This window comes from Plectropomus leopardus, chromosome 3, assembly GCF_026936395.1.
Source record: "Plectropomus leopardus strain MGB_pleo_1.0 chromosome 3, ASM2693639v1, whole genome shotgun sequence".
Taxonomy (NCBI): Eukaryota; Metazoa; Chordata; class Actinopteri; order Perciformes; family Serranidae; genus Plectropomus; species Plectropomus leopardus.
Window position 1 is genome coordinate 16,962,441 of NC_142178.1, and position 72,089 is coordinate 17,034,529.

The 72,089-nt window shown below is 37.9% G+C and overlaps 2 protein-coding genes across 2 annotated transcripts; both read left to right on the forward strand.

The window, feature by feature from the left end:
* The first annotated feature begins 1,750 nt into the window (after nt 1-1,750).
* On the forward strand, nt 1,751-31,019 carry armh3 (armadillo like helical domain containing 3). The gene is made up of 26 exons (XM_042485742.2): nt 1,751-1,937; nt 3,642-3,751; nt 3,853-3,909; nt 4,619-4,765; nt 4,970-5,077; nt 5,172-5,264; nt 5,373-5,447; nt 5,550-5,636; nt 8,614-8,670; nt 8,781-8,824; nt 9,350-9,410; nt 10,173-10,219; nt 11,387-11,462; nt 12,439-12,532; nt 15,400-15,501; nt 15,766-15,824; nt 15,904-15,969; nt 17,532-17,601; nt 17,944-18,004; nt 18,096-18,184; nt 19,126-19,208; nt 19,586-19,712; nt 20,912-20,987; nt 23,273-23,351; nt 28,046-28,162; nt 29,778-31,019. The coding sequence occupies exons 2-26, from the start codon at nt 3,650-3,652 to the stop codon at nt 29,868-29,870; spliced, it is 2,070 nt and encodes a 689-aa protein (XP_042341676.1). The 5' UTR covers nt 1,751-1,937; nt 3,642-3,649; the 3' UTR covers nt 29,871-31,019.
* A 6,820-nt stretch (nt 31,020-37,839) lies between these two features.
* LOC121941656 (A-type potassium channel modulatory protein KCNIP2-like) lies at nt 37,840-55,261 on the forward strand. Its single transcript, XM_088075762.1, has 9 exons — nt 37,840-38,295; nt 50,733-50,835; nt 51,041-51,161; nt 51,322-51,391; nt 52,098-52,168; nt 52,825-52,932; nt 53,615-53,719; nt 54,295-54,357; nt 54,478-55,261. Exons 1-9 carry the CDS (start codon nt 38,223-38,225, stop codon nt 54,523-54,525), a joined length of 762 nt encoding a protein of 253 aa, XP_087931888.1. The 5' UTR covers nt 37,840-38,222; the 3' UTR covers nt 54,526-55,261.
* Nucleotides 55,262-72,089: the final 16,828 nt, after the last annotated feature.

Consider the following 72,089-nt stretch of genomic DNA (forward strand, 5'->3'; position numbering starts at 1 on the left):
ATGATACGGTAAAAGCCGAGTTCGTCTCATTTAGTCCGGAAATTGAGGCGCTCCATAGTCTTTACCAGGAATATAGGACCCTCGATGGTAAAGTTAATTTACCGAAGAACTCATGAGGTCAAAACGTGGGAGCATCAAGTGTTGCTTTAAATTGGAGAGAAACCCACTGTGCAATTTATTATCACAGAGGGGACTCTTTTTGTAATTCACAGATGCTGATAAATGCGAATCACCAATCTGCAGTAGTTAAAAAGCAGTTATTTTGCATCTGACTGGCTTATCTAATATCCTCTGTGTGGTTGATCAGGAAGCAGTCATGTAAAAATGCCAGAAACATGCCATTAAAAATCTGTAATTAATGCAAAAATGAATATCAGAGATGCCATTTAGTTTTACTGATAATATTTCAGAACGTTATGTAACTTCCTCTTCCTCCATGTGCTTCAGATACGCAAAAAAAGGCCATCGACCACAGAGTCAAAGGTCATGTCATGACACAAAGTTCTGCCCTGCTGATCTGGTCTAAGATAAACTAATCATTGCACCTCTTCAGTATCACACAGAAAGCTTCTTACTCTTACGTTACTCATTTATTTTGAGCCTTAAGTCTCCTCCGCTTGAATTGGATGGTTTTCAGTCACCATTGTTTATGGGAATATGAAGTTCTTGACACTTTGCTCTTCAGGGCCTGCTGCTGTCAAACACCCACAAGCTATTCTAGACAGGAGCCAAACAATCTCCTTTATATGCTGAGACTTTTCACTGATGAAGTACTTCTTTGTTTCCCCATAGAGATACAGACGCAGTATAGATGTACTATGAAACGCAGAGGCACTTGCTGATGCTCAGACTGTTGCAGGAAATATGGTGACGTACCGATGAAAGCCTGTCTTAGCTTTTAACAAAGTAAAAACAATAATTATCCCAGTGTGCAACATTTAAAAAGCATACACAAATGATCTACAGTGAGAGTCCTTTTATTAAATGTCTCCGGGGGTATGGCTTTATTGACATATTTTTATTTCGTCCACATTGCAGTTCAATATGGAGACATGCATGTTTGTTGTGGCACTTGCGTGTCTCTGTTTCTTTCTGCTTAAAAATCAATTCAATTTAATTTCTTGACAAATAAAATAATTGATGACATTAAGTGCTTTGTTTCTGTTTTTCTGCAGTATGTGTTAAAAAAAAAGTTCCCACACCATGGACAGTCACCTTTACTTATGTATATCTTTTTAATGTCTTATTCGTTTTTTTTTTTAAACTGGAAACAAAAATATAGGCTGCATGACTTATGAAAATGGCTTCAGTTCTAGTCCACAATTAGGAGAAACTTTAGTAGATATATTCAAAATAATTTACAGTGTTGTATTCATTTATAGTCATCACATTCGCCCATTTGTGTGGAATAACACATGAATGGGTTCATATCTGGACATACAGCAACACAAACTGTGTGTCGGTATTTACACATTATTACACATATTTGTGTTAACCTGTCTGACACATTTAATGTGTCACAATTAACATAACACATATTGTCCCAAATTCACTCATTCATGTGTAAGAGTTTAACACAGGTTGTGTTGATATTGACGCATCCTTTTTAAGAGCCTAGGCCTTTAATTGCTTCTTTCCCTCAAGGGTGGAGCTGTTATATTTTCTACATTTTTTTTAATCTTATTAATTTATTGCTCAGTGTATGTGAGCTCTGGATAATAACATACAGAATCTAACAATATTACTGTATATTTTTCCTCGTTTATTTGCTGTCAGCAGTGAGGGTGATGTTTGAGCAGAGGAGGGAGTATCTGCGGGGCAGTAAGACCCTGAAGACCGGCAGCAGATAGCTGATAGCAGTATGCTAGCAGAGGCTGCTGTTGTCACAAGGATTCATGAACTACATTCACGACTTAGATTTTAAAACTTTAATTGAGGTAAGAGCAAATCACACTGCTAACTAAGCGGTACCAGTCAAAATAATGTAATAATGTCAATAATCTCCCCGTGTCATTTGATAGCAGACGCTAAATAAATGTTACGATGCTTGCCTGACAGGCGTTAGCTAGCTATAGTAGCGTTAGCTTTAGCTGCGAAAACAGAATATTTTAGTAGATTTGTTGACCTGACTGCCGATAGACTAAGTGGCCATTAAGTGCCGACTGGACAATAATACGTGTTTGTTTATATGTTGTCAACCACGTTGCTGTAACTAGTATAACCTAGTTAGCAAACGGTGGGTCAGTTAGCTAATATTAGCTGACGAGCTAGCAGCAGCCCATCCCCATTTACACTTGGGTTTGCTTGGTTAGCTGTTTTGTCATGTGCTGTTAGTTTGAGAAAATGTCAGCTGATAATTACTTAGATAATCTAATACATCTCTAGCTAGGTTGCTTGACTCATTCGGACGTTACTTTAAATATCTCTGTTGACTTAATGTGAAATGTTTACGTTCATTAGTTATAGTTAGCTAGCTGATAGTTTGTCACTTTGACTAAAATTTAACAGATCTGATTTCAAGCACAGTGCAGCTCTGTCACTCTGACATTTACACAACATAGCTCTGTCTTTGGTGACCTGGTAGAGAAGTTTAGTAAACTTTTGAGGGCAGTGGTGACTGAAATGTCCACCTGTTGCTGAAAACTATCAGAAATCTGGTTATAAAGAGTGTAGTATTCCTGAGTAAGAAAGACTGATTGAATGGATCCCATTAACAAGCATTGCCTGCGTAGCCAAGGCCTTATATATCTCACTCTCTGTGCCATAGACCTTTTACTGTTGTCCAAAAATGCATTATTAAGCTGCATTGTCCCACTTACTGACATATTTCTTCATAATGATGGACATGGGCCCTGTAGTTACCTTCCAGTTATTCCACATGATTTTGCAAACAACTGTCTTTGCACCAAATCTCTATCAGATACATCTTTGAATGACATTTGCTGCTACAATGCACAGCTGTTTTAGGAATATTCAGCAATATTTAAACTTAAAACTAAATATCCGTGACAGTTTTTGAAGATCTTTGTCTTCAGAACAAAAGAACAGGCTTGGGCAGGGCGGGACTAATATATCGGTAAATTGATATAAGACTACATATCATCTTAGATCATGGATATGTTAATATTGTAGGTGGAGTGGTCTTTTAAGAGAGAAATTTGTGTAAAGTGATGTAATTTTCTGAAGGTACCACACTGTTCTAGCTTTTTTATTATTTGCCTTCACTCACTATGCCATTATAACCACAGTACTGATGATTATTCATCAAAAGTCTCAGTGTGTAGATATTTTGAGAAAGTACCAATAGTCAGCCCTACAAAATCGTATCAATATTGATATCTTTGGTAAAAAATGCTGTGATATTAGAATTTCTATTTATTACCCAGCCCTAGGCTTGGGGCTGTTTGCCACAGACAGACTGGGGAAGTTGAAAATTACTGAGCGCCAGACTAACAAACGCATTGTTGGTTTTGGTCTTTCATTAGATTTGTTGATTGAAACATGAATATAGAACATTGTCTGCCCTGTCCTCAAATAAATCCATATAATTGAAAAAAACCTTGGTGATTTCAATCTTTTTTTCTTTATTTAACATAATTAATGTACATCCTCATCTAGCTAAACTGCATCTTTTCCCTCAGACTTAGTCATGTCTCAGATGGAGAAGAAGGCAGGGCTGCTGAGGAGGACGTCATCCTCTAAGAAACCCTTGAAAGAGAAGGTGGTGCTGATGTATGATGAGATCTTTGCAGTAAGTATCACAATGGGAGAATGTCAGTGATGGCAAGTGAAAAGAAATATAATTGTGTGCAAGTGTAAACAAAGTTTTGACTCTTTTTTTTTTTTATTCAGAAAGAAGACCCAGCCAAAAACAACCCTCGCTTCTGGGATGAGCTGTTTCTTATGAAGGTGAAGTGAAATAGAACAATACTTGACAAAGCACATTTTGTTACGTAGACATGTGTTCTGCATTAAAGAAAAATACGACTTTATTGTGTTTGTGTGCAAAGTGTAAGCAGTGGTAGCAGTAAAGCTTACTGAGTCATATGGATTTTGTCAGTAATATATTTTCAAAATAAAATTTGCCAGAAATGAAACAGAACAGAAGCAGAAATTGTCATATGTATATGTGCATAAATCTGCCAATACATCAATGGGATGGTGCTACCCTTATGCAGAAAATGCAGTCAAGTGTCATTGATTAATAATGCAGAACATGTAAAAGCTTCAAGTTTGGCTTCTTATTATGCCCATACTTACCTTCAGGCTGCACACACTTAATGTAGAGAAAAAGAGGAAGTAGTGAGGTGCACAAATCACAATTCAAACAAATGCTGCGTAGATTAGTCGACAGCATAGGATTGTGAAAGTCATGCTGTGGTCTAATTTGCATCGACTGCGCAGCTCTTATCCTTCACCACGTTTCTAATTGGCTAAGCTGATGCTGTGTTGACAGGAGGGTATTGTGAAACTGTCAATCAAATACCCCCAAAAAATGTCCTAGTCATCCTCCACTCTTATGCATGTTCACCATGCATTGCTTCCTTTTCACCCCAAACTTTATTTTTCTCAGCCAATATATATGTTTGCATACTTCTGTGTTTCCAACATGTTTCAGGTGAACCTTGAGTACCTGGAGTCAAAGTTGGAGAGTGTAGATGGGGAGGAAGTTCAGCGAATCCAGGACAACATCAACTCTCTGTTCCACCACTGTGTTCAGGCACTGGGAGAAGAGCACCAGATCAAAGTGGTCAATGCCCTGCAGGTAACTAAAGCTCAGGAGGACCAAATAGATCAACACCCATAGGCTGCATTGCACTTGTTACCATCACATCAGTAGCAACTGAAGTCTGCTTATGATCCTGAAATAATCGTGACTTGTCAGATTCATGGATTCACCTTTTTTGTCACTATTATAGTGCTAGGATGATGTATTTTTGTATTTATGTGCCTTTGTTTATCTTCCCAGACACTTTGTGCACTGTTCCGGGGGGTTCACCAGAAGAACAAGTCCGCGTCTGGCTTTGACATCATCAACATGCTCATGGGCTTTGACAAGGCTGAGCAAAGGATGAAGGTGTGCGGAAAATACCTCGAGAGGCAGAAGAAATAGAGAAAAAGAAATGATTTGTCTTCATTCATGTCATGTCTCGTGTTTGTGTCTCCTACAGGACCTGATGGAGAGACTGGACAGCCTTCTTTGTGGAGATGGCTCAGAGAGTCTGAAGAGCCTTTGTCTTAAGCTGCTGCTGTGTCTGGTGACGGTGAGACAGAATATATCAAGCCAGATGAATAATAATGACAAGCTTGTGGGCATTGCTTGTTGTGCTGTTTAAAAAAGCATCACAAATATGTGAAACATGTGTTTACAGGTAACAGACAATATTAGTCAGAACACCATTCTGGAGTATGTGATGATCAACAGCATTTTTGAAGCCATCCTACAGGTAAGTGATTAGCAGAAGACTTTATCCACTGCAATTTTTTTTTCTACAACTGCTTTTCTTCACGGTGTGTTGATCTGTGTTCTCCCTCTCTCTCCTCCTCAGATTTTGTCTGATGGTTCCAGTAGAGGGCAGCATGGTTATGATGCTGTAGTCCTCCTAGCCCTGCTGGTCAACTACAGGAAATATGAGGTGTGTACATATACTTGCAGGAATCTGTACTTGTCAATTAGAAAAGCTTTTTGAGCAGCAGGGAAGTGCAGCAAGCATTAATATACTGCATAGATGATGAAAGTGCATCTAAAAGCCCCAAAGATCAATCTTCATTTTCTCCACTGTCTTACTTTTTTGCAATGAGTGAGAAACTGATATCATTATGTGTAATACCCAAGTGGATCCCTGAAGACCCATAATCAGCGTTGATAAAGACAGAAACATATGTGGCGTGTTTGTAATTTGTGTGATGATAGGGCTGACTTGGGCAGCGTTCACATCAAGGACCTGGGTTCACTTGACTCCAAAGTCCAGTTCATTTGATGAGTGAGAGAAATGTGTACCGCACTGGGCCAGAGTATGATGGCTGATCCCCGAGTCCACTTGAAAAGTTGGTCTTGAGTATGGTTCAAGTGCATTAGCTGTCGGGTCCAGCGTACAGGTTTAAATCAGTTAAATTTTATGCAAACTGGCTGAACCTGCATTTGTCATCATGACTTGTTCTGTCACAGTAAAAATGGCCTACATCAGCAGCAATGTGCACTGACAGCGTCACGGCGCTAAATCCAACCTTCATTGCATTAGTAATAAGAAATATGACAACATGATCAACATAATATTATGTTTGTTTGTAAACTGACTAATGGAGCCAGTAGTCTGATGGGCTGTGAGCCAAGTGAGCATCATGAAGGAGATAACGTTTCAGTCATCTAATTAACGTTGTGCTTGTTAATTAGAAAGTTGACATATTTTTTGGGGTGACTAGGGGTGACATGGCAGAGTTAGTCTCTCGAGAAAACTGAAAACGTGGCAATATGGCAGCATTTTGGATATGAAGCTGACGGAAGAGGTGCCCTAACTGGCTAACTGTTAAGAACTAAACTTTTGTCGGATGCCCTGTTTCTGTTTATTTCTGTCGCTTGCTTTGAAAGCGTTGCAGTGGACAAAGAAAGGCTGATTTGTGAAGATGAAATGAGGAATTATCTTAAGGATATCTCCTCATTTCACTACAAAAACCAAAATATGTTGGAAGCTAGCTGGAGGGAAATTGACAGGGAGCTGAACGTTTTTGGTAAACTACCATCAATATTAACAACCCGTTGTACTTGCTGTTGGCTATATTGTATGTAATTTCAGTAAATTTCACAATATAAAACGTGTTAAAAAAGTAATGTTACAAACGTAGGAGGATAGCATGAGGGATGCTCATTCATCTTTGAAGTGGTTAAGTGTCCAGTCTGATCTCGAGCACACAGCTGATATATTCAGGCGGTTTGTTACATGAAGTAACAGAAGTGCATATTTACGGGATTCATCGTGGACAGAGCACTTAAATGTTACATGATAGTCGACACTCATTTGCTGTTGAGTCACAGTGTCTTTACGTTCCACTTGCTCTGCTGTTGTAATATCAAAACGGTTTGGCATGTTTTACACTGGCCCTGCCCTACTGTATAGGTGTGTTATTTCTGGGAAGTGTTATCAATTTTGAGCTACACCACGCCCAAGGGAAACATGAGGGAATGATAGGAGTATAAAATTGAATTGCTCTCTTTTTATTACAGTTAAATCACAAAGGGAAAGCAGACTTGGGTAACGTGTGTAATCTGAGCAAACAGATTCATCCATGAACACATCAATAAGGATATTTGTTAAAGCTGAACACGAAATTTCTATTTGGCACCTGATGAACATTAAGACTTTGACCTGGGCTGTGTCCAGCATCAAAGACACACATGTCCAACATTTTGATGACAGAGAAGCAATCATGCTGTCTGAAATTAATTCCAATTCACTTCCCTCTCCAGTTATTTCCTGGAAGGATAAGGGTTGCAGTGTGGGAGGGGATAAATGGATGAGGACTGAGGTTTTTGGATGCACCCTCTGATGTAAGCAAAGTGGGCAGCGACACAAAGAGAATTTACTTGAGTAAAATGTGTAAGACAAGTGAGCTGTACCAGTCTGCATTTTACGTATGGATGCAGCATGAAAATACTGCTAAAATCCAACTAATACGCATGGAGTTGTTTCTGTAATTCAGTATTACCCAGGCGTCGCTTACTTGCTTGTCTCCAAGAAAGCTCCATGCATTTTTAACTGCATTACTGAACCTTGTCTGTAGATTAGCCCCTCGAGTAAGGGGACAAAATGAAAAGAGGACTTCTCTTTAAGGGTCATGAAGTATTAAAGGGTAAATGAACCGTGAGAAACTTCCCTCTATCTAAGCATTGCCTAGATCTCCCTGCTCATTTCCAACAAGTTTTGCTGGCTCTCTGGCTGTCTCTCAAACTATAGGCTGTACTTCCGGATTTTGGGAAGCCCTGTACACAACATGCTGGGCGTTCAAGTGGTTAAGTTGTAAGAGCAGTGCTGCTAGGCAACAGCAACATGGATGCTACTGTTGGAATCAAGAGGCCACTGAGGTTAACGATTTAGCAAGCTAGTGACAGAGTCCTGTAATGCATGTAATGCAAAGGCAGAGTGTCAGAGGAAAAAGATGAGGCCCGTAGAAATATCAACATTTTCCTCAGACATATTATAAAATAACAGAGACCAACTCTATACAGCTTAAATTACAATATATTAACTTACCATCCTCTGTAAAATTAGAGTCCGGAAAATGTCTGAAAATACGTCACAACTCTTGAACTCTGAGCTTCCGGAAAATGTCCACGTAAAGGGTCATAAATTCAACACGAGGGGGGCTTTTTTATGCACTTATATTGTGAACACAGTGAACACACTATAAGCAGGGCTGATCCAATATAAACAGGCTGTGTTACTGCCCTGCCTATTTGCCGCCTAAAATGTTTAAAATATTTGTGTCTTTCGACTGCGTAGACGGCCCAATTTTATGAAAAGACTGTTTTTCCAGCAGTGAAATACTTTTTTTACTTTAACGTTTGTGTCAAATATGTGACAGCTTCTAATTTCACTAATTCTCTCTGTCTGACAGTCTGTGAATCCATACATTGTGAAGCTCTCCATTGTGGACGATGAGCCAACACTAGATGTAAGTATGTTGTTACGTACCGTCTCTTCTTAGCTGCAGAATATTAAAAAGCCAGTGTGATTTAGGCCTTTCACGGTTTGACTGAAATACTGGATGTTTATTTTCCCCAGGGAATGGGTATGGTTGTCCACCAAGCTCTAACAGAATATAACAGGTGAGATCTAAAAATTTCCATGTGTCAAAAACATGTTTTTAATGATGCGGTTCACGGTGTGCTGAGGCCGCTGGCGTCATCACTTTAATTTGATGTCTCCTGCAAATGTTCTATTTCTATTCTCCTGGAAAAAAAAGGCCCTTTATACTTTTAGTTATTTATATCTGACAGTTTTCTTTGGCAGTCGGTAATGTTTTTTGGATGAGTCAAGGTTTGGGAATTAAAATGCTGTTTGTGAAGGAGGTCTCGTCTGCCTGCGTGCGGCGACAGACAAATCAAAGTGATGGATGACGGCTCTATACAGTTCATTGTTTTTGTGTATACAGCGAATGTCCCTTAGATAATGCGTTGCGGGAAGTGGAGGGAGATGTTAGGGGAATGTGTGTTAGGGTACAAGCATTGTGTTTTGTGAAAACGTATATCTCTGCCTCTGCTCTTGTGCAGCTCTACCTGTCTTCAATTAATTTGTTATTCTGTCCACTTTTTCATTCACTGCTTTGTGTCTTTGTCTTTTCTGTTTTTTAGGCAGTACAAAGACAAAGAGGAGGAGAACCAGGGCGGGTTCTTCTCTACCCTCACTAGTATGGTAGGAGCTTATTCTTACTTCATATTGCTTCAGTATTTGTATTTTAATTATGCTGCTTTTTCTTTTTACAAGGATGTATTTGGTATTCAGAGAGTTTGATCTGCAACTTATTGGGGCAGCTGCTTTTTTATGCCTCCACGTCGGGGACATGGATGGTTGCCCATCCACCCGTCTGGCCAGCACATTCTCATGAACGCAATCTTTTAAGAATGTTTTCAGGGGATTTCTTCCAATGTGACACAAATATTCACTTTGACTGAAGGATGAAGTAATTAGATTTTGGTGGTCAAAGGTCACGCGAACGTGATATCTCAAGAAAACCTTTTTATGGAATTTCTTCATATTTGGCAAAAATGTACAATTAGACTTAAGGATGAGCTGATTAGATTTTGGTGGTCAAAGTTCAAGGTCACTGTGACCTTGCAGTTGTCTCATTCTTGTGAAGGCAGTATCTGAAGATGGCCTTGAGGAAGTTTGCTCAAATTTGGAACAACCGTCCACTCAAGAATGAACCCATTTGAATCTGGTGGTTGAAGGTCAAAGGTCAGGGTGACATCATACAACATGTTTTTGGCTATAACTCAAGAACCTTCAAGAACCACCTTGAAACGGTGCTGATTGTATAGATCTTCTGTGTGTGAAGCATCCTTGTTTTCACAGACATGGATATAAACTGTAAGTGCACAGAGGTGTACAACCGCGTGGTGATATATGTAGTTTTCACAGTCTTTGCTAATTGTTTGATCCTTCTTCTTTATACAGGTGGGCAGCATGTTTATAGCTGACGCAGATGAGAAACTCTCTGTACAGTAAGTGCAAAGTCATTGAAGATGTTACCCTTCGGCCATGTATTGTTGTTGAGTCTGTTACAGCTGCAGTGCTTTTTCCCTGTCCTCTGTTTTACTTGAACGTAAATCTTGTTTTTGAAAAATACTTAAAAAAGCTGTATCTGCTAAAGCACAGCCTCAAATTTGATTGTCTCAATGCATTACTTCATCATTTCTTTTGGGGGGGGGGGCAACACTTACACCTTTATCATGACCATTTGGCAGGAAGAGAAAATACAAAAAGTTCATAAAGTGGAACCACGCCCATTTTCAGAATTCAGAAATGTTATTCTCATCGTCTATGACAGTGCATAAATATTAGTATACATAAACAACGCTGTCCTGAGTCCAAAAACTAAAAGAGTGCTAAAACTCAAATTTGTGATGTCATTGAGTGTGAAGTCTGGAGCTGCTCAACAGATAATGAATGATGAAAGGTGTTAAACACCGAGAGCAGTATATGGGCACTTTTTTTGATTCACAAATGAGGACACTACAACATGGTAAAGCTTATTTGGCTATACAAAAAAAAAAACAAACGTTCTGTGGGTTCATAAATAAATTCTCCGATACAGTGTCGATGGAGCAGCTTCAGACTTTATAGTCGCTTCCATCATAAGTTTGAGACTTAGTTCTTTGGTTTCTGGCTTTGAGAGTAGCTCAAGTTCACACATATTGATTGAACCTTTCTCGGGGATAACATTTCGGAGTTCCTAATTAAGCCGGCGTTCCCTTCAAGAGTGACACTTTAGACTCTCACACAGTGTAGACGTTGTTAATGGCTGCCCTGTTCCTAAAATTGAGAATGACAATACTAAAAATGCAGGCAGTTATTTATATCTGTAAACAAGGTTTACTGCTGTTTAATATCCTTAATGTCAACTCATTTATCAAAATTCAAATTTAATGTAAAGAAATTTTGAAAATGATGTATTAGTAGTCACACACATCGTGCAGAAGTTAATGATACAGAAAATTAAAAAAGTGACCTGCTGATGCATGAGGTGACTTTTAATAAACTTGAAACACCACACTGCTCCTTCACTTGTTCCTTGAGCTTTTTTTCTGCTCAGTTTAGTGTTATTTAAAGAGCTTGAGACTTCATCAGCGATTGAGCTGCTGACCTCTAACTTTCCTTTTCTTCTCAAGGACCAATGAGGCGATTCTGCTGGCACTCTATGAGGCTGTGCACCTTAACCGCAACTTCATCACTGTATTAGCACAGGTAAGGTACATTACCTCTGCTAATGCACATGTTAGCTTGCCTGTTTTTTGATGTTATTAAAAAACTTTTAGATAATTCTTATTTTTTTGCTGAGAAGAGATTTGTGGGTGCTCCAACATGAGAGACTTGCCTACAAAACTATGTCATTACGGATCAAGTCAGTAATGACAATAAGAATATTCTTAAGAATGAGATTTTTCTGACAAGTCAGGGGTATTGTAATACTGGCAAACTTAATTGTTGGGCTTTTCTCAAAGTTTTTTTGTTCTTTGAATCCTGTCGTCATTGTTTCTTCTTATCTCTTACTGTTGATTTTCTTTTCCTTTGTCTTCTAATTTTCTGTCAAGCATGATGTCTGCAATGTGATTTTACATCTAATGTTGAACAAAACTAGAAGACAGTGGTTAGAAAAGAGGAAGAGACGGACATCATTTATTTTTTGACTGTTTATTGCATTATTTTATCTGTGGATCTGGTATGTCAGCAGGAAAGGTGAGATACAGTGATGCTACGCTGCTGCTGGCACATATTTCTTTTAAGGTGCATAAGATGTGGAAATCGCTTCTCTGCAATCATTCAGTGGATATTGTTTCTTTTAGTTTATGAATCCTCGTCGGAACATTCAAATAAAGTGTTCAGCCAGCCTAAGTAACTAACTGAATAGTGAGAGTGGTTCAGATGCATTTAGGACAGCAGCCACCAACTTCCATCTAAGGCCATTAAGCCGCCGTGCTGCTTGTTGCGTTGCTGTAATGAGGAACAAATGTCATAAATTAGCAGCGATTATTAATGTACCATTTTGTGGAAATGTTTTGCCAACCAGAAGTAAACACTCCTCTTCCTGTCTCCACCAAATGGCATCATGTTGCCTTCTCCTGCCCCGCCTGTACTGTTAATATTTTTCTGTGCATTATGGGACGTAAGACACATCCTTTTACTATTAATAAGATTTCACATGTTTTTGGTCTGTCAACAGAGCCACCCTGAGATGGACATTGCATCCACACCTATCACCCCGACTCCAACCACACCTACAACACCACTTGGCACAACGCCGCCCTCCTTAGACAGTAAGTCACACACTTTTTGATATTTTTGTTTGGGGAGACAAACTGCATGGATGTAGTCACCCATTGGTTTCTACAGAAAAGATCTCAAATCCGTATTAGGGACGACTTCTCACTGCCTTCAGGTCAGTTTTTGTAGCTACACTTTTTGCAGCGTTGCAAGCAAGGTAGCAAACATGAAACACATGAAATATTAGGTCGTAGCAGGGTTTTAGTAACTCTTGTATTTCCCCTGTCAAACAGTAGAGTAAGGGGTACAGTGGTCAAAACTGCTGCTTAAAATCACAAATTCAAGCATTTGTAAAATCCTAACATTTCTCTTTTTTAACTAGATTTTTTATATTTATTATTTAGATTTTTTTAGACTTAGATACATTTCTTCTGATTTATTTCAGTAGTCTTTTGTCTTCTTTGTAGAGGCAAAGTCTAGCGGTTGTCATGGAAACTACATCTTAGAGCCTCATATGCTGCCCCCCCTGAGCAGCAAGTTTGTTTCGTTACACAAGCTCTGTTAGCTTTTTCAGTCTATTAAACTAACAAAATGTCAATAAAGGAAATATTCTTATACCTGTTTTTCTTAATAAACAGAAAAATACAAACAGACATATGTTTGTAGAATTCTAAGTTTCTCTCTTTAACCGAACTAAGACTAGCTTAATAAATGAATGATTATTATTAAGTTAAGATTATTTTTTGGGGCATTTTCCCTTTATTGACAGGAAAGTTTTAGATAGACAGGAAAGATGGGAGAGAGAAGGGGGAATGACATGCAGCAAATGGCCACAGGCCGGACTCGAACCCGGGCTGCTGTGGAGGCCTCAGCCATATGGGGTGCACACTCTACCTGGTGAGCTAGAGGTCGCCCCAGTTAGTAACTTGTTATGTCATTGTAAAACACATCATTCGAACTTGACAGAAACAAAATAAAACTCATCAACAATGTCTTGGTTAATCACTTTTCCAGTAACTACCAATATTCTCTTTTTCTCTGCTATCTCTCTCTCTCTTCCTGCCATTGCTGGTTGCCTTTGTGCAGTCCTATAATGTTATCCCCACCACTCACTGTCTCCACCTTTCTCAGCACAGCTTCCTGTTCCACCAGTAGGGACTGCTGTGTGGTGGCACGTGCTCTACACGACATCACATAGCATCTCTGTATCACTTTAATAGAATGAGGAGTGTCTGTATTTTTGAGGGTATAAAGATATCAACGCTATGAGATTTTCTCTGTACGATAACCATCTCAGATACAATTCTGTGATTTCACGGTAATGCGGTATTACAGAATTATTATTAATATCAGTTAAAATGACCCTAAATGATTGAAAACAGAAGGTTTTTATTTGTTAAACAAATAGTTTATTACGAAAATTGAAACTTGAAACGAAAATTAATGTACTTGTAAAATAAGGGAGTGTCTTCCAGTGGCATTTTTTTCAATACTGCAGATAAGTAAATATCCACTGTATGAAAACCGTCAATTTTTATACCACATTATATCCTGAAACCGGTACACTGCTGCATCCTTAATTGAAGATCATACCGTCAGGATTTCTAAAAACCCTGATATAGTGTAATACTGTGTGTACCACCTAAGCTTAAAGGACACCAGCGCTTAAAGGGGGCAGCTTTAACATATGCTGTATAAGACAGCCTCACCTTTAAATAGAATTAGACTAAATTGAAAATATTATTCCCATCAAAATACCAGAAGAGGCAGAAAATGGAGTAAATGATTTTTTAAACCTTTTTGGCATCACAGGTCTCTGCTTCTTTGCTTCAGTTTAATCTTAGCAGTGTTTTTACATACATTTTTAAAAACTCCCTCTCTAAACATGGCGACTCTAACTTACTCCTGCCTCGAGCAGACACACATGCATCCACACCAGCAGCCTTTTCAAATATTCAATAGATTTTTAAGGTTATCTGATAGAAGAGGGGTGCTCATGCACTGTTAATGACACATCTAATGTGGGTTTATTACATCCTAATATTTTGATTATTACACCACCTCACGTACTTACTTTTATCTTTTTAAACGTGAGTGCATGGCTGTCACTTTAGGTTTAATGGAAGGTGAGTGTTGCTGCCAGCACATTCAGAATCAGGTCATTTAGCATGCTACACATGCTGTAACTGTTAAAAGGTGCATGCTTCTATCTCTGGCTACCCTCCATAGCGTCAAACCTAAGAGCCATTTTCTGTATGAAATATTAACCTCCAGCTTCAAATACAGATGAATGTTTCACATGCAGCGTGCCATGTCATGTGAGCTTTATCGCTAAGAGGGCCATCTACTCCGACCATAGACCGTTGCACACACACATGCAGGCAATCACATGTCAGGAATACACCTATTCCTTCCACAGTGCAACTCCTTGTGATGATGTTTCTTGACAGTGTGAAATCTTTCTTTGGCCCCTGCTGTGATCTGAGGAGATTAAAATGACCGGCTCATCTTTTATCCATGAAACAAACTGTATGTTTGAGTCAGCAGAGATTTTTTTAAATGGATAGAAATGCTTGCCTACACATCGCAGCAGGCTACAGTAGCTATAGTAATGAGACAAAGACATCACTTTTTGTAATGGCTGTTATTTGCCTGAATGGGCACTTCATCTGCCCAAACAACGGTCTCGTTATTCTCATTTTTAGACTGTAGACTTTGAGTTCAGACTCTGGTTTTTGGGATGTCATTATTTATGAAACAGCTGACTTGGAACTGATTGCCTAGTTTTGTGACTTTTAAAGTCTGCTTTATCCTAATTGTATGTCCTAGTTCTTTATAATAATTACAGAAAATATTGGTTAGAATTTTATCTGCTGTAATGATGTTTGATTGAAGTTTTATTTTTACGTCTGCTGCGTAGTGATGAACAACCCAGAGCTGCCTCTGGATCCCAACCTGCAGACAAGCAACCTTCTCATCACCTTCCTCAAGTACGCCTCCATTGTAATGCAGGATACTAAAGGTAAACAGAGACCGTCATGTCCTCCTCCTCTTTGTCTCTGTCACTCTACCTTCAGCTAATTCTTCGTTCTCTCGCTTTTTCTCCTTCACCTCTGTCCTGATGTGTCCTCACGTAGTTGTCGTAGACAGCAGTGACAAATAAATGCTGTTCTCTGCAAAACCCCTGTTGATATCACACCTCATTGCATTCATTTGTTTTGGTCACTGTGAAAGCCCTCTGTTTTCCTTTCTCCTGTTAAGATTGTTGTATTTTGTGTGTTTGCAGATGAGCATCGACTCAACAGTGCCAGACTGTGCCTAATTATCCTCACCTGCATAGCCGAGGTAGGAGCAGCTGCACTGCCGTAACATTTGCACCCTCCACAGTTTGTCTTTATTCTGACTTTACCTCTTTGTGTGATAGGACCAGTATGCTGATGCCTTTCTTCATGATGACAATATGAACTTCAGAGTCAACCTCCACAGAATGGTGAGTTTTGTGGTCGTGAGAGAAAGAGGGCAAGGAACAGACACAACTGACAGGCAAACAGCATGAATTTAACAAATAGTCAAATATTCTGCATAGGGAACTAACTTTTTTTGACTTCTAGAGGATACTTTGTGTTAGTTTCAGTCATTTTAAATAAGTTTAGTAATAATTCAATGAGTTTAGTAATAATCTTTACTTTCATCCATCTCTAAGCTGCTTCCTTGTCTGTCAAGTACACATACACTTTTAAAAAGCAGATTAGGGGCGTCCAGTGGCTTAGTGGATTGAGCAGGCGCCCCATGTACAATGGCACTGCTGTGCCGCAGCAGTCGCGGGTTCAACTCCGGCTCGCGGCCCTTTGCTGCATGTCGTCCCCTCTCTCTCCCCCTTTCGCACTGCTGATCTGTCCTATCTAATAAAGGCAAAAATGCCAAAAAATAATCTTAAAAAAAAAAAAAAGCAGATTAAGAACCTGGTTATGTGTATGCATGGCTGAGTCAACAGTGTTCTCCAGGAGAAAACTACTTGTGGAAATCAGGTTTCCTTATCGCTTCCCCTGATTTTTTTAAGCAGTCCACATGCCGTTTAAAAAAATCTGCTTACTGGAAATTGCACACTGTAAACGTGTTACTTAAGTGCGTGTGAATGCACGGCACAGTAAAGACCATGATACTTTAATAAGTTTGTTAAATGCTACACTTGTATTATTTTATTTGTATTTATTTATATAGTTCAATTGAGACAATGCAAATTAACATAGTACAACTTCAGCCTTTTACAAACAAGCTGTAGTAATTGATGTTTCACAAAATTATAGCTTTTCTAGTATTAGCAACATGCATCTAGATAAAAGGTTCCCAAAATTGGGCATTTGGCCAAATAGATTCTTTTTGCACAATATTTCGTATTAAAATAGATATTTTTGGGGCACCTGGTGGCTCAGTGAATAGAGCAGGTGCCCCATTTATGGAGGCTGTGTCCTCGTCACAGCAGCCGTTCGATTCCAGCCTCGACCCTTTGCTGCATGTCATCCTCTCTCTCCCCCTTTCACGCTCAACCTGTCCTATGGTATAAAGGCATAAAAAGCCTCAAAAATAATCTAAAAAAGAAAAACAATCAACATATTTGATTCTAAGATGTGGAAAAGAACCTCAAACTCCTACACTGAACATGTGGAGGGAGCAAATGAAGTAAATTATTAAATGTAAAAAGATGCTCAGATAATTGAATTGGACAAATAATATCGTCAAAGAACAAAAGGACAGCTTCTGTGGGTATATATCCAGAGGGAGCATGGAATTGTTGGCACTAGTGCACAGCATATTACTGTAACCAAAAACAGCCTTTCCTATGTCAGTGTCTGTTTTGTTACCTGCCTGTTGTTTTGTTTTTGTGTCTTTTAATACATATATCTTTATAAACTTCTTTAAACCTTTAAGAGGTAAAAATACTATCTGCTGCTGTTGATAATATGCTGACACATTTGTCCAACTCTAGTATAGCAATACATATATGCATATTTACATTCATACTGAATTATTAAATTTTATGTTTTCTTTCAGCCCATGAGGCACAGAAAAAAAGCAGTGGACAAGAACATCCCCTCACGACCGCTGGTGTGTGCTGTTCTAGGTATGAGGAACACTCATAGCTGTGAATTTTATGAAAATACTGTGCAGATGTCATTGACTCGCATTATTGATTACATTTTTTCACTGGGAATTTTCCCAACATTATTGGCACTTTTTTCCCTGTGGGTAGCTTGGCCTGTTTTTGTTTTACTGCTTCTCACACTTTAACATGCACGTCCTGGAAAAAAGCTGCATTACACGTGTTCCATTTGTCTTTTCGTGATGTTACATTATTGGAGCCAGCGTGATATTTTAGGGTTTTTGTGCGGTTAAATCCTCTCAGTTTGAGACCTTCTAACAGTGATTTTTCCCCTTTGTCTTTGTCCGCTCCCCTTTTCTTTAGATCTGATGGTGGAGTTTATTGTCACTCATATGATGAAGGATTTCCCCATGGATTTATACTTGTGAGGAAACATGGACAACACACTCATTTTTCTAGTCTTATCTATCAGCCAGCTCCGTGACCACAGTTTTATGTGTTTGTTTCCTGTGCAGGCGCTGTGTGCAGATCATCCACAAACTCCTTTGCTATCAGAAGAAGTGCAGAATACGGTTACACTACACCTGGAGAGAGCTCTGGTCAGGTAAAGATACCTCGCTTTCTCTCTCATTCAATTTTTTGGACAGGGATGGCAGGTTAACTGGGGGGACACGTCTTGTTAATTTTTTTTAACAAAGGGGATGGCGTCCCCACTTAAATTGACTACTGGTTGTAACTGTACGTTTTTTATGTGAAAACAGAGAATTCAAGTGGGAAATAATGCTATTTTTTAAACAGTGTCTGCTGATTTATGTGTTAAATAAACTGTGTTTGTAACTTGTTTTTTCAAATGAAGTTTGAGAAAACCACATATGATTTTAAATCTGGAAAAGTTTGATTTGTTCCTCATCACCTCAAGAGTTGAGTTAACAGTTACTCCTTCTGCAAAACAAAGCCATTTTCCCTCTCAAGTCATTGGGCCTGTTGTTTTGGAAATGTATTGCATCATTGAGATTAGATAATGAGTCTCTGAAGAAAGCGCAATCCATCCTGGTGGCCTTGTTTTCAGCCCGGTCAACACACAATAGGATAACATTTCTGCTTGTAATGGCCCCATCGCGACTATGTCTCATTAGAATACAGATTCCTTTAATCAGACCAATAATCAGCTTAATTCCCTGAGTAACACTGACCCTCTCCTCCTGGTGGTGATAATAGCAAACCAAGAAATAAGACTAGAGAGAAAAAATGAGCTGAATTAAAGCAATTGATGTGTTTATCTTCTTTCAGCGTGTTGTTGTTAAAAGCTTTTTTTGTGTGCGCTCACATTTTGGTTCTTCTTCTGGGTTTTGTTTCCCACTATTAAAGCTTGTGAAAGGACTTGATTTGGTGGTGAAAGGTTTCCCCCCCTCCTGTGTTTCCATTATCTACCTTAATAAAGAAGCTCACTGAGGAAAGCAGACTGCTGCCATATGCCTAAGCTGGTAGACGACTATAAACACGCCAAATTATTTCATTAATGTGTGCGTGTCTCCCTTTGCACAGCTCTCATCAACCTACTGAAGTTCCTGCTGTCAAATGAGACAACACTACTGGCCAAGCACAACATCTTCTATCTGGCCTTACTGGTGAGAAACACACACTCGCACAAACACACTTAAAACATGCCAGCAGCACCTCGGCAGAGTCCACAGTGGAACTTAGTTTCACAGGATGTGTGTATGATCTGGTAGTAAGAGGAGGGCCAGATGCTGTATCAGTGGTGCTGCTTGTAGTCCAGCTGTGTGTGAAATCACACTCCGGAGTCTGAACTTGTTTTATTAGTTTGTCTGAGGAGAAAAAAGAGGCAGAGCGGGCTGTTTATGCAGAAACTGATACAGTGTGAATTTGTTGTCCCTTTTAGAAGATGTATTCTTGCTTTGTTTCTCTCCTGTCTTTTGTTGTATCTTTTTCTTTTGTTTGAGAGTGAATGTATTGGTTAATTACTGTGTTTGTCCTTTTTTAGGTGGTGAACCTGTTCAACATGTTCATAACATATGGCGACACGTTCCTGCCCACCTCCAACAGCTACGATGAGCTGTACTATGAAATCGTACGAATGCACCAAGTCTTTGACAACCTCTACTGTATGGGTATGTTAATAGAAACTGCAGGATTAAACTCACTGATTGTATATTCTCATATAAAAGCCGTTATTCAGCCATACTATTATTAATCGAATATGAATGGCAATCATGATTTTTGCTTCCCACAATTAAATGAACATCTGTGGTATTGATGTTTTAAAATTCCTGCTCAGCTCATAGAAAACCCCTCTGCATATCAGATCAAGTGCTTCTAAACTAAAAACCAGCCTCCACGTTTGAAGAGCTGTCTGCTATGCGTGCGACCTGCAGTGGCAGCATGTGAAAATCTTTACTGACTATAGCAACTGCAGACTGCAAAACAAAAAACCATCAACCATCATCATTCATTGTTTGAAAATATTTCTGAGTTAGAAGAGAACAAATCATATGCCAAGAGTGCATGAGATTTTTGTCTACAATCTGCAGCACGATGAATGTATGAAGGACAAGAAGAATAAGAAGAATAATTGCAAATGTTACCTTACTGAATCTCTGTCTTCGTCCAGTAATAAGACATAAGACATCCCTAACAGAGACACTGCAGTGTGAAACTGTACCATGACCGCTGTTACAAAAAACAACAAAAAAACCCCAAATACAGTGGCTGATACATATCCACAGGAGACGCACTTTCACCGTCCCTTCCCTGTTGTTTCCCTTCTGTCTGTGGAGTGTTAGTGTTTGGATGCAATTATGGCAGAAAGTTATGTTTATGACGCATTCTTTCTGTCTGTCTGTTGATCTCCTCCACTACGTTTCAGTACCATGGACAGCGCCGCACCTACACACATACACACATACACCCTTCACACAACAAACACTGCTGGATTTAACACGTCTTTATGTAGAATAAATTCTCAGCCAAGTCAAGAAGACAAATTTAATTGTGTGCTTCAGCTGGTGACAAAAATGTGATTTGACCATCAGTTGCTGAAAGGCAACACTTGACAAATCAGACTTTTAAATTCTTAGTTGGTGACACACCTAACTGTAAATAGTTTTATCCACCAATGAATTTTTAGTGTTTTCACTTTTTCACGATCAATGTTGAGCTACCGTCAACATAACCTTCCCCGAATTTTACACATTTAGGTGTTCTAGCCTTCCCTTTATTGACCTGAATCTGACAGATGAAAAGAGATGAAGTGTGGATTAATGTGTGCATCTAACTTTGTTTTTTTTTTTATCTGCCATCCGCCTTTCAGTCCTGAGAGTATCAACCAACACGGGCCAGTGGAAGGAGGCAGCCAGCAAAGTCACGCATGCCCTTGTCAATGTTCGGTAAAAACCACACACACTCACACACACAACACGCAAATACTGAATGCTAAGAAGGAGAAAAGAGTCATATTAGATTGAAGGGAATCACAAATAATAATGTGATGGAGAAAGGTCAAAACAAAGTGAATGAATGAAGTTAAGTCTTTGCAGCTGTAATTTGGGTTTTCCATCCGCAGCCGAATCCTTTATCCCCTCCCCCCACTTCCTCCCCCAGGCCCCTTTATTCAGGCATTTTTAAGCTTTTATGTCCTCCACCCTGCTCCAGTCCACACACATACTTGGTTTCTCCTCCTCCATCTTCTCTGAGGAGATGATCCTCTGAGGTCACCCTGGCTTGGAGGCCCCTGAGGGCTCCCGTAACAGCGGGACACTCCCAGAGGATTCACCCGCTAAACTGAGCTCCTGATGGAACAGACTTCGCTGCTTGAGCAGGCAGTCACGAGGGCTGAAGGAAGGGCGGGGAAGGAGAAGATTAAATGAGTAATTCTTGAAAGAATAGATGAATAAATGAATGAATCTGAGAGGAATAAAGAACCCACAGAGACTCTGTTGAAATTAACTCAAATGAAGGAACCAATTCCATTTTATTCGCGTCAGCTCATTCCTCCATACACTGGCTTCCCACACGTAAATGACAACTGAATTACCACCAAGAAGAATTCTCTGCATATCTGACGCCATAATTTATTTGATATATGACGTTCTCTAAACCTGTTCAAAATAAGCCAATTCATCCCACAGCTGTGCTTATTGCATCAGCTTATATTTTAGCCATAGAGCAGTTTATTTCATGGAAATGAATGCTAATGCTGGAAAAGATTGCCTCTGAATTTACATCTGAAACTCCCTTACGTGCTGACACAATAAGAAGGAGGCATTGAGGTGGGATTGAATGGGAGTGAACAGAAGTTCGTTCTGATGTTAAACAGTCTCTATGTAACTGGAGTGTTTAGAACTTTGCTTGTCAGATATCTTGTCAAAATTGCCAACACGTCGAATATTGTTATGTGATTAGTTTGCACCTAAACTAGAAGTTACCACACAGATGGCTTCTCTAGAAAGCCACACACACAATAACGACTGCTGTCACCACAAGCCCTTGTGCACGTTTGTTTCGGGGCTGTTTTTTATGCTTTACTTTCTTCCAAATTGACTTTTCTTTTAGAATTCTATCAAATCTTAATGCTGTAGCAAATAATATTTAGTCCATGTACAAACTCTAATTTACAGATTTATATGTTGCTGTTGTCAAACTAAGTAACAAATACAAAATAAAGACGGGATTGCGGCTTATTTATGCTGCCAGGATGAACTGGAATGCAGACTGTGAGGCCTTATCGGCCAACATGGCCCACATCACTAATGCTCTTGTGGCTAAAATGGAGAAAATCCCTGCAGTCGGGTTCCAAAATGTGGTCTTAAGTCTTCCCAAAAGGAGATTAATGCTCATCGTTTTGGAACGAGATGTTAACAATCACATATGTCTGTAATGTTTGTGTGTGCATGTAGTATTGGGAATATAGTGTACAACCCCTTCTTGGACTTTAAAGACCCACTCCACTCAAAAATGTCTCTTTCATCTGTTTATGTCCCCCAAAATGTCTGACCTTGACCTGAGTCTGCATTAACATAGTAAAAGTTTTGACAGAAAAACATTGTACAGTTTGGCATTGTTGAATGTAAAATGGACCAATGTGAACACACTGTAAAATCACTAATAAGGGCTCATTTATGCTCAGTGTAAGACATGCATATTGATACAGGTGGAGCCTACCCTCTGTACTCTGCATTAAATTCGGCTGTATTTGAGCAAGTTTTCTGAAAGGTTATGGATACGGACAAAACGGAGCAGTGCCACCGGAGATCATGGGGGCAGTGTAACGTTGTTTAAGCGAGATATGACCGTAGGAGACGGCAGTCATTTAAAAAAAATGGCGGAACTCAACAAATTGTTAATAAGTGGAAATAATTCTCAGATTGCACGACATGATGTATTGAATGGCTTAAACGTGTAAGGCTGAATTTCTGAACTGTCTTGATGCACACTGCTCTAACACCAGTCAACCTGGTTCCAGTAGCGATGGTTGGCACGCCAGTTCCAGACTTTCCTAGTGATGGAGAAAGAGTAGATGTGCTTCCAGTCCTTTAAACTTTTTTATCGAGCATGTTTAACAAAATATCAGTCATAGCAGCGTGTTTTATCACTTTAAAACATGTTTGGAGAGGTACCTTAAAAAAAATGTCCACTGCATCATTTCAAAAGTGTTTGTGTTTTTATCTTTCAGGGCCATCATCAACCATTTCAACCCCAAGATTGAGTCGTACGCTGCTGTGAACCACATCTCCCAGCTGTCAGAAGAGCAGGTGAACATCACAACACACCTTTTCTTTTACACTCTGACTAAAAGTAAATAAAAACAAACTTCAGCAGCATCTCAGGGCCATTTGGCCGTAACTGATACATCACTCTTGTCATTTCAAAAGTAAATCTTATGAATTTTTCAGTGCACAATGGGAAAATGTAGTCAGTACTTTTAAATGTTTGAGAAGGCTTCACTGCATTTTATTTTGAAAGAATGCCTATTCATCAAGAAGCAGTAACAGTTATGTGGCAGAGATGGATGACTCAGACATGGCTTATTGTGATGAGACACCTAGAAGAGCAGTTGTTATCACACACCACTGAGCTTAAAACTCATCATGGCTGATTCATTGCACACCGTTCAGGCAGGAAGGAGGTCACTGTTCACAACAAATATGAAGCTTTTTACTCTTTACACGACAGATGGTGACACACACATTTTAACTGCTGTCACCTCTGGAACACACTGAGGTGCCAACAACTTTCATAATTTTCTCATAAACACCTTTTTCTGAACCTAAAAGGAAAAATAACAACTTTCTTATTCTGATCATAGATTTTTGTACATGTACAGTAAATATTACAGTTTCTCTGATGTCTGCAGCCCACTTTTTTTTTCAAAATGTATGAACACAGACTGAGAATAGAGTCATTAAGCAACTGAAATGCTGGGTTATTCCTCCATCATTAGTGGAAAAAGTCTGTAAGGAGGCTGAACCTCCCTGATACGAGCGCTGTGAGCTCTGCTCAAGACTTTATCATTTATGTCACATCGGTGAGGCTAGGAAAACAGCTGGAAGAGTCCTTTTTTTACAAGCTGATAAGAGAGTGATGGATTTGGTCATTATACTCCCCAATTACCTCTCTGCTTTTATCTCCTAGATTTATTCACAACAAAAACGGGAAGGCAGAAGTTAGCTCTTGTTTCTATGAGTGGCCAGTGATATTAAAACCCTGCTCATTAGATAAAGTAACTTGCCTTTGTCGCTTTTGGTTTTGACGGGTTGTCTTTATGATTAGTAGTTGTGTCCGTGGATTATTGTGAGCGTATTTTATGCAAATAGAAAAGTTCTGCACCTGCATTGAAAAAAAAAGGTGTGAAAAATGCATTCAACAAATTGTTCATTTTTATCAAGTCAAAAGTTAACTTTAGTTAAACTAAGGCATGTTTCTTAGAGATAATGATCTGTTGCAAAGCAAGATGTTTGAATACAGTTTGGGTAAATGGACTTACACTCATACAACAGCTTTCTAGTATTTCGACCACTTAATCCGTTCACACACACATTTACATACTGGTGACCAACACTACCAGACAAAATTAAACATTCATAAGCATGAACTCTAATATGGAGTTCGGTATCTCGCCCACGGATACTTTTTCACTTGGACTCAACAATGAGCTGATTTTGGTGGTCAAAGGCTACAAAACACAATAACTCAAGAACACTTAAAGGGAATTTTTCTCAGATTTGGCTAAAACATTCACTTGGACTCATAAATGAACTGATTAGTGTTTGGCGATCGAAGTTAAAGGTCACAGCGACCTTGTGTCCTTCCCATTCTTGTGAACGCGAGTTCTCAAGAAGGCCTTAAAGAAATTTCCTCAAATTTGGCACAAACGTCCACCTGGACTCAAGAATGAACTGATTTGAATTTGGTGATCGAAGCTCAAAGGTCACTGTGACCCCCAAAGGTTTTTGGCATTAACTCAAGAATTCATACGACAATTATGACAAAATTTTATATTAATGTCCAGTTAGCTAAAATAATGAAGTTATGACATTTTATATCCAAAAAATCAAAGGCTAACTTCACTGTTACATCATGACTGAATTGGAGACAATAATCACGAAACTGTGCTGATTGCAGAGATCTGTGCTGCTGCTGGTAGAAGGATGTGTGTGGAGCATCCACATTTTCACGTTTCCTGTCATCTCCCTGTTGACGTCTGTCTAATAAATACTCAAAAAAATGCCTAAAAAACAATCCTTTTTGAAGGGTTTTCAGAATTCATAAAATGTAGGTCAGATTTTCAGAGAAGGCAGGAGAGAATTGAGTGAACCACATCAAGAGTTTTCTATTGAACAAAAAACAAGTTCTGTCGTACCTCAGGCTGAACAAAATAATGCTCACAGCAAATGGACATTAAAGGTTAAAACTCATGTAAATTAATCCCCAAAAAGCTTGTTGCTTTGTGTATCGTACTCATAACCGTTAATAAAGTGCAGAGGTTTGGGCTTGAAACTGTGGTTTTGGGCAGAGCGGAGGTAAAGATGTATTGAACATTGGTCTGTTTTAGGGATGTTCGTGCTGTTGCCTGTTAAGACGAAGCTCATTGTTTATTTCTCCTGTGTTGCTCGATCCTCATTTGTAAATGAAGTGTGCAACCTTGCATTTCTTTTGATACACACTGCTCGACACACACACATGCAGACACAGTAACCACCTGCACTCACGCCTGCAGCGTCTTCATTCCCCACAGTGACACGACAAGATGGATGGCCTCCAGAAACACGCAGCATTAAAACGAGCTGCCGTACTCTCTGTCTGTCTCTCACAAACAATACAATATTAGTTAAGACACACTTCAGCACACACACGGCTGCTTTTGTTCCTGCGCTTCAAGATAAACATGATGACAACTGTGGGCACACAATCATATCTGCTTATGATGCACAAAGTTGCTCAGCCGAGTCGAGTGTCTGCATGCAAAACGCTGAACCGACCACTTATCAATCCTCCCTTTGCTAAAACGGTGTGTGGTAAAGGTTACTTTGTCTTGCATTTCCTTAATTCCCCATTTACTTGCTTCTAACAAGTGCATTAGAGCTTGCATTTTCTCTCTTTCTTCAACTTTTCTGTTTTTTCTGATTGCCACCAGTGAGAAAAACCCAACCTAAACACACATTAGTCGAGGTTTCTATTCAAACCTCCCTCCACATTTCCACAGAGAGAGGAGGGTGATGGAGAGCTGGGAGAAGGAAGCAGAAAGAGAGAGAGAGAGAGAGAGAGAGATATGGGTATGAATTTTTCATCAGTGTACCATCAGAGGTTGAAATAAAAACAGCAGCACGTTTTTTTCTACTGAGCGGAGCTGTAGATTTATTAGAAGAAAATACAGGGAGGAAGAATGTTTGTCCCTCTATTAATAAATTTGAAAATGATGGATTTACCTGTTCAGTCGATGTACTGCTGGAGCTGAAGGAGAATATGTATGTGTTGTGAGCACCTACTGGTAGGATAACATCAGCGTGTTTATGCGGATAAAAGCTGGGCTTGTTTGAAAGGAGCGAGTTTTTATAGGGAAGCACAACAAAGTGCGGCTCATGCATCTCATTGTGAATGTTTCATGCTGTGTGGAGTGTTGCAGGGACATTAATAAAATAATGAAAAAGGTCTGCTTAGGGGCTATTTCACGGCTGGATGGGGGCATGGAAAGGGTGGAAGTGTGGAGAATCTCTGCATAATTACCTCTGATTTCAGCTCACCATCTTATCTCAGCTGGACTTTACCTCAGACATGTGTGTCCTTTGCACTTCAGACCATCACACGCACTCACTCACTCACTCAACCCACAGTACTTGTACTCATACTGTGACCTTAAAATGACAAAGTGAGTCCTTCCTGGCAAATATGCCCTTATTGTGAAAGTCTGTAAAGGCACACACACACCAAACTGACATCAAATAACTAGTGGCAACGAAGGCCAGCTGTTGCGTCGCCTCAAGTTTCTTGTTTCTCGGCCAAATGGTTGAACATGAACACACTCAAACACTAACAGCTAACTACCACAAACGCTCTGCGCCTGTGTGTGAGGCAGTAACTCTCCGTACCAGCAGGCGGCTGCAGTCCGTATTCATCATTCAAGACGTTAGTTAGCTAGCCAGTTAGAACATTAACAAGACAACCCGATGGAGAAAGAACATGATATTTACCGTGCGCTGGTGAAGAATTGTGAATTGTTTCTGCTAAAAAAACACAATGGCTAAATTAAACAATTTTACCTAATCTAACAACGTTGTTTCAATCTCACGCCCTCTTCACTTTAGCCATTTATTTGCTTTCACCACTTTCTCTTCTCGTGCACTGACCTGCCAGTCGGAGTGATTTCACTCACCAATGGGTGAGAAAAAACTAGGGCAACAGACACTCACAGATGACACAACATTAACCAAGGTCCGACTTTGGGTTTAGTGTGTCAGGGCCCCAAAGTCTTAACGAAATCTCACTGATACATACTGTAAGACTGAGACACAGCAGCTCATTTTTACTACAGATTCCAGACCAGTCTGCTCTCCTGGAGATTAAAAACATTATTAAACAACCACTGTTGGATAAACCTAACAGAGTTGTAGCTAATGTTGCACATTTTTATGTTGAAACAGGACAAAACAAATAAAAAGCTAAAAAAAAAAAAGATGTGTCCCTTTACCAATCAATCACATTCCTGATAACAAGAGTCAATCCGGACAGTCAGCAGGTAGTTACTGGAAATAACCTGGGCAGAAACCAGTTAGAAACATACGTCATCCTGTAAGAATAAAGATGTTGTAATGAAGTATTAAACATTAATTAATATTTGAATATCTGATGACTCAGCTCAAGTGTTCACTGTCTGTCGTCTTAACCACTCTGTGTGATCGAGTTATGCAGCAAGTTCATTTTCCGTCTCCCTCATCTGTCACCCTGTTAGGTGTTGGAGGTGGTTCGGTCCAACTATGACACACTGACGCTCAAACTGCAGGATGGTTTGGACCAGTTTGAGAGATATTCGGAGCAACCTAAAGAGGCCGCCTTCTTCAAGGAGCTGGTAAGACACAGGGAGCAGTGCACTGTGGGTGTTAAGGGTTTTATGTGGTCTCCTAAGACTCCCAAACTGAGCTCAGCCTTCACTACAGTGTGTCACTCCAAATGATATCAGACTGTCCCCACTGTGGAGGACGCTCCATGTTGGAAGGGAGGGTATAAGATATAAATAAGATATAAGGGTTCTTTTTTTTTTTGAAAGGAGACAAATTATTTCTTTTACTCATATTTTATGACCCTATGCACCTAAAAAATAGTTGTTTCCTGCAAGTTTTTTTTGCAAAGTTGACAGCTGAGAAAATGGAACCTGAATAGAAATGACCATGGTGCTGACAGACTGTGATGATGCTAGATTATGGGAAATTTTGTCATCATTATCAAACAGCCACCATTGCACATAAAAATCTATCTCATGTAACTCAGACAGGAATCATGGTCAGGTTTAGGTTTACCTGTACGTTTGCACTTAAGGGTGAAAACTCCGGTGACAGAATCCACAGCGAAAGGCACTGAATAATTGTGCTCCATCATTTGTGAGTGATGTATAAAAAAGTAGAGCGGCTCGCCAACTTCCTTCCTCACCTCTGTCATATCACGTATGAGCTGGTGTTTCCCGTGTTTCCCTGAAATTTCGAGTACCAGAGGGTGTAAAGTTTAGTCTAGTGAAACAAATCATAACCTTAAATGAAATTAAAATCATTCAGTTCACACATTGTTGGAAATATTTGGGATAATTAAGTATATAACTCAACAAAAAATAAAACATATATCTTGTCTTTTTTAGACATTTTAATATGGAAATGTTAACATAAACCACTAACAGTGAGGTGTAAATAAGCAGGTAAAATATGATTGGGTCAACTGTCAAATAGGGCAGTGAAAGACAGAAACGCTGTTGTCAGTTTTTTTTTCATCTTCTATGATTTGGCAATGGTGTTTTTAATTCGGGCAACCAGTTTTTCTCAGAGGAGGAAAAATTTGATGGTCTCTGCCTTTTTTGCTAGATAGCAACAATATAATGTTTATTGATACAGAAAAGCAGCTGTTTCAACAGTACACCCCCCTCCACCAGTCTTTTGTACATACTAGATACCAACAGCATGCTGATTATATATGTATTTTTTTATTTATTAATTTATTTCAGTATTTGTTTATTATTTTATTTTCAATATGACGCTTGTTCCTATTAATGAAACTCTGTTGAAATCAATAAAATCGACCTTACTAAAGCGAGATTCATTTTAATTGCGCAACATTATGGTGCTCTGCTTAATTTTAAATCTGGATTAACTCATTTTAAACCTAGTTTTAATGAACTCTGGTCAGAGCTAATCTCAGATTAATGAATCCCTGTTAATGCAGCCCAGCCATGGACTTTAAAAATGTATTCCAGAGCCACAGAAGACATTACTCAGCTGTCTTCACAGGAAGAGAAACACGGCAAAGATATCATGACAAAAAAACTGACCTTCGTGTGTGAAATTTGAGAATTGGTCCTTAAATTTATGTGTGCTTGAATTGGTACAAAGAAGTCAAATTCAGATCTGGACAAAGTGCATTGTCAACAGTTTGGTATCTTTTTGACCTGGTAATGAATGTCCCTCTCGGTCTGTCCCCAGGTGCGCTCCATCAGCCTGAATGTGAGGAAGAATGTCTCTCTGAACACACTGAGTCAGGACGTCCTGCTCAAAGAGTTCTCCACCATCTCCTGAGACGCACACACATGCACACACACACACACACCCAGCCTCCTCCTCCCTTCAGACGGACATACACAGTACATTTGTGTGCGTGTGGACATGTACACCTACTTTCACACAGACAACACAAACACAGACGAGTACAATCCTCGATTGTTGTTTCCATGATTCGTCTCCATTCCTCATCCTCTGCCTCCTGTGAACTGAAAGATGGAAACAGAGACGGATACACTGACAGGCTGGATGAACCTTAAGGAAAGACCTGAGAACTCTCCGGACTTGCTCCCTTTGTGGTCTGTCGTTTTTGTGTGTGGTAATTTAAGGAAGTGCCCGTATTGCACTGGTTCCTCGTGTGCAATCTTCAGTATTGGCTGGACTGTTAACTGACACATGAAAGTTTAGATTTAAATAAATTCAAGTATTTTTAACCCAGATGTTCATCTCAAACATTTCTGTCAAAGATGATGTTGTAAGTAGCTTCTGCTGTCAAACTAATCACAGTACAGATTTATGATTTATCTCTCTGGTAAATATTTTAGAAGGTTTAGGCCTGGGGTGACACATGGCCTTCCTAAAAGCATCAGTAATGGTGACCCTGAGCCTTTTTGAGTTTGAATCTTACTGTAAATCCTCTTAGAGCATTAACGCTTTCTTTGCGGCTGAGTGCTTGTGTTAACTTAATTCTCTACAAGTTCAAACAAACTTACAAATGTTTTGTATTTCCATGTTTGCTACAGGGTAGATTATTTTGAGCTGTAGATTTTGAGAATGAGTGATAAACCCCCTTTTTTTTAAAATTGTTGCTTTTGAACAAAGCCATGACTAACATTCACTACTGCACGTCACACAAATCATTGTCTCTGTTACTTTAACAAGTGGAGTGGTTAGTTTAGAAGGGAAACTGTTGGAATAATGGTTATAAAATTATGATCCATTAAAGTGATTGTTGCCGCTGTGTATCAGGCACATGAAGTCAGTTTAGTGAGGAAACAAATCTTGTCTCGTTCTCATTCAGAACATTTGAAATAATTACAGTTTGACTGGAAGCAGATCTTAATTATGCAATTTCTTGAAGTGTAGGGTCTTGTTTCTTTCATTCATTACTCCTGTAGGTATATTTATGTTCCTTTTTTAAATAAAGGTTGGTTTCCTACTACTTAACTAGTGCCTCCTCCTTTGACTATTTCGGCAAAAAAACAACGAAAAACCTGCTTTAATATCTTTACTGTAACATCAAACCTAACTTTCTTTAAATTAGTTGAGCTTTGCAACAACTTACTACACACATACACACTCACACAGACTCTCACTGTCCTCTGCTGACACTGCCGGCTGACTCTGAGTCTGATACATCGGCTGTCAGCAGGAGACTTGATTTCTTACCCCCACACACGGTGCAAGTAAAATATGACTTTTCATTCTATGAATATGGTCTTCGATAACAAATGTTTTTGTCTTGGATCATTTCTTTACTTGTTTCATATTGAGTGTTTATGTACTGTAAGTAAAATAATTCCTGCAGTATACACTCAGTTGTGGTTCAGTGTGGTTTTTGAGTAAGTTTGCATTGAGGAGATGTCCTTAAAATGTTAAAAGGTATACCTGGGTTCATTACATAATTTACCATCAAAAAAGAAAGTAAGAAAAAACAAAAAACAGAACGAACAAACATAAAATTTAAAGCTGCATTAGTCATTTTTTTAGCCACTGGGGGAGGGCAGCAGAACAAGCTGTAAACACAAAAAAACTTTGCAGTATTTACTCATCCAGCAGACGGTGCCACATAATAATAAATTTAAAGCCGTCTCTTTTTCCACCAGATTAAAAAAAGTCCAGCATTCGCTCTCATGCGTATGACATGCAACAAAGACCCAATGGTTGGGATTTGATTCAACATTACACCTTTAAGCTCATGAACTTGCGGTAGTCTGAAGCGCGAGCATTCAAGGAGCACATCCCCATTGGCATTGGCTGGTTGAGGTCTCGACTCAGGTCTGGTCAAATCACTCATTCAGTCATCGCTGCAGACAGCATGAGCAGTACCCTGTGTAACAGTGAATGGGCAAATGGCAAAAGTTTGGGATTCATGAGCACTCAGACGTTAAAAGGGCTGACCAAGTACTTACTCCACCAGAAAAGAGTCGTTCAAAAAGATTGTTCATTTTTGCCTGTCACTACAGCCACATTAAAGTCCCTGGACAGTCATGGTCTATCTGCACTGCCCTTGTAATGACTGTGTGTGTGTGTGCACAGATTGTATGATTGACATCATCAACATTTAGCCTTTTGTAGTTTTTCACTGTGGTGAAAAGATGCAACTTACACTGTTATAATTGGTAACTTGACTTTGATGACCGATTTCTTAACATAGCTCTGCATGACAGCCACATTGATCCTTGAGTTAAGACAATTGTTTTACAATTACAGTTTATAATACAGTTTTACTTGTTTGCTACAATAAATCAGGGATTTTGTTTGAATGTCATCCTACAAAAAAATACCTGCAGGATAATTCATTATCCAGCCCAATACCTGCATAATACCTACAGGACTCCATCACAACTGAAACCTATCCCTGTGGGACAATTTGTCCGTTATTTAACCTCTGTAAAGCCCAGATGATTTTGGATAAAACCTCTGTGGGGAGAGATAACGTGAGAATAACGGTCACAGTTAGTACACGCTAATTACATCAGATTGTGTGCACTGATACATTTCATTATCAAATGTATCTATATATAGTCTCAAAATGCTAATCAGTATGGACACACAACTACACACAAATGTGGTTGTGTGTTTACCAAGTGCAACCTCTGATCTGCTAAACTGTGTGAAGAAGACTTTTAGTGTGAAAATGGGACACACACCAGTCTGTTTATTTGATATGTTTCTTGAGAACTGGCAGCAACACAGTGCAATAATCAAGGAGGAGTTCAAGAATCAATATTCTTCAAGCGCACCGTGACTAAATATTTGAATGAATAAATTCCATATTTATCTGAGAAGTGAATAAACTGGGAGAGTGAGGTTATGGTTGCTGAAGTCTCACTCTGAGAGAACAAAAAAATATCTTTGTCTTCCCTCAGCTGTTCCTCCATACACCCCCCTACCCCCTCCTGTTATGAAACTAATTAGCCAAAATCTTTGATAAACTTTGTCCTCCAGCTACTTCCTAATGCTGTCTGTGTCCTCCAGCTCACACAAACAACACCAACTAGATCTTTCGCTTGTCAGAATTTACTCAAACTAACAAACAGAGGTCAGAAAGATCTGCAGGGGTCTGGATAAATCAGTGACAAAAGCACATTTATTTTTGCAGATTTCTCACATATGTCTGGAAGCTTATTTCAAATTAGGTAACAAAATGCCAAATTTATTCTGAAACAATTTAGACTTGTAAGAATGTGTGGGAGAATTTAATTGGTTTTCCTAATGAAGAAAGTCACCAGGTTTTAGTCTTAAATACACATGCATCATCAGCATATAGGTAGCACAAGGACCTATTAATATATCCCGAGGAACTTTGCTGATAACAGGTGTTGAAAAAAGGAGTTCACTATTGTCATTCATTGACAGTCCTTTAATTTTAAGCTGTGAAAACTGACATTGTTATTATATTATAGATCAAATAATGATGTTTGTTTACAATAACTTCCAGGTAGAAATTCCTTGCATCGGTAATACTGTGATAGCACTAAGCAAGCACTGCCTCAATTGGTTAGTTTTTAGCCTCTTTAAAAAGACACTCCTAAAAAATCATTAGCAGTTTAAATGTATGATGTATTGAAATTATTTTCATTACTTTACCTGGTTGTAAGACAACCCTTTCTGGCAGGAAGCTGTTACCTAAAGCCACCAGACTCCACTTACAAAAACAGTGAATTTACTTTGTAAAAAAAAACCAAACAAAACAAGAGTTGTTGGTCTACTATTGTCTCAATCACTTATTGTGGAAGGTGAAGGGGTGAAAAAATATTTCAAATATAGCTTACACTTAAGCAATTTTTCTTTTTTCGAGTGGGTCTTGGCTAAAAAAGTTTTGGCTGCGGTCCCCATTCACAACAGTAAACTGCGTAGCTTCTGTGGCAATAGATTTAGTTTATGAATGACATTTGCAAATAAACACAATGCATAAAATCAGCACATTAGAAATTTCATATAGTTCGGACCACTGTTTTCCAAAAAGATCATTTTAAACATCACAGTTATGGCTGAACATGACAACAGATATAAACAAGTTTGTCGATTTCACGTATCTGCCGTCTACCAAGGAGTGATTATTGTTGTTAGTGCAGGTTGATCTGGTCTATAACATTATCATTTCAGCTGATATTGTGCTTTATTAGTGATTGCAATTGACTGAATTTCCACAAACTATGAATATGGCAGATTTCAACTTCCACCGCTAAACTGCTACTGGTCGCTTTAAGAAGTTCTGTGCTCTAAAATCTGATATGAATTACTGATAAATGGGAAAAGTGTACTCCAAAACCCTTTGTAAAATGTATACAGAGACAAACAGATTTCAACCATCTGGTGTTTGCACAGAGAGATGACAGGCGTGTATGAAAGAACAGACTACTTGGGCATTTTTCTTTTTCTTTAGAGTAAAAGTGATATGTTTTACTGACCAATCCACCTCCACTTGATCTGGCTCCAACTGAGTCCCAATACAAGTGTCTTGCATTAAAATTTTACATTCAGCAGTCGACCCTTAAAACACTTGAATGCATCAACAAGGGACCATTCCCACAGAAGCCTCTCCTTGTGACTGCAGTACCATAAGTTTCACAATAAAAGCACTCACTCATTAATTCTAAGTTGATGGGTTAGGACATGCAGAGCCTTTAATGCAGCAGCAGAGGGACCATAAACATTCATGATTACAACCTTGCTCTTTTCTCCTTTCCCCTCTGTCTTTGCTTTTACATTTCTGTGTTTCTCACGCACATAATTAAAACTGTGGGACTGCAGTCGGAAGAAAATTACTCTGTTAAGCTTCTAATGGACATGCAAACATCATGTCAGTGCAGAGATGATAATGTGCCTTTGGGAATTACATCGTGGCACTGGAAGTGGACTCTAAATGTGTGTATTTTGCTTCTGTGGAGGAGAGAATGTGTTTGTGGTTTCATTTCGTGCAATGTTTTTTTAATATGGTGGATCTCAATCCCTCGACATGACTCTATTCCAAATCCTCTAATTTTGTTGGCTATATTGTAGATTGGGCAGTATATCAACTTCCTGATATAATCTGTGCAGTGTGTGTGTGTGTGTGTGTGTGTGTGTGTGTGTGTGTTTGTGTGTTTGTGTGTGTGTGTGTGTGTGTTGATGACAGCTTACAAGCTCAGACAGAGCAAACCCCTTGCGTTCTTCTGTGACAACCCATTAACGCTGCTGTGTATTTATAACGTTTAATTTAAGCATATCAGCCTTCTCATCAAATATTCATTTGAGGGGAGATTGCCTGCTTTGTCTCGCCCTCACCCCCTCCCCTCCCTCCGTCGTCCCCTCACCCCTTTATTTCTTTTTCTGTATGTCCTCACCTGTATCTGTGCCTGCGGAAAAAGACAGAATTAAACCACACAGCCTCTTTCCGGTCGTACACACAGGCAGAAACATGACTCCTTAGGACATGTGGTGCTATTTTTATGTCTTTTACTGAATATTATCTTCTGTTTAGCACCAAACAGCCAGTGCCAGCTCACCTGTTTATGTGTGTATGTGTGTGTGTGTGTGTGTTATTTGTCACCTGTATCACCGCTCCGCACCGTGCATAACTTCAGGCATCAATCATTGCTCATTATTGGTTATCTGTCAGCTCCACTTTCCAGCCTGCAGTCATGCTAAACTTCTCTGTAAACCCCTGTGGGAGATAAACACCATCAATACAGCAAGATTTAACCGTCCCAAGGCGCATTATATATTAAAATACATCTCAACCGTCTTCTTCTGTTTCTCTTTTGCTTTCAGATATCCCTCTCTTTGATACTTTCTTCTTCACCAGGCCTCTTTTTGTGTCCTCCCTTGCCTTTCCTTTTTCTTTGTCCTGTTCTTTCCCAGAGCAGCTGATAGATATTTTCCCTCCTCCCCATCAGTCTTCTGAAGGGGGACACAATAATCCCTCACACGCCTGCCCATCTTTAAGGAAACTTCACTACACTGTTTATCCCCAACAAGCACTATTCTTGGCAAAAGGAGCTCTCTTCTTTTCCAATTACATTTTTCTATGTGACGCTTTGAGAGTTTACTTTAAAGGCAGGTATGCAATAACACTGTTTATTGTTTGTTTTATAGTTGATCTGTCCTAGTGTATTGTGCTCCAGCGTGGCTTTCTAGATGGAAAATCAATCCACCACTTTTATTTAGATTGAAGTTTATGATGGATTCCTTTGAGTTTTTGTACTGACATTCATGTTCCCAAGAGGATGAATCCCACTGACTTTGGTGATTTTTTTCTCCAGCGCCACCTTGCAGTTGACTTTTTTGTTTTATAGTGAAATATCTCAACAACTATGGGATGAATTGCCATAACATATGGTGCAGACATTCATGTCCCCAGAGGAGGAATGATGAGTGATGACATTTGTGTTCCCTTACGTTTCCAAACGCTACCAGCAGGTTAAGCCAAATGTTGTTGGCAAAGATTTTGTATACACAGTCATGATCTCCAGATGATTAATACTAACCCTAATGGTAATCAACAGACCTTTCCCTTAGTGCCACCAGGGGGTCAACTGTATGGCCACAACATTTCGTTAGACCTTCATGTTACCCACAGGGTGAATTGTAATCCCGTTGATGAACCCTTAACTCTTCTAGTGCCATCATCAGGTCACATCTTTCATCAGTCCAATGCTTTGCTTTCTGACAAAATAGAGTGCTGCAGAGGTGATATTTTTTTGTAGACTAACACAGAAGTTAGTATCATCCTGGTGACCTCATTAAAAAGCGTATGGGATTTTTCTGCTGGATTTTAGATTTATTGCAGAAAATAAGCACTGTGGCAAATACCACTCTTATGATTCTGAAGCCTAAATCCAATTGCCAGAAGTAAGAAGCTAACATTTGGCTATAAACTAACACAGTATCATGACTTAATGATGCCACCACAGCGAGGCTGTAAAGCCTTGTTTGTCTTGATGATGTTCTGTAGACTCATTTAATCACTTGTTAGCAACTGTTTTATTTAGATACGTAAAAGCTTGGAAATCAGGGTAGGGTATTTACTAATGCATTTTATGTCATTGAATCAGGAAACCAAACTAGTTAGTCAGTAAGTTATGTAATCATATTTTATGTTCCCAAGGCATTATGATCTTTAAAAGATTGACATATGAATGGAATACCCCTCTGTTAATCCTGTAACCTAACCTGTTGACCTTCATGTCTATCTAAAAGAAAACAACATATTTAAAAAAAAAAAGTTGGAAAAAAAACAGTAAAATAGGCTTCAAGTTTTAAATTTAAATGTGCTCAAATAAAAAAAATTTAAAATAAATATATAGATACACATGAAAAAAGCTTAATTAGACCCTTACTTTAAACCTTGACGATGTCCCTGAAATGCTCACAGTGTCACGTGTTAGAGGGTTTAAAATTGAAGTTAATGGTGGGAAACAATGCTACGGAAATCTTGACGTTTATCCCATAAATAAGCTCTGGGCCTCTTCATTCTCCACAAAGCTTATCTTGCGTATTTATGGGTTTTATATTCAGATTATTTTTCTCCAATCGCGACCTTGGTGTTTGCATTTATCTGAATTATGAGTGAGTCATTCGTTAACTCTCAAGGACGTGGAGCTGACAGAGTATTGATCCGCAGGTATTACTTCTCAAAGCTGCTCAAGTCCCGAGCCAAGGTGAGACCATCCATCAGTGAAACATAGATCAGCAGATATACACACTCCCACATCCCTCTGTCTGTCTGTCTGTCTGTCTGTTTGTAGCACTCTCTCTCTCTCTCTCTTTAAGCTCGAGCAGATGCAGATGCTCCAGCTGATGGGCGGACTCTGTCATTTTTGGGGATGTTTGAACAACCAGCAAAGTAAAGTCATCACATTTTTAATCCAAATCAACAACCTTAAACCCACAGCAGCCTCTCAAAGTGACCGCGAGGAGCAAACTCTGGATGTGAGCGCGCGTTGATGCCAAGCGGGAGGAGGAGAGTTTGGATAGAGACACTCGAGCTTTTGCACGGACTTTTACCTTTTGTCATCGCTTTTATCCGCGACCAGTTTGCTGCACACACACCCAGGCTGATAACTTGCAGAAAAGTGACATGCACACAGGAATGAAGTCATAAATGCGCTCTGACGCGCGCACAGATCCTGCACGTTCAGTCCGGTAAGAACTGAGAAAAACATGAAATCCAGGAGTCAGGACCAGAGTTTGTCTGACTCCAGAGAGCTGGACAGATCGTACGACCCACTTACAGGTACAATTCGTCTTTTCTTTGTTAAAATATGGATACAAGTGCTTTATTTGTTGCTGTTTTCTGACCTGGCTGAGATTCCCAGTGAGTGCGTGCTCGTGAAAGTTTGCATTGGTTTTGTCAAAAGAATAAACTGCCACATACAGTAGACGATTTACTATAAATTTAAAGAAATGCTAGTACTATTTAAGGGCTTAACTCTGTCATAATAATAATAATAATAATAATAATAATAATAATAATAATAATAATAATAGTAATAATAATAACAACAACCCAATAATAATAAATAAAGGTAATAATAATAATAAATACATATATATATATATATAAATAAAGAAAACAACAAAGTCCTGTTTGATCATCTGTCAGCAGCTTCTGCAGACCAGCCATGGTTGTTCATGTGTGAATGTGACAATAGAGCAGCCTCATTTTGATAACTTTGTAAAATATAATTGTAGATGAACTTTGCATAATTGCTTTAGCCTGCTACTGTTATTAATATAAAAGAGTGCAAAATTACTAAAAAAAAGCCTGGTCATATCATCCAGAGGTCAACAATGACTCTAGCATCATGCAGAGGAAGAGAAACACACAGGAGGCTTTATGAAATACATGAAATAGGCTATTTGAAATATTATATGACTGGGTGATGAGTTGGCTCTTGTGAAATATATTGCAGTGGCTTCTAAATGTACTAAGTATTGCATATAAAGTCAACATCTCCACATGGCTGTATATTTGAATGACATTAGTCACAACACAGTTAAATGACTGCAGTCTATAGGCAAAGACATGGCTCCATAATAGTGCTGTTCTTTGACATAATAGGTATTAAATAAGTCTGAAAACATACTTTGAGTCATTTATTCTTTGTAATGATTATTGAAAAGATCAGTTCTTAAATCCATAGTCGATTGATTAGTTGGCAAACATTTCGAACATTTCTGATTCTAGCATTTAAGTATGTTCTTCCTTTTTTATCGCAAATGTAATATATTTGTCTGCTGTTCAGCCAAAAAATAGCAACTACTAGCAAAATTGTGGTTAACATTTTTTACCTGTCCAGTTAAAGTCAGCTGGGATTTGCTTCAGTCCCCCCTATGACCCTCAAGAGGTATAAGTGGCTACCGAATGACAATTAAAAGACTAGATGATTTATAGGTTGTAAAACATATTCAGGCGAGTGATCAATTATGAGAATAATCATTAGCCACCGCCATCAATTATAAATCCCGGGTATTGACGTTGGTCATACTGTATATATCGACATGTTAGTTTTTGTGAAATGCTTTGAAAGTGCAGCACAAACCACCGAATGCTTTGTGGAGATAATTGACATTGCAGTGATGCCCTCTGTCAAATGAAAGACAAAACAAGAGCTCAATGTGTGTTACAAAAGCGTGAGAACAACTTCATATTATGGCCAAAAGTCACATCTTGTCGCTCATTTATTTTCTAATATTATACCTGTCAGCATGTGTCTTTATGGTCTAATTAGATCAGTGAGGCTCAGTGTTTCATTTTCCTCATGAGTTCTTACAAAGACAAATCTCTTTAGAGATCAATGAATGTCTCTCTCTCTGTGTCGCTCTCACACACACACACTTGGAGCTCTCTTGTGACAACTTCTCGAAATAGTCTTTTCTTTTAAAAATAAATGCATAAAAATAACTCAACATTACTGTTCCCATTCAATCTGCAGGATGTCTCTAAGCCCCTGTATTTAAAATGGACATCTGGTATAGAGATGGAGGTTTTTAATGGCTGATAGTTGTGGCTGACACAATAGCCAGTGTGATATCCATTCAGCAGCAGGTTAACCAAACAGTGAACAGGTGCATGAACACAGAGGCTTTAGGGGGCGTTCAGGACACACAAACAAACCTTTTTATTAAAGAGTGAAGCACAGGGGCGCTGCGGTGCTTAACAGCCTGAGGCACAAAACTGCAGCCTTTACTGTTCAGCTCTATTGTATATGTCAAATAAGCAGCCAGCAGTTATATTAAATGTATTGATAAATAAAGCAACAGCAACTGCTTATGGAAAAAGTCAGTTAAAAATGCATTTAAATGATTTAACAGCTATATCTGAGACTGAGCAGTAAATGGTGTTTATGTGCAGTAGCTCTGTTCTAAAGCTGCCGAAATCCTTGTGTTGTTTACTCCTGACTGTATTCATAAATTATAGATCGAACTGGATCTTTTCTCAAGTCATCACTTTCTACACTACACTTCACACGTTACAGTGACCCTAACTGACTGACTGACGGCTGCTGTGGTGCAGCTGAACCATGATGTCATTGAACCATTGTGTCATTGTGTAGAAAGATGTTTTCTTTTATCTTTCTAAAGCAATAACTCAACATTTTTGGAAATATGCTTATTTAATTACCTGTCTTGAGTTAGATGACATATCTGCACAGTATGCAAAGCTACTTCAAGCAGCCAGTTAGCTTAGTTTAGCATAAAGACAGGAAACAGGGGGAAACAGCTAATTTGGTTCAGTCCAAAGGTAACGAGATCCACCTTCCAGCACCTCTGCAGCTCTCTTTTTAACACTTTACATCTTGTTTCTTCAGTCCATACTTAAAATATGTGTTGAATCAACTGTTACGGTGTTATAGGGGTTATATTTGTATTATATTTTATTATTATTATTATTATATGTTATTTTGTGCCAACACATTCTCGCTCCAAACTCTTCACATGGTGAAGGACGGTCAGTGATCTTCCATATCAACCCATGATGTTTTACTTTCCTTTGCTGCAACAACCTATGATGTTCCAGGATGCTGCTATGGTGATGTCAACAAATGGTCGTGGTGGGTTGAAGAGGCACAGCCGCTATGTTCACCCAACCATGCACTGTCATGATGGTTGGGATTAGGCACCAGAGTCACGGATGGTTAGGTTTGGGTAAAAGAGGCACATGGTAAGGTATAGAAACACACACACACACACACACACACACACTGGACATGAATTGTGGATTCACGTATGGAAGTCCCATCCACCTAAACTCCACCCACCCTCAGTGGACTTTCATGATCTTTAAACTATGTCTGTTGCTTTGAGCATCTAATAATGATGCACCTGGGTTTACACTGAAGTTGACTGAAAGCCCGCCCATCTCACACAGACACCAAAATGTGCCTAGCTCCTGCCCGAGCGGTATATTTTGACGTCCTGGGAGTGAGACCAGACTGCCTTTGGAAAGCGCCAGGCTCTTCACTCTGTCATAAGCCTTCACTTAAGCCTTTAACTAGCTCTGACTTAACTGTCTTGAATTTGCTTTGCGTACTGCTGCATCTCTTTAAAATGTTAATTCTGTGTATTGTATTCTGGTCTTATTTTATTTGGACATGCATGTTTTAATATGTCTTTATAAAAATTAAATAGTTTATTATTATTATTATTATTATTATTATTATTATTATTATTATTATTAAGCTAAGCAATCTGATTGCTGGTTGTAGCTTCATATTTATTTTACATATATGAGGTTGTTATAAATCTTGAAAGAAAGAAAAGAGTTTATCTACAAAACTATTCCTTTAAGTTTCATGTACTGAATAGTGGCATCAGCACTGGATTTCTTGGCAGCTGCAAAAATGTTGTGTTGTGAGTCTCCACTTATGCATCTTCTAGAATCATGTCTAGTGCACCTGCATTTATGACTGAACAGGCCTGCCTCTGTGTGTGTGTGTGTGTGTGTGTGTGTGTGTGTGTGTGTGTGTGTGTGCGCGCGCTAGGGGTGTAACGATCCATCGATCTGGATCGATATATTGACTCGAGCAATGATCACGTATCACCAATGCAAAGTTAAAGCACTGATCATATCCTCTTGAAGGTTGTGAGAGTTGGATGACAGAGTTCGAGTGAATCCAGCAGGGGGCAGTAATGCAAATGCACGGATGCCAACCGACATAAAAACCCACAGAAGAAGAAGAGGCTTTTAATTTGAAATCCCGTGTCACCGTCAAACAGCGTCAGGTAGACGACGGTGAGCAGCCAAGAGCCAGATGGTGAGGAGGGCGTTATTTACTCGGTTATAAATCATCAGCGTAGAAATATTTAGTTTTTAGAGAAACTGCGAGACAACAGACGGAGCACATGTCATATGTAAACTAGTGCACTGAATAGACGATATAGATGTCTTAAACGGCTCTGGTGTAAACAAAAGCCGTACTCAGGAAACATCACCTCCTTCCTGCGACTCTCATGCCCAGAAACAAACAAACAAATAAACAAACAACACCCCCGAAAATCGTCCGTGCTGTTCAGTCGGAGATGCGGCGACTTAAACCAGCGGTGAGTAAGAGAAAGCATAAATAATACATGTAAACTGTTTTATGAGTGGAGGAAAAGTCCGCTAGCTGCTAAGCTAACTTGTGCATTGTAAAATGCCACGGGCTTGTGCTAATAACGTTAGCATGTTGTATATGTGGGGGAAACATGCCTTGTGATTTGTTTTGTCTATGATCCTTGACAGTTATTGTTGAGCCGAATTTTATGCATTTGTTTACTGATCTTTTTGGTATTTCATGTTTGATGGTTGCTTGGAGAAGTTTGTCTTCAGGGCTTTCAGTACAAGGTACAAGGTAGATTTGTCATTTTTCTTATATATGGTTTAAGAAGAAATGAAATTAAAGTTGACCCTTAATCTTTTTGGTGTGGAAGGAGGAGTTGAGGAGTCTCTCAGCCTGGGGAAAGAAGCTGCTCTGTAGTCTGGTGGTTCTGCAGCGGATACTTCTCTATCTTTTCCCAGATGGCAGCAGGGTGAACAGACTGTGGCTGCTGTCTTTCAGTGTCCTTTGGGGTCTGTGCAGACGCCTCACTTCACCGAGGTCACTGATGCTCTGTACATGGAAACCAGTGATGTTCTGGGCAGTTTTAATCACCCACTGTAGAGCCTTCCTGTCCCGTGCCGTGCACGAACCATGCCAGTTTGTGATGTTTCCAGTCAGTGTGCTTTCTACTGCTCCTCTGTAGAAGTTAACCTGGATCTTAGTCTGGAATTTAGTCTTCGTAGGAAATAGAGCCTTTTCTGTGCTTTTTTAACTTTGCACTCTTCTTTAGCTCTGCTGATGTAGACAGGGGTGTGTGTCTTTGCCTCCTTCTTTCTAAAATCAACAACCAGCTCCTTGGATTTACTGATGTTGAGCAGTAGGTTGTTCTCTGTGCACCACTCTACAAGACTGTTGATTTCCATCCGCTATGAACTCTCGTAGTTGTTTGTAATACAGCTAATAATGGCCATCAGATGTCCCTGAAGTTTTAGGAAATAGACCCTGGTCTGAGTTAAAATGAAAACATTTTTACAGAAAGGGGTTTCTGACAGAATTAACCAGTTTTCATCTTCCTCAATCTTTTTAGGCTAAAAGCAAAAAAAGAAAAAAGAAAAGAAGGGCTGGCAATATCTGCTCGCACGTGTCACATGCCCCGAAACTGAATTGAATCAAAATCATATCGTGGTAGACTTTTTGATATTGGGAAATACTGTAGTCCTATCGTTGTCCAAAGAATCAATTTAATATTGTATTCTGATGAAACTAGTGATTTAGACCCCCTGTGAGTGTGTGTGTGTGTATGTGTGTGTGTGTGTGTGTATGTTTGAGAAAGGTGAGATTAGTTGGATTTTTATTCATGACATTTTTCTAGAGGGCTCAGTGTTTTTTTTAATGCATCAAAAGCAGTCAACAATAATGACATAAATATTGCATTTATGTAACACAGTTACATAGCAGATTTTAACATAAAATCCCCTCAGAGCCAAACAGATTTCATATCATAGGTGCCAAATGGAATTTGCCAAACCGATAAAGAGCATTAAGATCAATGTTGTGTAACAAATAATCAAAGCTGATGCCAAATAACTGATGGTTTCATGTGTCACATGAGGCCGAATGAATGGACGTAAACCTCAGCGACAGTCACTGAGGAGCTCATGATGTCAGTGGAAGATGAGAGGGTAAATTTAAATGTGTGTGTGTGTGTGTGTGTTTGGTGTCCATATTTTGTAAGAAATGGATGTCCATGAACCATGTCTTTTCTGAGGATTACGGTAATCGCAGAAGCTGCTGCCTGGGAGATGTTAATTTATAAACATTTATTTACCGTTGCATGAAACTGCTGCAGCTGCTGCGACTTCTGCAGCAGCTGCTGCGACTTCTGCATGCTAACAGTGACTATGCTAAGTTAGGGTCATAATAAAATGCACCGGTCTAGATGTCTATATCAGCATTTACACAATTTACCAATTGTATTAAAGTTAATATATAATTTGAAATTACTTTACTTATTAATAATAATTCTGTCAGCGGATTAGTAGTGCACATACAAACCTAAACCTATAAAACCCTTCTTTACTTTTTTCTTGCTTAATATGCTTGCTTTTTCCTTTTAGCCCATTATCAGGAATGAAAATGAACTTTTTTAAAGAAAGTTTGGTCTTTTATAGATCCACTGAGAAAGCTGAGGTCTAGTTTCTCTGTAGGTTTGGGAGGTTTTGAGAGAAACGTGTCTGAAAATTATGAACTAGTGAAAACATAGTCTTGTCTAAAAAGAAAAAAAAGAAAAAAATCTAATAAAAAACCCCACTCATTAAGCATAAAATAAATGCAGCTGCCATTTGGGGAGGCTTTAATCTTTTCACTGTGATTAACTTTATCTCCTAAGTCAATACTTTCAAACGCTTTTTTTCTTGTTGCCAGAGAGTTGCCGGATTGATTAGAGCCCTTTCATAAACTTGAAATTTGGTAATATCAGCAAATGTTCTGACTGATTATTTTTACCCTCAACATGAATTTAATTGCAACGATTTATGCTCATATAAATCTGCCAAAGGGGTTCATAACTTAACAAAGTTCTCAATAAACAACTTTAATGCCTCTATAAGGGTAACTTGTTTTAAAGATGTACCAAAAGAGGCAAAGATTCTTGAAACCCTTACGGTCCTTTTTTTTCATGAAATTCTTTATTCACCTCGGTGTCTCTCACTTTTCCCATCCACAGTTTAAGTATTTTCAGCAGGAGTTGTTTGCAGCAGTGGATAAAAGAGTCTTTAAATGTGTTGATAACAGCGGGGAAGAGTGCATTGATCCGCCGCAGAGGGCTGCAATTGTTAAAATTGATTCACGGGATCAAAGTGACCCAGAGGGTCTCCAGAACTGAGGAAAGGCTGCGGGATGATCTCAGCGCCGGCTGAAATAACTGTCGAGTCAGTGTGATTCATCAGTCCAACCCCGGAGATGTGGGATGATCAGTTTGTGCTGTGGGACAGTTGAAAGGTTACCTGCTGCAACAAGCTGCCACAAAGAGTTTACTTTAAAGGAATAATTCCCCCACAAAATGAGCATTTACATATCAGTCACTCACCCCATGTTACATTGACTCTGCAAAGAAAACTTTGCATGCTTCCACAGTGAACGAAGAATCCAAAAATCGAGAAAATCTTGATGAATTGGAGTAAATGGGGTCCACATTTAACATCAGCAAAATTATATCAAAACATCTGTTTACAAGCTTTCACACAACTCTTGCAGTATAGTTCTGATTAATCCAGTCATATCCTCAGTGCTGCTCAAACACAAGAATTTTACTAAAGCCTGAGTATTTGAAAAACTTGTGCAAAAAAAAAAAACAGTCTCACATACAGGCGAGTAGCGCACCGTCACAGGCACATGCTATTAAACTTCAAACACCCAGGCATAGTGCTCCTAGCCAGAAGGGTTTTTTGACCCGAAAACATCTCAATAAATGAGACTCCGATTATAGTTATAGAAGTTGTGTGAGAGTTTGTAAACAGACGTTGTGATATAGTTTTGCTGTTTTGCAACGCAGACCCTGATAGATGCTTCAATTCATCAAGAATTTTTTCAGTTTTTTGGTTCTTTTTTCACCGTGGAGGCATGCAGGAAACGCAGAGTTTACTTCACTAATTCAGTGTAACACAGGGTGAGTAGTTGGTACATGAATTAGCATTTTATGGATGAATTTTTCCTTTAATCATACAGCTATGTTGCATGTGTTCATACTGTGACATCGTGAACGCTGTGGAAACAATCACTTTAAATGGTTAACAGTGAGGAACAAGCGTTTTTACATTCAGCCCAGGCGATGTTAATGATCTTATATAACAGCTGGAATGGTGTTCAGCTGCTGAGCTAGACATCGATAAGCTGCCTTGCCTCTCTAAGAACGACCCCCTGCTCGGTTTTTGTTGGATTACTGTGCAAATGAGTCACATCAAACAGCTGCCCTTTGACAGCTTTTCAATAACTTAAAAAATATGTATAATAATGTTTGCCCTGTGTCTAAAAAATAGCGGCTAAGAAGAAAGAAAAAAAAAAATGAATGCAGTGATTTTTTTTCGTTGTCTCTGCCTTCCTGCAAAATGGTTCGTCAGTTTAAGGTGAAAGCATCATTTTATCCTTCTGCATCAAAAAGCTGAGATATGTCATCCTCATCGACTGTGTGTGTGTGTGTGTGTGTGTGTGTGTGTGTGTGTGTGTGTGTGTGTGTGTGTGTGTGTGTGTGTGTGTGTGTGTGAGAGAGAGAGAGAGGACCTGTAAAGCTTTGTTTGTTTTTCCATAGTCGTGCAGCTGCTGTAGCTGATAGTTCGATTGACATTTCCTGCATAAAAGGCAGCAACTGGTTTGTTTCCACAGAATGAAATCATATTCATAGTTTATGGTTATTTACAGAAGCTGTATGCACACCGCTGGCAGATTAGAATATATATTTTATCTGTGACATAACATGAAGAAGTATGTTTTTTTCTTCTGATGTGCCCTTAAGCAGAACCCTGGCTCCCTGTGCTGCTGCAGTGCAGCTGTTCAGCTGGCGTTTCAGATATTTCTCAGGTGTGAATGTGTGAGTTTCAACCTGTACTGCTGCTGCTGTGCGTGTGTGTATGACAGTAATTTAATCCTTGTGTACTTTGCATGACTGATTTTAGAAACACACGAGTGTGAAAAATGAGTCTGATTTCAAACATGCTTAAGATACATTGTCACCTTTATGCAGTGGTTTATTGTTGAAGTTGTCACTTTGTGATGATGCAGTGGTGAGCTGCTGCTCTTTTAAACACTGCTGTTGGTGTGTTTACATATTTATGAGCACTTTCAAGATTTTACAGATGGCTTCATGTGTGCCTCTCTCACCCAGTGGTGGAAGTATTCAGACATTTTACATAGGAAAAAACAACTATACTACTGTGTTAATACTCTGTTACAAGTCGTGCTGTTAAAATATTATTTAAAAATAATACAGTATTGGCGCCAAACTTGTATGTCATTTGTTATATACCTGTAGTAACAGCATTAAAATAACTCATTATGCAGACTGGCTCATTTCAGACTCATGTATATTATATTATTGGATTATAGTAGTGATGCATTATGTATAAACATCACTTTAATGTTGCAGCTGGCTAAGAGGGGCTTTTTACTTTGTAAACTGTTTGGGTAGCTTACAGTATCTGTTATGTCCACAGCTAACCCCCTCTCCTCATGATAACCCTTCTTTTGGAGCTCTGTTTCTTCAAAGTAGGCATGTGGTGTCCAGCGTTTGATTGGCTCCTGTTTGGTTGTAATTGAAGTGGCGTTTCATCCGTCTCCTCCAATAAACAGATGAAGCTCAGATCCCAAGACTCTACAAATGCCTGGTCAGCCTGACTGTTGGGGCGGCTGGAAATCTTCTGCCCGCCAGCGTGCCTCTCGTCATTGCCTGCATATTGTTTAGTGTTAATTTGGATTTGATTCGATTTGTTTTCTTTCGGAGGCACTAAAGTTACTATTTTGCGACTGGGGTAAGGCAATAGAGTTAAAAACTGATCTCACACACACACAGTTTTTATTTGGTCAGACACTCTTAGTGCTGGTCTGGTGGGTTTTTTATATCCGCTTTTAAGTTTAGTAGCTGTTGGTTATATCTTTTGGTTATATTTATGTTCCTTTCCCTTCACCAGCCGGGCCATAACAGTATCCACAATAATACATCATAATTTTCTGGTCGATTAAATTCTAATCTACAAGTAACTGACTTTATGAAATAAATATAGTGGTGTTAAAAATACAATATTTGGCTCTTCAGTGCAGGAAAGTACAAGGATAAAGTTGCAGAAAATGGGAATACTTACAAATAACATGTTTCAGCTTGTCATTAAACCTTATTGAAGGTCTGACAGGTTTTACACATTCTCCCAGCATAGTTCAGTCCCCTTCCTCTGTATTCACATCACAGTTAGGTTTCAGTTGATTCACAAAAAGAAATCCAGATGTTTTCTCTTGGACAGCAGTGGGCGTGAAGGTGTATAACATCAAACAGGTTGCTCCATCTGTCCGTTTTAGTCTCCTGCAGAGCTCATAGTTGCTTCCTGTCTGTACTTCGTTCTTTCTCTGACTTTGAGGCCTTTCACAGTCGAGTGTGATCTGACTGTAGATTAACACTGCGCTCTAGTGGCAGGAAATGGAAATGCAACACGGACAATTTGTGTGAGCATCTTGCTTCTGTCCAGCATGTCAAGTCTACAGTATCTCTTTGTCCTCGGGTTGTTTTGGGTCAATGATAAGTCTCTTTGACTGACTTTGAATGAACGGGACTACAAAAACAAGATGCTTTCCGCAACTGAAAGCAAGTGAGACCTTTAAACGGAACAGTTTAGGAGCAGGAGAGAAGGATGAAGATCAATGAATGAGTCAGCCCTCTCGTGCTCCTACACGAGGAGGTGAGCTGGGTTTAAAAAGAGACGACACGCAACTGTTTTGTTCGGTAATCAGGTCGATAAAGATGATTGTAATCCATTAGATTTTTAATTGACTCGCATGCAGCTTTGGAAAAAGTTATCAGCAGGCAATATTTTACAAAAAGACCAGTATCAGGTCCTTATTCGCTTTTTCAAAAAATGAGTAAGGACGACAGCAAATGAGTGTCTCTTCTCTTCTCTTCTCTTCTCTTCTCTTCTCTTCTTCTACTAAGGAAAAAGTAGAGGAAGAGTAGAGATGAATAAAGATCAATAAAAACTGATCTCAGAGCCCTGCAGAGGAGCCAGAGCTAATCCTCGAATACATTCAGCACGGAGAGAGAAAAGGGACGTTAAATCTGGACGACTGGTACACTGTTAACATGTACTGTTGATTTAGAGAAAAGTTTTTGAGCAAAGTGCTTTAGATGAGAAACATAGAGTGATGTTTTTTCTTGTTGATTTTTAGCTAAATATAGAAAAAGTTGATCTGATTTTTGTTTCGATGCCTTCACGGTTATTGTTTATTTGACTGACAAAATGCTTCTGTGACCCAAAAAAATTCAGTTTCATGGTTGTTGAGACGGCAGTTAGCTGTGCCTGCTTGTATTTTGGGCACACAGTCAGACAAAGGGAACTGGATGTCCAGTAGGTCCAGTGCAGAAAACCATCTTGTGGTGTGGTGTTGTGGGGTCTCAAATAAGGCAACACTGTGCGTGTGTGTGCGTGTGTGTGCGTGTGCGTGCGTGCGTGCGTGCAGCTTTATGAGGAGCCCCTCACACTCATGGATAATTCTCAACTCAGCTATCTTTGTCACCTTAACCTTTCTATATCAACTTATAACACTTTACGTCATTATACTGTGCAAACAAACTGGGTTCAAACTGACAGAACTTTATTCCAAATTCTAGTAGATTACAATGTCAAAATTTGGACTTTCTATATGTTGATGCTCAGTACATCAGTTCATTTCCATGTGACTGAAATAGCAGCAATAAAACACATGCATTTGAATATTTAGCTATGTCTAAACATTATGTATCTTTAATGAAGAGATGGACAAAAATGATGAGCAATAAAAAACAGCCGTCAGTGTGGAATTAGATGATTTTAACATTTGTCAAGTTTCTTCAGGGGATAATTGAGAGAAACCTGTGTGTTATGTGGGTTGACTAGTTCTGGCAGTCCATGTGTCAAAATGTCAAACTACTCTACTGTAGATTTATTTTAACTCATTTCATTTTGCATCAAAGTAAACTCCATGTATTTAAATATGATGAGGTCCATCATGTTGCATTTTGAGAGACATATTGGTTAATATACATAGAATTAAAAAATAAAAAAAACCAACTTCTTTCCATATTATATCTGAAAACAAAGAATCCCGTTGGTCAATGTTGCACATTAGACGACCCTCTGTGTGACCTCTGTGTGACCTCTGTATCTCAGACTTCGGTCATGTGTCGCCTCACTCAGCTCTGGCATGCTGGCTGCTCTCCAAACAGTTTTGATCTGACGGGTCGCACTGGTTCAAAGCCAGGTCAGCAAACTAATTTGTGCGCTCTAACTTGCTCGGAAAAGTGATTCCAAGTATTTGAGCGTAGTTTGGCCGGTGTTTGATCCATCTAACATGGTGTTCCCAATGTGGGCCACTCGATCAGCCTCTAATCTCCGCTCTCATTGGTTGTTTCCAGGTAATCCGCCGTCCAAACCCCATAAGAAGACCATAAAGCAGCGCTTCCTCAAACTTCTCCCCTGCTGTCGCTCTGGCTCCAGTTCTTCAGTTTCTCAAAGCAAGTGTCAGGACACAGAGTCCGTCATCAGATTCACTTTCATATAAATATAAGCAAAAATTAAACTCTGATACTTTTTTCACTCTTGCTTTTCTTTTCTCCATCTTTGCCGCTGCCTCATTTTCCATGCAAAGTGGTTCATGTGCACTCTGGTGAATCTCAGGGAGTAACTATTTGGTCTCTCTCTTTCCATCTCTACGTGCAGAAAGTTCAAGTGATGATGCTGAGCTTTCGACGGTGTGTTACCGACCAGAGGGGCTCGACCGTCTCGTACAGCAGACCAACTTCAGCAAGAAAGAGCTGCAGGTCCTCTACCGGGGATTCAAAAACGTCAGTCAAAGATTCCTGCCAAATTAGGATTCATGCACTTTCCTTTTTATTCTTTTGTATACGAATAAGGAGTGTTTATACGTGATGCAGAATCTTTTGTTATTTATATGCATGAGAAAGTCATTTTTTTAGTTAAGTTTGTGTTTTTTCGTTTGCACAGGAGTGTCCCAGTGGTGTGGTGAATGAAGAGACTTTTAAAAACATCTACTCCCAGTTCTTTCCTCAGGGAGGTCAGTCACATTTTTTTATATCAAAATAGTCCAAACAGAAACCAGTAGGAGGTTTTACAGGAAAAGATGCACAAGTCTTTCATCTTCATCGGTCCAGAGTTTGCAACTCCGCTATATACACCTGATTATATCCCTGTTTGAGTTCAAACTGAACTTTTAAGATGTGCAGATCATCTTCATTAATCTTTGCTCATTAGACAATTAATTGGGTCATATAGGATCTGGAATTTGTAAAATTAAGCTCAGAAATCATTTTAAAGCATGTCTACATGGTGCACTTTATTCCACCTGTGAAAAACTTCACAAATTAAAGTTTTGGGATAGAAAATATCTCTATTTGTAGGACAAAATTGACCACAGGGAACCATGCAAACTCTCCAGTTTTAACTATGACCCTGTTTTTATAGTCAAAAGCAGGACAGAAATGTGAATGTATAACTTAAATGCGTGTGTGTGTTTTCTTTCACTACTGTTTATAACTTTCAGTCTAAAGTCAAATGTTATTAAGATGTTCTTAAATGTTTATACAACTACAATAAATGTAGAAATTCACAAACATTGATTCAACATGTAAAGGTTCACAAAGGGTGATATAAAACCACAGGCTTTGTAGTCAATTCTGAGCATCATTTCACAAATTTAAAACCGAAGTGACTCTTTTTGAATCCAGGATTTGATTGGTGATTTTATTTAATTTTTCCTCCAGATTCAAGTATGTATGCACATTTCCTGTTTGAGGCTTTCGACACCCAGAACAACGGATCGGTCAGCTTTGAGGTGATTTTTCCACTCCGACACTCTCTGCTGTCCAGACAAATGTTTGTTTCCTCCTTGATTTTTGCAGTTTTATGTTTTCATTCTTTGTGCTTTATAGTAGCAACTCAGTACAGACAGCACAGACCCTTCAAAGTATGTTCACAGTGTAGATATATTGTAAGGTGCTGTCTAACTTTTATTTGTTGTAGTCCTTTTCACTACTGTAGACTACAATCTGTCTTTCTCAATAAAAAAACAAACTCTTTCTAAGATATTTAATTCATTTAAGTACACAAAGATGCACACAGTATAGATATAAATATATTTTTCATATGGATTTTCTTAGCCAGGACATGCACAGAAGAAAAGAGAGAATTAAAACAAAAGAATCTCCCCCTAAAAACACTTAAATATGTAACTCCTTGACGTTCTTTAACTTACAGAGATAATGAAAAGTCTCATCTTTAGAAGCACTTAGTTTGTATTTCTTGCTGACAGAACTAAAATAGATTTCAGAAAAGACAAGCACTGAAACATTTCATATTAACTCTACAGAATATACAGTATTTCACTTCCTTCTTTTACTGTCCCTTTTCTCTTGCTTTCATCCTTACCTTTTTAGTCACTACGTCTGTGTTGCTATCAGTCGTTGCTCAGTCTTCTTTTTCTTGCCGTAGGACTTTGTTTTAAGTCTGTCCATCATCCTGAGAGGCTCCATCACTGATAAACTCAACTGGGCCTTCAATCTGTACGATCTCAACAAAGATGGCTGCATCACCAGAGAGGTACACGAACCATCTCCCCCCTCTCTCTCTCTCTCTCAGTTCAATTCAATTCCATTTGCTTTATTGGCACTGGCTTGATTTACAAGAGCACCCCATACTTCAGCACCATACAATATCACTGGTTTGATTATGGATTGGAATATTTTGAGCCAGATTCTGATGGGTATATCAATGTTTGAAGACTTTTTTATAGCATAGAAGGCCGTTCTCCCCTTGTCTCTGAGATCATTCAGGGCCAGATTGAAATGTCCTGTAGAGGTAATGTTTGATCCCAAATATGTGTAGTTGTGTGTGTGTGCTCAATGTCGGTTGAGCCCAGCAAAAACCTATTTGGGTTTCCCTGACATCTGGGTCGTTTCTGGAAGACCATAACCCTAGTCTTCTCCAGATGAATGTCAGGGCCCAGGACTGACAGACGTTTTGCAGATGATCCAGCTGCTGTTGAAAGGCCTCTTTAGATGGAGCCAGCAATATCAGATCATCTGCAAAGAGAAGGCATTTAATCTCTCAGTCAGAAAGGGTGAGGCCGGGGATTTGTGATTGTTCTAGGAATTTTGCCAGATAATCAATATAAATATTGAACAGGGTGGGGCAGTTCTCTCTCTCTCTCTCTCTGCTGTTACGTTGACAGCTCTTGGTGATGCTTTTTTCTTACATCACTCCTTCCTTTCTGTGTGTCCAGGAAATGACAGACATCATGCACTCCATCTATGACATGATGGGGAAGTATACCTACCCCTGCATGCGGGATAACGCTCCCAAGGAGCATGTTGACAACTTCTTTCAGGTAAAAATCAAGAAATCAATGCAACACACATGCACCGACAATAAACTACAAGTTAGTCAAATAATTTGCTCAAGAACAGCTAAGCTACAAACGTTGTTGATTTGTTGTCCTTGTATATGTTTCATTTGAAATTCACTTTAAAAATGTGTTTTACCTTTAAATTGTGCTTATGCACCATTTGTATGATGCTGTTTTATATCTCACTGGAACTACTCAGCCGAAGAATTTAACATCAGTTTCTCATAATGTTTTGGTGCAGTGTATTTTGTGTATGATCTGGAAAGCATGACAACAGACAGTACGGCTCATTTAACCAGAGGACGGGCTGTATATTGTAGATAGAAAATGAAGAGCTTAAACCTTTATTTTTTTTCTGTGTATGTTGTTTTAGCTTCTTAAGGGCACTCTGTGGAGTTTTTGAATACAGATGGTGCTATGGAGCAACATTTTTATGAGCAGTTTCTTGATTTATTTGTTGTATTTGGTGGCACAATAACCTTTCTTGCTGCCAGTGCTAGGCCGCTTCAGTTGTGTTGGTTTTTTAATTGTCTGTGTCTGTGTGTTGCATTTTCCAGAAAATGGACAAGAACAACGATGGAGTGGTCACCATCGAGGAGTTCCTGGAGACATGCCAAAAGGTTTCTGTCTCAAACGTTTTCGACCCTTTCAAATACACAATTAATTAAGAACAAAACCTCCATTTCCATCTGCAGCTTTTTCAGTAATTTGACTTTGTCCACTTGTTTTTTTCCATTTAGGATGAGAGCATCATGCAGTCCATGCACATGTTTGACAATGTGATCTAAGTCTTGACATGAGATTTTTCTTGCTGCCTGGAGCTCATCTACAGTTCTTCAGCCGCTGAACAGAGTGGGCGGAGTTTCTGAGCCCTAAGTAGAGTGGTGCAGGGGCAAACGGCGACGACCTGAGGATATACACCCCAAACTACCTTTTCTTGTGAAATGTCTTTTTATTAAATGTGTACAGAGAACAGAGAGGCATCAAAGGTGGATATTGGTGTTTTTTAAGATCTTGTATTGTGATTAAATGATGTGTTGATTGATTTGAACAAGAAACTCAAGAACAATAAGATCGATGGCTCAAATACAGTAGATGACAATTATGGTCTTTTTGCTCAAAATGATGACTATTATCATATTTTCTCTATTGCATGAATGAATGTGCAGACACATGGAACAAATCGAACAGTGCTGAAAGTGTTGTAGAGTATCACTCACTGTTTATACTCACAGTTATACTATCATAAAGGGCGGCCATAATAACAGGATGGAAATGAAGCAATAATCTTAAAGTAAAATGTTAATAATTGTGTCATCAGTGTTGTCAAGGGGTCACCTCTCACATATTCATTGTAAAACTGTATATTGTGTACGCATGATGTGTCTGTTTTGACTGGCAATGGAAATGTTAAATCAAAGTGTTGATATATTTTATATATGGGCGTGGTTGCTGATGACGAGACTGAATAAAATACACAGTTGCTATGCAAACCTGCAACATTATTGACCAGCTGGAATATTACATCCACTAATGTCACAATCTTCCATGACTTCTTCTTTCTGAAGGTGTTTCAGCAATAGAGGTCATCTTCGTTATTTCATAGTTTTCCCTTTTGCAAAATGTAACAAAGCAAAAGAGTGAGAAAGTACAAAATATATGTAGTCTTTTCCTAATCAAATTCTTCCTTTAAAATCTCGAGCAAACATTAAGCAGAGCTACAGAGGCAGTGTGGGGTGCAGACAGAGGGAAGCCTAGAATTAAAAAAAATAACAATAACAGGAAATATACTGTGACCAACTCATAAAAATGATGAGTAAGAGAACGAGACAGAAGAAGCAATGAGACAGATTTCAAAATTGAAGAATTGAAAAGATAGAAATTGATTGGTCCTCAACTACTATCTGTCTGTGTGGCATAGAGTCTAAATGACAATAAACGAATCTTAAGTCTTGAAAATCCAGCAGTCTCTAAAATACGCGTACTAATACACGGACTAATACACATTATACTCCAAGAAGAGAGAAAGAAATATGGTGAAAATAGGGAATGCAAGACACAGACCCTCGGTAGATACAGAAAAAAGTCTTTAGGACAACTGCTGTCGGTGGACTGTACTCATAGCATTTGACTTTGAATATTTGTATTTTTTATTTTTATTTTTCAATTTTAAAACTGTTTCCTTATCAAAATGGTTGATAATAATATTATTATTGTTATTATTATTATTATTATTATTATTATTATTATTATTATTATTATTATTATTATTATTATTATCATTAATAATTATTATTATTATTAATAATAATAATAATAATAATAATAATAATAATAATAATAAAGTCTGTAAAGTAATTTTAGAGCAATTAAACAAAAATCTTAGATCGGGGTTCTCAAAGTTCTGCCGTTTCAGGGAGCTAACATATGATTGACATAATATGCAGTGACTTTTTTGTGATATTTTTTAAATGGCATACTATACTATGACTTTTGAGAAATATGTTTTAAATCACATACTACATTATGACATTTTATGATTTTTATATGACATGCTATAAAATGACTATTAATGACCTTTTTATATATAAATTTATTTAATTATATATAAATGACTCAATTTACATTTTTCATTACATGCTTTACAATGACTTTTTAATGACATGCTATACTATGACTTTATAGGACTGTTTTTACATTTCGTATGAGCCAGTAATATATGGCTTTTTTTTTTGGCATTATATACTATGACTTTTGACTGCCATTTTTCTGACCAACTATATTATTACTCGTTCATGAGATTTTTTTTAAAAAGAAAATGCTACTATAATACTATACTTTAACTTTGGTATGACATTTTTATGGCAAAAAGATCAGTTTTTTTTCTGAAATACTAATAACTGACATTTTAATGACATTTTTAAGACATACTAGATATTTTAAATTACATTTTTTATGATGTGCCAAACCAAAACCTTTAAATTAGTTTTGTTATGACATGCAATACTATGACTTTTTAAAAAACAAAAAAATGTATTTCCTTTGTAATTTTGCCTCACTTCATTGTTTGTCCAAAAAAAGAAAAAAAAAACCAAACAAAAAAAACAGATAGTCAATGTTGTTAAAGAGCTTTGGATATAAAAAACAAATTTGGGTTTATGTTATGTTTATATATAGGTTGCCCAAAAATAGCATCAAAACAGTATGTAGTCAAAAAAAGCATAAAAAGTCATACTATAGTATGTCATTAAAAATAGCATAAAAACTCATAATATGTCGCCAAAATTGGAGAAGTCATACTATAGTATGTTGGCCAAAATACTATAAAGAACACCTTACTATAGAACGTTGTTTAAAATAGCATGAAAATATCATGCAATAGTATGTTGTCTGTATGTTGTAGTATGTAGTTATGTTATGGTGTGACTTACGATTATAATTAATATACGATTTTCAGCTGTTTTTAGCTGGTTATGGCACATGTCATTTTTTGCCACGTTTCGCCATACTACAGTGTTGCTTTTTGGCATATTGACATATTATGGTGTTTTTGGCCGTTTTTGCATCGTGCATGGGCAGGCTATTCTACAGTTTCCAGCTTTTTTTGGGACATTTCAAATTTTGCTGTTTATTGCCATACGACAGTATTGCATTTTCAATCATTTTTTCGACATGCCAATTCATGGTGTTTTTGGCAGTGTTTTTTAATTTGCTGTTTTCAGCTGTTTTTGGGTCTTGTCATATTTTAACCTTTGTAGCCATACTATAACTTCTCCTTTTTCTGCATTTTTTAAACATGCTATAACATGGAATTTTTGGCCGTTTTTGCAACGTTCTATGCTTAGGGGCGTCTTGGTATAATTTTTTATGCTGTTTTGGGGTGTTGTCGTCTGTTTTTGGAACATTTTTGCAATACTATATCCTTGCCTTATTTTTTCAACATGCATTATTATTGTGTTTTGGCTGTTTTTGCATCATCCTATACTATGGCATGTCTCGGTATGCTAATTTATGCATTTTTTGGAAATGTCAAATGTTGATAATTTGGCCATACTATAGCCTTGCTTTTTCTGTCATTTTTTTGACATGCCAAATTATGGTGTTTTTGACCATTTTTGCACTTTTAAATGCTATGGTGTGTCTCAGCACGCTATTTTATGCTGTTTTGAGGTGTTTTCAGCTGTTTTTGGAGATGTCAAATTTTGACATTTTTGCCATTTTTGCCATACTATAGCCTTGCTTTTTTGGTCATTTGTTTGACACGCAAAATTATGTTTTTTTTTTTAACATTGTTGCACTTTTAAATGCTATGGCATGGCTCAGTACGCTATTTTATGCTGTTTTGAGGTGTTTTCAGCTGTTTTTGGGACATGTCAAATTTTGCTTATTCGGTCATTTTTTTGACATGCCAAATTCTGGTGTTTTTGACCATTTTCGCACTTTTAAATGCTATGGCGTGTCTCAGCACGCTATTTTATGCTGTTTTGAGGTGTTTTCAACTGTTTTTGGGACATGTCAAATTTTGACATTTTTGCCATACTATAGCCTTGCTTATTAGGTCATTTTTTTGACATGCCAAATTATGGTGTTTTTGACCATTTTCGCACTTTTAAATGCTATGGCGTGTCTCAGCATGCTATTTTATGCTGTTTTGAGTTGTTTTCAGTTGTTTTTGGGACATGTCAAATTTTGACATTTTTGCCATACTATAGCCTTGCTTTTTTTGTCATTTTTTTGACATGCTAAATTCTGGTGTTTTTGACCATTTTTGCACTTTTAAATGCTATGGCGTGTCTCAGCATGCTATTTTATGCTGTTTTGAGTTGTTTTCAGTTGTTTTTGGGACATGTCAAATTTTGACATTTTTGCCATACTATAGCCTTGCTTTTTTTGTCATTTTTTTGACATGCCAAATTATGGTGTTTTTGACCATTTTTGCACTTTTAAATGCTATGGTGTGTCTCAGCACGCTATTTTATGCTGTTTTGAGGTCTTTTCAGCTGTTTTTGGGACATGTCAAATTTTGACATTTTTGCCATACTATAGCCTTGCTTTTTTGGTCATTTTTTTGACATGCCAAATTATGGTGTTTTTGACCATTTTCGCACTTTTAAATGCTATGGCGTGTCTCAGCATGCTACTTTATGCTGTTTTGAGGTGTTTTCAACTGTTTTTGGGACATGTCAAATGTTGACATTTTGCCATACTATAGCCTTGCTTTTTTGGTCATTTTTTGACATGCCAAATTATAGTGTTTTTGACCATTTTGCACTTTTAAATGCTATGGTGTGTCTCAGCACGCTATTTTATGCTGTTTTGAGGTGTTTTCAACTGTTTTTGGGACATGTCAAATGTTGACATTTTTGCCATACTATAGCCTTGCTTTTTTGGTCATTTTTTTGACATGCCAAATTATAGTGTTTTTGACCATTTTTGCACTTTTAAATGCTATGGTGTGTCTCAGCATGCTATTTTATGCTGTTTTGAGGTCTTTTCAGCTGTTTTTGGGACATGTCAAATTTTGACATTTTTGCCATACTATAGCCTTGCTTTTTTTGTCATTTTTTTGACATGCCAAATTCTGGTGTTTTTGACCATTTTTGCACTTTTAAATGCTATGGCGTGTCTCAGCACGCTATTTTATGCTGTTTTGAGGTGTTTTCAACTGTTTTGGGACATGTCAAATTTTGACATTTTCACCATTTTTGCCATACAATAGCCTTGCTTTTTTTGTCATTTTTTTGACAAGCCAAATTCTGGTGTTTTTGACCATTTTTGCACTTTTAAATACTATGGCGTTTGTCGGCACGCTATTTTATGCTGTTTTCAGGTGTTTTCAGGTGTTTTTGGGACATGTCAAATTTTGACATTTTTGCCATACTATAGCCTTGCTTTTTTTGTCATTTTTTTGACATGCCAAATTCTGGTGTTTTTGACCATTTTTGCACTTTTAAATGCTATGGTGTGTCTCAGCACGCTATTTTATGCTGTTTTGAGGTCTTTTCAGCTGTTTTTGGGACATGTCAAATTTTGACATTTTTGCCATACTATAGCCTTGCTTATTCGGTCATTTTTTTTGACATGCCAAATTCTGGTGTTTTTGACCATTTTTGCACTTTTAAATGCTATGGCGTGTCTCAGCACGCTATTTTATGCTGTTTTGAGGTGTTTTCAACTGTTTTTGGACCTGTTAAATTTTGACATTTTCACCATTTTTTGCCATACTATAGCCTTGCTTTTTTTGTCATTTTTTTGACATGCCAAATTCTGGTGTTTTTGACCATTTTTTCACTTTTAAATGCTATGGCGTGTCTCAGCACGCTATTTTATGCTGTTTTGAGTTGTTTTCAGCTGTTTTTGGGACATGTCAAATTTTGACATTTTTGCCATACTATAGCCTTGCTTCTTTTGTCATTTTTTTGACATGCCAAATTCTGGTGTTTTGACCATTTTTGCACTTTTAAATGCTATGACGTGTCTCAGCACGCTATTTTATGCTGTTTTGAGGTGTTTTCAACTGTTTTGGGACATGTCAAATTTTGACATTTTCACCATTTTTGCCATACTATAGCCTTGCTTCTTTTGTCATTTTTTTGACATGCCAAATTATGGTGTTTTTGACCATTTTTGCACTTTTAAATGCTATGGCGTGTCTCAGCACACTATTTTATGCTGTTTTGAGGTGTTTTCAACTGTTTTGGGACATGTCAAATTTTGACATTTTCACCATTTTTGCCATACTATAGCCTTGCTTCTTTTGTCATTTTTTGACATGCCAAATTCTGGTGTTTTTGACCATTTTTGCACTTTTAAATGCTATGGCGTGTCTCAGCACGCTATTTTATGCTGTTTTGAGGTGTTTTCAACTGTTTTGGGACATGTCAAATTTTGACATTTTCACCATTTTTGCCATACTATAGCCTTGCTTTTTTTGTCATTTTTTTGACATGCCAAATTATGGTGTTTTTGACCATTTTTGCACTTTTAAATGCTATGGCGTGTCTCAGCACGCTATTTTATGCTGTTTTGAGGTGTTTTCAACTGTTTTGGGACATGTCAAATTTTGACATTTTCACCATTTTTGCCATACTATAGCCTTGCTTCTTTTGTCATTTTTTGACATGCCAAATTCTGGTGTTTTTGACCATTTTTGCACTTTTAAATGCTATGGTGTGTCTCAGCATGCTATTTTATGCTGTTTTGAGGTGTTTTCAACTGTTTTGGGACATGTCAAATTTTGACATTTTCACCATTTTTGCCATACTATAGCCTTGCTTTTTTTGTCATTTTTTTGACATGCCAAATTCTGGTGTTTTTGACCATTTTTGCACTTTTAAATGCTATGGCGTGTCTCAGCACGCTATTTTATGCTGTTTTGAGGTGTTTTCAACTGTTTTTGGGACATGTCAAATTTTGACATTTTTGCCATACTATAGCCTTGCTTCTTTTGTCATTTTTTTGACATGCCAAATTCTGGTGTTTTTGACCATTTTTGCACTTTTAAATGCTATGGCGCGTCTCAGCACGCTATTTTATGCTGTTTTGAGGTGTTTTCAACTGTTTTGGGACATGTCAAATTTTGACATTTTCACCATTTTGCCATACTATAGCCTTGCTTCTTTTGTCATTTTTTTGACATGCCAAATTATGGTGTTTTTGACCATTTTGCACTTTTAAATGCTATGGCGTGTCTCAGCATGCTATTTTATGCTGTTTTGAGGTGTTTTCAACTGTTTTTGGGACATGTCAAATTTTGACATTTTCACCATTTTGCCATACTATAGCCTTGCTTCTTTTGTCATTTTTTGACATGCCAAATTCTGGTGTTTTTGACCATTTTTGCACTTTTAAATGCTATGGCGTGTCTCAGCATGCTATTTTATGCTGTTTTGAGGTGTTTTCAACTGTTTTTGGGATATGTCACATTTTGCCATTTTTGCAATACTATAGCCTTGCTTTTTTTGTCATTTTTTGACATGCCAAATTCTGGTGTTTTGACCATTTTTGCACTTTTTAAATGCTATGGCGTGTCTCAGCATGCTATTTTATGCTGTTTTGAGGTGTTTTCAACTGTTTTTGGGACATGTCAAATTTTGACATTTTTGCCATACTATAGCCTTGCTTCTTTTGTCATTTTTTGACATGCCAAATTCTGGTGTTTTGACCATTTTTGCACTTTTAAATGCTATGGCGTGTCTCAGCACGCTATTTTATGCTGTTTTGAGGTGTTTTCAACTGTTTTTGGGACATGTCAAATTTTGACATTTTCACCATTTTGCCATACTATAGCCTTGCTTCTTTTGTCATTTTTTGACATGCCAAATTCTGGTGTTTTTGACCATTTTTGCACTTTTAAATGCTATGGCGCGTCTCAGCACGCTATTTTATGCTGTTTTGAGGTGTTTTCAACTGTTTTTGGGACATGTCAAATTTTGACATTTTCACCATTTTTGCCATACTATAGCCTTGCTTTTTTTGTCATTTTTTGACATGCCAAATTCTGGTGTTTTTGACCATTTTGCACTTTTTAAATGCTATGGCGTGTCTCAGCATGCTATTTTATGCTGTTTTGAGGTGTTTTCAACTGTTTTTGGGACATGTCAAATTTTGACATTTTCACCATTTTGCCATACTATAGCCTTGCTTTTTTGTCATTTTTTGACATGCCAAATTCTGGTGTTTTTGACCATTTTGCACTTTTAAATGCTATGGCGTGTCTCAGCATGCTATTTTATGCTGTTTTGAGGTGTTTTCAGCTGTTTTTGGGACATGTCAAATTTTGACATTTTCACCATTTTGCCATACTATAGCCTTGCTTTTTTGTCATTTTTTGACATGCCAAATTCTGGTGTTTTTGACCATTTTTGCACTTTTTAAATGCGATGGTGTGTCTCAGCATGCTATTTTATGCTGTTTTGAGGTGTTTTCAACTGTTTTTGGGACATGTCAAATTTTGACATTTTTGCCATACTATAGCCTTGCTTCTTTTGTCATTTTTTTGACATGCCAAATTCTGGTGTTTTTGACCATTTTTGCACTTTTAAATGCTATGGCGTGTCTCAGCATGCTATTTTATGCTGTTTTGAGGTGTTTTCAACTGTTTTTGGGACATGTCAAATTTTGACATTTTCACCATTTTTGCCATACTATAGCCTTGCTTCTTTTGTCATTTTTTGACATGCCAAATTCTGGTGTTTTGACCATTTTTGCACTTTTTAAATGCTATGACGTGTCTCAGCACGCTATTTTATGCTGTTTTGAGGTGTTTTCAACTGTTTTTGGGACATGTCAAATTTTGACATTTTTGCCATACTATAGCCTTGCTTCTTTTGTCATTTTTTGACATGCCAAATTCTGGTGTTTTTGACCATTTTTGCACTTTTAAATGCTATGGCGTGTCTCAGCACGCTATTTTATGCTGTTTTGAGGTGTTTTCAACTGTTTTTGGACATGTCAAATTTTGACATTTTTGCCATTTTTGCAATACTATAGCCTTGCTTCTTTTGTCATTTTTTGACATGCCAAATTCTGGTGTTTTTGACCATTTTTGCACTTTTAAATGCTATGGTGTGTCTCAGCACGCTATTTTATGCTGTTTTGAGGTGTTTTCAACTGTTTTTGGGACATGTCAAATTTTGACATTTTTGCCATACTATAGCCTTGCTTCTTTTGTCATTTTTTTGACATGCCAAATTATGGTGTTTTTGACCATTTTTGCACTTTTAAATGCTATGGCGTGTCTCAGCACGCTATTTTATGCTGTTTTGAGGTGTTTTCAACTGTTTTGGGACATGTCAAATTTTTACATTTTCACCATTTTGCCATACTATAGCCTTGCTTCTTTTGTCATTTTTTTGACATGCCAAATTCTGGTGTTTTTGACCATTTTTGCACTTTTAAATGCTATGGCGTGTCTCAGCATGCTATTTTATGCTGTTTTGAGGTGTTTTCAGCTGTTTTTGGGACATGTCAAATTTTGACATTTTTGCCATACTATAGCCTTGCTTTTTTTGTCATTTTTTTGACATGCCAAATTCTGGTGTTTTTGACCATTTTGCACTTTTAAATGCTATGGCGTGTCTCAGCATGCTATTTTATGCTGTTTTGAGTTGTTTTCAGCTGTTTTTGGGATATGTCACATTTTGACATTTTTGCCGTACTATAGCCTTGCTTTTTTGTCATTTTTTTGACATGCCAAATTCTGGTGTTTTTGACCATTTTTGCACTTTTAAATGCTATGGCGTGTCTCAGCATGCTATTTTATGCTGTTTTGAGGTGTTTTCAGCTGTTTTTGGGACATGTCAAATTTTAACATTTTTGCCATACTATAGTCTTGCTTTTTTTGTCATTTTTTTGACATGCCAAATTCTGGTGTTTTTGACCATTTTGCACTTTTTAAATGCTATGGCGTGTCTCAGCACGCTATTTTATGCTGTTTTGAGGTGTTTTCAACTGTTTTGGGACATGTCAAATTTTGACATTTTCACCATTTTTGCCATACTATAGCCTTGCTTTTTTTGTCATTTTTTTGACATGCCAAATTCTGGTGTTTTTGACCATTTTTGCACTTTTAAATGCTATGGCGTGTCTCAGCATGCTATTTTATGCTGTTTTGAGGTGTTTTCAGCTGTTTTTGGGACATGTCAAATTTTGACATTTTTGCCATACTATAGTCTTGCTTTTTTTGTCATTTTTTTGACATGCCAAATTCTGGTGTTTTTGACCATTTTTGCACTTTTAAATGCTATGGCGTGTCTCAGCACGCTATTTTATGCTGTTTTGAGGTGTTTTCAACTGTTTTGGGACATGTCAAATTTTGACATTTTCACCATTTTTTGCCATACTATAGCCTTGCTTTTTTTGTCATTTTTTTGACATGCCAAATTCTGGTGTTTTTGACCATTTTTGCACTTTTAAATGCTATGGCGTGTCTCAGCATGCTATTTTATGCTGTTTTGAGGTGTTTTCAGCTGTTTTTGGGACATGTCAAATTTTGACATTTTTGCCTTACTATAGCCTTGCTTCTTTTGTCATTTTTTTGACATGCCAAATTCTGGTGTTTTTGACCATTTTTGCACTTTTAAATGCTATGGCGTGTCTCAGCACGCTATTTTATGCTGTTTTGAGGTGTTTTCAGCTGTTTTTGGGACATGTCAAATTTTGACATTTTCACCATTTTTGCCATACTATAGCCTTGCTTCTTTTGTCATTTTTTTGACATGCCAAATTCTGGTGTTTTTGACCATTTTTGCACTTTTAAATGCTATGGCGTGTCTCAGCACGCTATTTTATGCTGTTTTGAGGTGTTTTCAACTGTTTTTGGGACATGTCAAATTTTGACATTTTCACCATTTTTGCCATACTATAGCCTTGCTTCTTTTGTCATTTTTTTACATGCCAAATTCTGGTGTTTTTGACCATTTTTGCACTTTTAAATGCTATGGCGCGTCTCAGCACGCTATTTTATGCTGTTTTGAGGTGTTTTCAACTGTTTTTGGGACATGTCAAATTTTGACATTTTTGCCTTACTATAGCCTTGCTTCTTTTGTCATTTTTTTGACATGCCAAATTCTGGTGTTTTTGACCATTTTTGCACTTTTAAATGCTATGGCGTGTCTCAGCACGCTATTTTATGCTGTTTTGAGGTGTTTTCAACTGTTTTGGGACATGTCAAATTTTGACATTTTCACCATTTTTGCCATACTATAGCCTTGCTTCTTTTGTCATTTTTTTGACATGCCAAATTCTGGTGTTTTTGACCATTTTTGCACTTTTAAATGCTATGGCGCGTCTCAGCACGCTATTTTATGCTGTTTTGAGGTGTTTTCAACTGTTTTGGGACATGTCAAATTTTGACATTTTCACCATTTTGCCATACTATAGCCTTGCTTCTTTTGTCATTTTTTGACATGCCAAATTCTGGTGTTTTTGACCATTTTTGCACTTTTAAATGCTATGGCGTGTCTCAGCACGCTATTTTATGCTGTTTTGAGGTGTTTTCAACTGTTTTGGGACATGTCAAATTTTGACATTTTCACCATTTTTGCCATACTATAGCCTTGCTTTTTTTGTCATTTTTTTGACATGCCAAATTCTGGTGTTTTTGACCATTTTGCACTTTTAAATGCTATGGCGTGTCTCAGCATGCTATTTTATGCTGTTTTGAGGTGTTTTCAACTGTTTTGGGACATGTCAAATTTTGACATTTTCACCATTTTGCCATACTATAGCCTTGCTTTTTTGTCATTTTTTGACATGCCAAATTCTGGTGTTTTTGACCATTTTTGCACTTTTAAATGCTATGGCGTGTCTCAGCATGCTATTTTATGCTGTTTTGAGGTGTTTTCAACTGTTTTGGGACATGTCAAATTTTGACATTTTCACCATTTTTGCCATACTATAGCCTTGCTTTTTTTGTCATTTTTTGACATGCCAAATTCTGGTGTTTTTGACCATTTTTGCACTTTTAAATGCTATGGCGTGTCTCAGCATGCTATTTTATGCTGTTTTGAGGTGTTTTCAACTGTTTTGGGACATGTCAAATTTTGACATTTTTGCCTTACTATAGCCTTGCTTCTTTTGTCATTTTTTGACATGCCAAATTCTGGTGTTTTTGACCATTTTTGCACTTTTAAATGCTATGGCGTGTCTCAGCACGCTATTTTATGCTGTTTTGAGGTGTTTTCAGCTGTTTTTGGGACATGTCAAATTTTGACATTTTCACCATTTTGCCATACTATAGCCTTGCTTCTTTTGTCATTTTTTGACATGCCAAATTCTGGTGTTTTTGACCATTTTGCACTTTTAAATGCTATGGCGTGTCTCAGCACGCTATTTTATGCTGTTTTGAGGTGTTTTCAACTGTTTTTGGGACATGTCAAATTTTGACATTTTCACCATTTTTGCCATACTATAGCCTTGCTTCTTTTGTCATTTTTTTGACATGCCAAATTCTGGTGTTTTTGACCATTTTGCACTTTTAAATGCTATGGCGTGTCTCAGCATGCTATTTTATGCTGTTTTGAGGTGTTTTCAACTGTTTTTGGGACATGTCAAATTTTGACATTTTCACCATTTTGCCATACTATAGCCTTGCTTCTTTTGTCATTTTTTGACATGCCAAACTCTGGTGTTTTTGACCATTTTTGCACTTTTAAATGCTATGGCGTGTCTCAGCATGCTATTTTATGCTGTTTTGAGGTGTTTTCAACTGTTTTTGGGACATGTCAATTTTTGACATTTTCACCATTTTGCCATACTATAGCCTTGCTTCTTTTGTCATTTTTGACATGCCAAATTCTGGTGTTTTTGACCATTTTTGCACTTTTAAATGCTATGGCGTGTCTCAGCACGCTATTTTATGCTGTTTTGAGGTGTTTTCAACTGTTTTGGGACATGTCAAATTTTGACATTTTCACCATTTTTGCCATACTATAGCCTTGCTTCTTTTGTCATTTTTTGACATGCCATATTCTGGTGTTTTTGACCATTTTGCACTTTTAAATGCTATGGCGTGTCTCAGCATGCTATTTTATGCTGTTTTGAGGTGTTTTCAACTGTTTTGGGACATGTCAAATTTTGACATTTCACCATTTTGCCATACTATAGCCTTGCTTCTTTTGTCATTTTTTGACATGCCAAATTCTGGTGTTTTTGACCATTTTTGCACTTTTAAATGCTATGGCGTGTCTCAGCACGCTATTTTATGCTGTTTTGAGGTGTTTTCAACTGTTTTGGGACATGTCAAATTTTGACATTTTCACCATTTTTGCCATACTATAGCCTTGCTTCTTTTGTCATTTTTTGACATGCCAAATTCTGGTGTTTTTGACCATTTTTGCACTTTTAAATGCTATGACGTGTCTCAGCATGCTATTTTATGCTGTTTTGAGGTGTTTTCAACTGTTTTGGGACATGTCAAATTTTGACATTTTCACCATTTTTTGCCATACTATAGCCTTGCTTTTTTTGTCATTTTTTTGACATGCCAAATTCTGGTGTTTTTGACCATTTTTGCACTTTTAAATGCTATGGCGTGTCTCAGCACGCTATTTTATGCTGTTTTGAGGTGTTTTCAGCTGTTTTTGGGACTTGTCACATTTTGCCATTTTCACCATTTTTGCCATACTATAGCCTTGCTTTTTTGTCATTTTTTGACATGCCAAATTCTGGTGTTTTTGACCATTTTTGCACTTTTAAATGCTATGGCGTGTCTCAGCATGCTATTTTATGCTGTTTTGAGGTGTTTTCAACTGTTTTTGGAAATGTAAAATTTTGACATTTTCAGCATTTTGCCATACTATAGCCTTGCTTCTTTTGTCATTTTTTGACATGCCAAATTCTGGTGTTTTGACCATTTTGCACTTTTAAATGCTATGGCGTGTCTCAGCACGCTATTTTATGCTGTTTTGAGGTGTTTTCAACTGTTTTTGGGACATGTCAAATTTTGACATTTTCACCATTTTTGCCATACTATAGCCTTGCTTCTTTTGTCATTTTTTTGACATGCCAAATTCTGGTGTTTTTGACCATTTTTGCACTTTTAAATGCTATGGCGTGTCTCAGCACGCTATTTTATGCTGTTTTGAGGTGTTTTCAACTGTTTTGGGACATGTCAAATTTTGACATTTTCACCATTTTTGCCATACTATAGCCTTGCTTCTTTTGTCATTTTTTTGACATGCCAAATTATGGTGTTTTTGACCATTTTGCACTTTTTAAATGCTATGGCGTGTCTCAGCACGCTATTTTATGCTGTTTTGAGGTGTTTTCAACTGTTTTGGGACATGTCAAATTTTGACATTTTCACCATTTTGCCATACTATAGCCTTGCTTTTTTGGTCATTTTTTTGACATGCCAAATTCTGGTGTTTTTGACCATTTTTGCACTTTTAAATGCTATGGCGTGTCTCAGCACGCTATTTTATGCTGTTTTGAGTTGTTTTCAGCTGTTTTTGTGACATGTCAAATTTTGACATTTTCACCATTTTGCCATACTATAGCCTTGCTTCTTTTGTCATTTTTTTGACATGCCAAATTCTGGTGTTTTTGACCATTTTGCACTTTTTAAATGCTATGCCGTGTCTCAGCATGCTATTTTATGCTGTTTTGAGGTGTTTTCAACTGTTTTTGGGACATGTCAAATTTTGACATTTTTGCCATACTATAGCCTTGCTTCTTTTGTCATTTTTTTGACATGCCAAATTCTGGTGTTTTGACCATTTTTGCACTTTTAAATGCTATGGCGTGTCTCAGCACGCTATTTTATGCTGTTTTGAGGTGTTTTCAACTGTTTTTGGGACATGTCAAATTTTGACATTTTCACCATTTTTGCCATACTATAGCCTTGCTTCTTTTGTCATTTTTTGACATGCCAAATTATGGTGTTTTTGACCATTTTTGCACTTTTAAATGCTATGGCGCGTCTCAGCACGCTATTTTATGCTGTTTTGAGGTGTTTTCAACTGTTTTTGGGACATGTCAAATTTTGACATTTTTGCCATACTATAGCCTTGCTTCTTTTGTCATTTTTTTGACATGCCAAATTCTGGTGTTTTTGACCATTTTGCACTTTTAAATGCTATGGCGTGTCTCAGCACGCTATTTTATGCTGTTTTGAGGTGTTTTCAACTGTTTTTGGGACATGTCAAATTTTGACATTTTCACCATTTTTGCCATACTATAGCCTTGCTTTTTTTGTCATTTTTTGACATGCCAAATTCTGGTGTTTTTGACCATTTTGCACTTTTAAATGCTATGGCGTGTCTCAGCATGCTATTTTATGCTGTTTTGAGGTGTTTTCAACTGTTTTTGGGACATGTCAAATTTTGACATTTTTGCCATACTATAGCCTTGCTTCTTTTGTCATTTTTTGACATGCCAAATTCTGGTGTTTTTGACCATTTTTGCACTTTTTAAATGCTATGGCGCGTCTCAGCACGCTATTTTATGCTGTTTTGAGGTGTTTTCAACTGTTTTGGGACATGTCAAATTTTGACATTTTCACCGTTTTTGCCATACTATAGCCTTGCTTTTTTTGTCATTTTTTTGACATGCCAAATTCTGGTGTTTTTGACCATTTTTGCACTTTTAAATGCTATGGCGTGTCTCAGCACGCTATTTTATGCTGTTTTGAGGTGTTTTCAACTGTTTTGGGACATGTCAAATTTTGACATTTTCACCATTTTGCCATACTATAGCCTTGCTTCTTTTGTCATTTTTTGACATGCCAAATTCTGGTGTTTTTGACCATTTTGCACTTTTAAATGCTATGGCGTGTCTCAGCATGCTATTTTATGCTGTTTTGAGGTGTTTTCAACTGTTTTTGGGACATGTCAAATTTTGACATTTTCACCATTTTTGCCATACTATAGCCTTGCTTCTTTTGTCATTTTTTTGACATGCCAAATTATGGTGTTTTTGACCATTTTGCACTTTTAAATGCTATGGCGTGTCTCAGCATGCTACTTTATGCTGTTTTGAGGTGTTTTCAACTGTTTTTGGGACATGTCAAATTTTGACATTTTCACCATTTTGCCTTACTATAGCCTTGCTTCTTTTGTCATTTTTTTGACATGCCAAATTCTGGTGTTTTTGACCATTTTTGCACTTTTAAATGCTATGGCGTGTCTCAGCACGCTATTTTATGCTGTTTTGAGGTGTTTTCAACTGTTTTTGGGACATGTCAAATTTTGACATTTTCACCATTTTTGCCATACTATAGCCTTGCTTTTTTGTCATTTTTTGACATGCCAAATTCTGGTGTTTTTGACCATTTTGCACTTTTAAATGCTATGGTGTGTCTCAGCATGCTATTTTATGCTGTTTTGAGGTGTTTTCAACTGTTTTGGGACATGTCAAATTTTGACATTTTTGCCTTACTATAGCCTTGCTTCTTTTGTCATTTTTTGACATTCCAAATTCTGGTGTTTTTGACCATTTTTGCACTTTTAAATGATATGGCGTGTCTCAGCACGCTATTTTATGCTGTTTTGAGGTGTTTTCAACTGTTTTGGGACATGTCAAATTTTGACATTTTCACCATTTTTGCCATACTATAGCCTTGCTTCTTTTGTCATTTTTTTACATGCCAAATTCTGGTGTTTTTGACCATTTTTGCACTTTTTAAATGCTATGGCGTGTCTCAGCACGCTATTTTATGCTGTTTTGAGGTGTTTTCAACTGTTTTTGGGACATGTCAAATTTTGACATTTTCACCATTTTGCCATACTATAGCCTTGCTTCTTTTGTCATTTTTTGACATGCCAAATTCTGGTGTTTTTGACCATTTTTGCACTTTTAAATGCTATGGCGTGTCTCAGCATGCTATTTTATGCTGTTTTGAGGTGTTTTCAACTGTTTTTGGGATATGTCAAATTTTGACATTTTCACCATTTTTGCCATACTATAGCCTTGCTTCTTTTGTCATTTTTTTGACATGCCAAATTCTGGTGTTTTTGACCATTTTTGCACTTTTAAATGCTATGGCGTGTCTCAGCACGCTATTTTATGCTGTTTTGAGGTGTTTTCAACTGTTTTGGGACATGTCAAATTTTGACATTTTCACCATTTTTGCCATACTATAGCCTTGCTTTTTTTGTCATTTTTTTGACATGCCAAATTATGGTGTTTTTGACCATTTTTGCACTTTTAAATGCTATGGCGTGTCTCAGCATGCTATTTTATGCTGTTTTGAGGTGTTTTCAACTGTTTTGGGACATGTCAAATTTTGACATTTTCACCATTTTGCCATACTATAGCCTTGCTTCTTTTGTCATTTTTTGACATGCCAAATTCTGGTGTTTTTGACCATTTTTGCACTTTTAAATGATATGGCGTGTCTCAGCACGCTATTTTATGCTGTTTTGAGGTGTTTTCAACTGTTTTTGGGACATGTCAATTTTTGACATTTTCACCATTTTGCCATACTATAGCCTTGCTTCTTTTGTCATTTTTTGACATGCCAAATTCTGGTGTTTTTGACCATTTTTGCACTTTTAAATGCTATGACGTGTCTCAGCACGCTATTTTATGCTGTTTTGAGGTGTTTTCAACTGTTTTGGGACATGTCAAATTTTGACATTTTTGCCATACTATAGCCTTGCTTCTTTTGTCATTTTTTTGACATGCCAAATTCTGGTGTTTTTGACCATTTTTGCACTTTTAAATGCTATGGCGTGTCTCAGCACGCTATTTTATGCTGTTTTGAGGTGTTTTCAACTGTTTTGGGACATGTCAAATTTTGACATTTTCACCATTTTTGCCATACTATAGCCTTGCTTCTTTTGTCATTTTTTTGACATGCCAAATTCTGGTGTTTTTGACCATTTTTGCACTTTTAAATGCTATGGTG

Coding starts and splice junctions, on each gene's coding strand:
- armh3 (XM_042485742.2), top strand. CDS start 3,650: ATGTCTCAGATGGAGAAGAAGGCAGGGCTGCTGAGGAGGACGTCATCC. Junction 3,752..3,852: donor TGTATGATGAGATCTTTGCA/GTAAGTATCACA, acceptor TTTTTTATTCAG/AAAGAAGACCCAGCCAAAAA. Junction 20,988..23,272: donor CATGCCCTTGTCAATGTTCG/GTAAAAACCACA, acceptor TTTATCTTTCAG/GGCCATCATCAACCATTTCA.
- LOC121941656 (XM_088075762.1), top strand. CDS start 38,223: ATGAAATCCAGGAGTCAGGACCAGAGTTTGTCTGACTCCAGAGAGCTG. Junction 51,392..52,097: donor CCAGTTCTTTCCTCAGGGAG/GTCAGTCACATT, acceptor TTTTTCCTCCAG/ATTCAAGTATGTATGCACAT. Junction 52,933..53,614: donor ATGGCTGCATCACCAGAGAG/GTACACGAACCA, acceptor CTGTGTGTCCAG/GAAATGACAGACATCATGCA.